Raw genomic sequence first — 72,089 nt, forward strand, 5'->3', positions numbered from 1 at the left:
GAAGCTAAAATGATTATATATTTTGCCCAAATTTAAAAACTCCGCTGCTTTCATCTCAATTCTTGCAGCTTTTTGCCAATTCTTTTTCTTCAATTTCTCACCATCTACTTAAGTTTTTCCATTAGTAGCTCTTCTAGTGCAACAATTTCGTTGCCTCTATTCAATCTTTTTGGGCTATTTCCATATGTAAAAGGTACAAGCTTAATGGTCAATTTGCTCTACTTCATTGTAACAATGTGCAGTTTATATGTCCAACAGACGGTTATTTAAGGGATTCAAACCCCACAAATATCTAGGTTACTGATGGTTTCGGTATCAATTAGCTTATGCAGGAAAGGATAATTATAATTATCGTTTGCTGCCAAAATTAGTCAAATCAAAAGAGAAAAATTTTATCTGTCCATGTGGGTCGCCGAAAAACAAAACGAAGAGTGAAAGTGTTTTCGTTATGGTGTTCTTTGACACTTTCACCTGCTCACATTACTTCTCATTTACTATTTTATATTGATAGCTATTTTAGATTACCATACAATTTGGCCGATTTCCTACATAATTTAAATACAGCGCGTTATGTGACTATTTGCATTTTGCGTGTGTGCTTTGCGTTGCATTACTCTAAGGTTAAATCTGACTCAATTTGCTATGGTTTGTTGGCTTGTATGCAAATTGGACATACGTGATTATTTGGAGAAACTGGAGTGTAGCTGGACGAGAGAAGGCATGAGAGAATCTGTTTGGTTGAATATTTACCACTTGGCTTCAAAAGAACAATTTAATAAATTAAATTTTCTTGATGAGTATCTGTTCATTTAATAATTATCAGAATGAGTAATTTAATTTATGAAATTTAATTTATTAAATTACTCATCTTGATTCAAATATTAGTAATCTAATTAATTGATTCCTGAGCTTTATTCAGTGAAGTTATAGGTAAACGTTTAAAAGTGACCACTAGAAATAAAATGCAGATAAACGACCACCCTGAAACTGAGGTTTGGCTATTGAAACGGACATCCTTATTGCTTATTACCTCTAATTCTCCGTGCCCGTTTGTCCAATAGATCTTATCGACTATGCTGTAGAGCTTTGCCTAGAAAATACGTGTATTGCATTTTCGATATAATAATTCCACGCTCAAAAATATGAAAAATATATCCTATAAACTAAATAGGTCCAAAAATGGTATATTTTTGGCCACCTTCACTTCTTCTAAATATATGATATCGTACATGTCCTTAAGAATAGGACTTACCTCAAAAAACGATTATACTGAACTTAACGAGTTATAAATCGCCCTGCATTTTGGGAAAAAACCCTTTGGAGCCTTATTTATGTAACAACAATTTTTCTTGTAAAAATTTGAATGCATAGGAAAATCTAATATAAAATTCTCTTAGCAACATTGTAAAATACCCTATATATATTTAATTTTAGGGAAAGCGAGCACTCTATATCTCTTAGTGTCTATTGAAAAAAGGATAGGGATTAGGTCTAGAACATATAATTTATTATTAAATAATTATTCTTGATGTAAATCCATAATAATTTCCTTCGCCAAATTGTCTAGAAATTCATAGTAATTTGACGTTCATCATCGATTCAAATTAATCGATAATTACTGAAATCGAATCACTTACCTTCATTTAAAAGACCCATTACAATTAAGTATCTAATAATTGTCTTATATCTTTTTACATATATATAATTGATATTAGGCGTATTGAGGCTAAATGCTTGACATATTAGGATGCAGTGACGATTTCAATAACAACACCATTAGGCATGTGTGTATAATTTACATATTTACTATCTCAAAATAATTACTTACATAGATATATTTATTACCAGTCTATACAATTATTATTAACGTAATCGGAATTAGGTATAAGTACCTACTAGATATTTTGCGCACATTCCAACCAAAGCTAAAATTACTCTCCCCCGTAAGTTAGCAACTTCCTACTATACTACAGCATATATTTTCTTTACATATTAAAGCTGCATTTCTACTCTCACAAACCATCACTGACTGAAATATGCTTGAAATACCACAGAAATTAAATTAGCCCCATTCCTAATTTTCTCTCCCCATCCCCCTTCTCGCTGCGCTCACTTTTCTCACTCAGAGAAGCGCTGGGCCGCTTACATTTTCCGTTCTGCCTCCCACTCGATGGCGTGGCCGTATCTAGAACCATCATCCTTCGTTTACACCAAATTTTCAGTAAACACGACCTAAAATTATCCGACAATACTCCATATAATAGAGGGTTAATCACGGTATTTAATAAAGCCACACTTAAAGCAGATATGAAGTGATGCGAACGTAGAAAGTAATTGTGATCGTCATTTTCTCGTCTCCCATCAACGTGAATGAGAATCATCACTAAAGTAATTGGCAACCACATTACTAGCACTACTATGACGTTTAGGAACAGGATTCTAACTACTTTAATGTGCTTGTTTAGCCTCAATTCTTCTTGGGTGGACAATGAACCATGTCTACTTGTTGAACCATTAGAGTTTCCCATTTGGGTTGAGAATTTCCTGGGCCATGGTACAAAGATATCAGTCATACTCAATTCGCTCTGTCTCCTGGTTTGAGTTCTGCTGCATCCTTTCAGCTCCACAGCACTTATCACCACACAAGAAGTCGACCAAGCATTCTTCGTGCTCAATATTTTCTGGAAGATTTGCTGGTAGTGATACACTAATAGCGCCATGGGCAAAAAACACGCAAAGAACACCACTGTAATGATAAACACTATGGAATAATTGACTGCGTCAGATCTGGGGAAAACTAGGCTGCATATATTTAAGCCTTCTTCGGTGTGGATTTCCCTGAACCAAAGAGCGACCGGTACCACTGCCAGAGAGATGGCCAGCCAGATGAGGAGGGATGTGCAATTGGCTTGAACTGGAGACATTTTGGAGCGGTATGGTGGTACTACTATGCATCGGTGACGGTCTATACTGATGAAAGCTAGGGTCCAGAGGAGCACAATACCTGAAAGGAACTGGAGAGAAGTCTCCTGTTAGAACTAAAATTTGCGTACTGTGAGTTTTTGTGTCACCTGAACATAGGGTATTATCCTGCAAGTTATGTCTCCTAGCTTCCAGGACTGAGTAATTCTTGTGTAGGCCACCACAGGAATTGTAAGGGCAAAGAGAATATCGCTAATGGCTAAATTTAGTACAAAGCAGTTGGTTACTGTCTTCATTTCAGGATATCTGAAAATTAAATTCAATATCAATCTTAGTTATCAAGAACTATCGACGTTTTACAACATGTTACTGTCTGTCCGAGATGATAACGTGATTTTAAATTATTTCTGACAAACGATGAAAAAATGGTACTATTAAAAGTATTTTTATGAGCTGTTATTAGTGTTGCTTGAGAACAGTTCGTTGGCATAGTAGATACAGCACTTACGAAATAAATTTTTGGAGCATTAGCAAAAACTACTTTTTATGCATACGACCGCTATCTAATCGCTATTGAGGGTCCTTCATGAGGTGCGACTGCTGTAACTTGTGAATTTCTACCGAGAAAAAATGGTCCAAAAATTGAGTAAATTTATGTTTGAGTCTGAGAGAGCTACCTTGTAGAGCTACACCCATTACGTCTCTAGCATTACATCAACTGTTAAGTGTCCTGACGTAAGAGGGCATGAACGTAAGTTGCGAATTTCTGCCCGGAATTGCCTTGATTTTATGTTTGAGTTTGAGAGAGTTACCTTTGTTGTATAAGATTGTGGTTGATTTCATTTCTTGATCAATAACAAAAACCATTAAGAATTCCTTTAAAATGCAGTTGGTGTAGCTCATCAATTTATTCCAAAAAAAAGCATCAAAGTCACCTTAACTTCGCAATTATTTCATTTCCCAGTTTAAGCAAATTGTGCTCCCTAAGCTGCGCTATTTGTTTTTCCGCAGTTCTCCACATTTTTCTCTAATTATTAAAGCAGCTGTTCGGAGCCCTCTCATTAGCTCCCTTTGGCGTAGCTTGTTAATTTCAGCAGAGAAAAATTTCCCAAAAATTACATTTGTTTTGAAATTAATTCAGTCATAAAATTGAATGGCTGTACCATGCCTCCGCTTTTTTCATTCTCAGGCTGGCTATTAAGAAACCGTCCGTGTCATGCTACTGGCATAAGTAGCTTCTAATTTTTTGCCAAGAATGATTTGTTAACATTTAACGCCCTAGAAAAGGAAAAACTAGCATGATTTAAGCCGAACAAACTTTTATCGATTAATCCACTTTTCCGCCAAATCATCAGCACTAACCGAGAACAGAGCCGGTCTTTCAAGGTCTTTAACCTGCCTCCGAAAACTACTTTCAAACGCATTTTTTAAGCTGACATGTAAGATATTGTGATTGAAAGCTCAACACTAAAATTTAACATAAAAACTGCAAAAAACAGCTCTAAAAACTTTTCCATCCTCGTTTTAAATATGATTTCAGCTTTGACTTTGTGCGAAAACCAGAACGACGATATGCAGAGAAACTTTTACTATTTGCAGTTATATAATTAGGCTCAGCTTTAACATTTCCAGCTAAAGACTTTTTATTATTCAAACACAGCACGAAAGAGAGGAAGTTTCACACATATCAGGGCCGAGAGTTTTAAAATTCTCTGGATTAATTGGGTCAGCTCGCGATATTTTTAATTAACGAGAGTAGGTTATATTTTTATGATTTCTATTTATGTCCATAATACCAAGTCTGGCAGGCGAAATTACTCAAACAAAATGTGAAAGATATATTGCAATTACAGACAGCCCAAAGTAGGAAAAAGAAAAATAGCTTCGCCCACACGTCTCCTGGGTTGTCACCGTCTGCTCTTCGCGTAATTAAATCCTCTTTGAGGAGATGACACAAATTACTTGTTGTGAGAAGGTCTATCTCAAAGTAAACATCTACTCTCATGAAACTTATTGGATCAACAATAGTAATTTACATAGGCGTACACTAATTTACAGTTTTGGCACTGGGGAAATGCCAGCTTGAGACGACTAATTGCATTTAACAAAATTTCTGAAGAATTTCCAGGCGAAGCATTGCGAAACAAAACCGAGTTTTCACTCGCTCCGAAAGTTTCTAAGCACTTTGGGAACTTTCGTCATTCTCTTCTAAGACAGTTTTATTGCAGATATTTAGGAGGATCCGTGGATCATCGTGTCTAGAGAGCTTTGATAAAGGAGAGTTTAATATTGTAATTTCCGTTGCTTTCATAAAGCATGAAGGTCGTACGTTTTCCTTTACAGGTGTGCTGATGACATTAAAACTGAAGCAGATAGGCCCTGAGGGAACGGTAAACATGGAGGCATGTGGCAAATTAAAGTGGGTGTTGTGTATTCAATTTCGTTAATAGAAAGCTTATGCAAAGTCTAGCTTTCTTATTTTAGGAGACTCGAAGAAGAATGATGGAAGCATTTAAGTCCCTACTAATCTTTCGACAACAACTTTTTATCCGGATATCCCGGAGTTTATCAGGATTAAATCGAGGAATTTTTCTCTCTGAAAAAAGAAGATTATGCAAATAGGACAAATAAACTCTTACAAACTTTTAATTGCACCTTTTCTATCACGTTATTCGCATGGCTTCTCGATCAGTCATTCCCCTTTTCTTTTGCCGTCTTTAATGGGTAAATAAGAGTTTTAACCCACTGAATCTTCAACCTCCAGCACTCGTCTCATCGTGCACGATGAGATATGAGATATCCATCTATTAGAATTAGATTCGCATTTCACAAATATGTTAACCTTTAGTCTTGTTTCAGCTTGTTTGCTGAGAAAGTGGAAAATATTGCGAGCATATGACGCCGTGGAGGACTTGGCGAGAAGCTTTTCTAACACTAACGCATAATCGTGAAGACACTTGAATTTTGGGAAGAGAAAAGATATTAGAAATATTAAGCATCCAGTCAGTTTCACGCCAAGCCGCTTAAATTGAGTCAAATTTGTGAGTGAAATGCACGAAAAGCCGGTGAAGCAGGGAAAACGACTGGAAAGTGCTTCCACTTCCTATTATTCCTATTCGAACAAACCACACCACTAACCCGAATCCAATCCAGGATTTCATTTATAAAAACCAGTAATGAATTTCAAGTAAAGCTTATTTCATAAGCTACTTCTGCAGCTTCCTAATTAGGAAACTTCCAGTTCAGCACAAGCACTGAAAGGCAATTTCTACTATGAAAGCAGTCCCACGAAGCGTCATTGGGACCGAGGTCGACTAAATCTTCGATTTTCTGGGCCGGTGCTGCAGAAGACCCAGGAAGGGCTCCTATGCTTGAAATCCAACTAAAGGAATAGGTAGAGTAAGGTTTTTGCCCCAAAATAAAATCGTTGTATGGTAATACCAGTTTCTAAAGCATGTTTTTTGGTAAAGTTACTTCTATGATACAAATTCACTAAATTCAATCGATGGAGGTCGTGAATTACTCACTTTTAACAAAAACTGGATTTAAAACTACTCTATTCTGCTTTTAGAACCGTGCGCATCAAAGCTTCTTCAAAGGAACATAGAATGCTTTTTTGGCTTAATAGGTGCCCCATTTTGCTCTCCCTGAAAGGCCGCGCGCTAATTTACTTTACTTTTGTAAATCCTCTTTTTCTAGTCACAGCGGTAAATTAAAATAGTCATGATAGAAAATCTATTTCTGTAATTTCAAATGAAATTTTTAATTATTTCCGTCAGACCGGCTGAAACGTGATCTACAGTTCTTTGCACTCATTATAGTAAAAAATTATTTGAGCTTCACTGCCAACGCACTTTAAACACGATATTTTCATTAAGCTTCCTTTCAGACGTTGTCGGCAATGGAGTGTTTTGTATAACTGGCCCGCCTTCGTTTCTTTAGTGTTTCATAGTAGTTCTTTCTTCAGTTTAATCATCTCATTATTTTTTAGTGTTTCATGGGAAACACCGGTGATGAATACTTCAAGAGGAAATTATCTTGGATGTCACATCTGGCTACATGAAATTAGTATTCAATGGAGTCTCTTCGTTTACCCTCCAAATTAAGATCGTTTGCTTGCAACTTCTTTAAATATGAATTTTTCGTCGTGGCTGCCGGATAACTGACCTAGTTAAATTTTCCACTACGTGCTTAGCTTATGCTTTAGTTCGGAGTCAAATGGCTATCCCAGACGTATTTTTCCGCATCTCTTTTTGCCCAAACAACCCCGGATTACCTGGGATTTCATATTTATGGAAAATCATAACAAAATATTTATCAACAGGACTGCCAGGTTCACTTCATGTTCTCTTTATATCACGCAGGGATCGGTCAAAATGAAAGGAGGTGTTATTTATAGGTCTGCCACTTACTTGCTTTTGAGGGTTTCCTTATTTGCCTATCACGTTATCCCTCGACGAACAAATAATCTTTTGAGTGCCGGTCTTAATAAGGAAAATCTCGTCAGGTAAACAGAATTTCGTTGGGACGTAATAAGAGCTCTTTTGAAAACTTTTTCTTCAGCTCTGAATAAAGCCGTTCCACGTGGAAAAACTAAGACCAAGAGTACGGAAGTTTCAGTTCTTATTATAATTCATAATTGTACGATACGCAGATTAATAATGCCTCAGTTACTGTTAAGTCCAAGTGGAAATGTCCAGAATTTCAATCCCTATTATATGGCCTTTTTTATCATTTTACTAAAAAAATCCTATAATATTTTAACAGTTGGTGAGGGGCCCCACCGGGTAATTACCAACGCTTACGACCATTGTAAAACCACATGAAGGTCCGTACCACGAAGTGGCGGGAATGCACATATATTTAATTCAGCATGCACATGTCGGAAAGTGCCCAACTGGCTTCAGTAGAACTGCCAAGTCTGGTTGATTTGTTGAAGAAATCTACCGACCCATAATGCGAAAAAATCTAGGAGCAATGAGGCAAAAACCCGTCCTTCAGAGCTCTGCACGGACTCACTACCTTGAACACAAAGCTACTTCTCATCATGAAGTGCTTTCCTACGTCATGCACGGAGGTAAAAATTGAAACAAAAATGACAAAAGTAGGACCAATCCAAGGGTAATGATATAATGATCGTCCCCATAAATGTCAAACAAAATATTTTTATGGCTCCAATATAATTGAAATTTAGCGTTTATGTTCCATAACTCGCGGAGCTTTTATATCCCCTGAGAGGCCCCCAAAAAAATTTATTCCCGAATGGGATCATTCGAGTCATAAGTTTCATGGCCTCTATTTTATTCTATACGCCGCATCTATGACCTTAACATGCAAGAAAGAAACTTACCTTAAACTCACATTCGACAGTAAATTTGCCTTACCCAGGCTTACCTCGGCAGACAGCAATTGAGCCGCGAATTCCCACAGGCAAAGCCCTTTTGCTCATTTCGGGTCGAGGACTTCGGGTCATTACAAAGTGCCGTTCACAGAATAATGTATAACGTACAGCTGATTTTGGTTCATTAATCGCAACCGCCCTAAGAGCCGAAATTATTGTGTGTTCAAGACAATCTTGTCCCGACTCAATGGGCCGAAACAATTATCCAAAAATAGACCCGAACGGCCGTTACGAGGCGATATCTCTTCTTCCTATCTGGGTTAAAGGGCCACTATCCTATGACTAAATACGTTTTGTTGGGCCTTAATAAGGGTACTTAGCCCCATTTAGCCATGGACCTAGAATTTAAGCCCGTTGTTTACATAGCAAAACAACTTGCACGCGCATTAATGGCATTGTGTTCTGGAAAGTCTGGAAATATGGTGTCAATTTGCATAGGGTTACATACCACCGATGATTTATTTTGACTCCGTGACGTCATAAATTTCTAGTTAAATTTTAGAGTGTTATTTCGCGAATGGGAAGAAAAATTAATACTCCTGAAAGCCTTGAAATTGCACTGAAGGACAACAAGATATAACTTTTCTAATTCCGATTTCAAGAAGCCTTTAATTGAGTGTCAAAAACGTGCTAATGTTTTCTAATGAATCCTGGCACGTTTGAAAGTTATCGATTAATCTCATTTAAATTCTCGTCGAGTTAAACTTTACGAATGGCGCAATCAAGTTTAAGTAGGCCCTATTCGTGAGGACGATATTTCCTTCGTTGAAATGCAACTTCCAACCGAACAAATTGAAAATATTCCCTCATTTCGCAGATATTGCAAAGGAAAGTCATGCATATTACAACCCAGAAAGCGCTCTTTAACCCACTTAAGGAACAATTTGTTTCAGATTTTCCTCGGGATAGTTTCACTTTATGGGGTAAATGCATACAAATTGTGCAGGTCAACTTCAATGTTTCCGAAACGAGGTCGAGGTATTTAGGAAACTTAAGACTCATATTTCACGAAACTTATTGCGAGAATGGGTCCGATTTTGTCTGTGCCATTTTCGGGGTTCTTTTAATAAATTAAAGTTAAAATGATGCCGCAAAGCTGGAAAAATGCCCTGGAAGTTTCACGGCAACACATCAGCGTCTAGAATTAAAAGCTACATTTGGCAGATATTTTGCGCGGCAATTAATCTAGCTGTGCTAATAAACCAGTTTCAAATTCAATAAAAGATCGATTGTAATTAATAAATCAAGTTGAATTTGAGTAGGAAGTTAATGCAACGGCTTCGATTAATTGAATTATTTACCGTATCTTTGCGAAAGCTCTTTGCAGCACTTCCGGTTACTTTTGAGCATCGCTCCCTTGCAGATTGTGCTGATGCGAATTACTAAAAAACAAAATTCCTCTTACATTTCTGCAAATCATCCTATTCGTTCCATTTACAGACGACAAACAACTGTGTTTACAGACAACGTCCAGTCGTTGCAATCACGGCCAACGAGTCACTAAGATAACTTTTCCATAACTTTTCCGAGGATGAACATTTATTTATAAAATTATTGAGATTTTATTTAGCAGCGGCAACACCTGGGGAAATAAAAATTACAGATTTGCGTCTAAAAATGTTTTGAAGAATGAAGCTCTGCCTCCGTAATTGCAATAATTGCGAGGATAGTCCCAGAAGTGCCCGACCTGGCATATAGATGGCGACTTTTCCGGTAAATATTACAAAGACTTAACCTTAGAAAACTTCCGTGTTAAGTTTGAGGGTACTCCGTTAATTTGTGTTCGTCCTGGAACCGTTTTTAGTGAAAGCTTTTAGAGATTTTGTGAACGTGGAGAAAATTGGTCATCAATACGTGATTCAATACTTTCATTTGAAATAAAAATGACACACATCAAAATAGAGTTAAATTCTACTCTGGAGAAATCTGGTTCTTCGTTAACAACTGTAACGTATTGGGTGGCAGAGTTTAAACACGGTCATACGAGCCACCAAGACGAACTCCTTACCGGTCGACCCAATTACACTCCAAATCTCACTACTCTAGAAATAGTGATGAAAATGCTCAAGACTGTACTGGAAATTAGGCATTTGGAAAGGTACTGTCCATTGCATTATGAACGAACAATTAGCCGAGTTTTTGTGTCGATTCATAACCAAATTTATTTATTTAAGGGATGGGTGGAATACTTCTGAGATTACCCTCGTATTTGAATTTTCGGCAAGGACTACTGACGTGCTGGATTTTAAAGGGTTTTTCTGTCTGAAGATCGCTAACATTGTTGCCATATTGACGAACCCAAAACTTCTTTTTAACCCCATTTAACAATCTTCCCAAGAGGCGTATTCATCATAGGTGGATTATCATAAAACACATCCGCGATCGAGCACGCCTTTTTGTATCCTAATCTGGATCAGAAGCTCTTCTAATGTTTGAATTAGTTAGCAATTCATCACGAAGGGGGGTAAACTTGAATGCACTTAAAGAGAAATCCTTCTCTTGTTAGAACTTACCCCAATAAAGATTTTTCGAAACTTTTACATCTAAAACATAAAGCATATTTACTCAGGAGAGCGCTCTTTGAGTTACTGAACTACGTTAAATTCATTAAAGTAACTTGAGGAAGTTATATGATTTGTTGCAGCTTGATGATACAAGGAGACGTGGGCTGATTTTTAAGACTTTAAGATTCCGTCTCATTTAAAATATGAAGCATAGAGCGCCCACCTTGGGTTATTGAACCGTGTGAATTTTATTAAAATAGCGAACTTTGCCGGAACACCAGTAATGATTTCATAGAAGTTTTAATAAGTTCAGTAATCGTGAATTTTGTGAAAGAATAAGTACCATAATGGAAATTATACTTTAGGTAGAAGTTCATGGAAGGTTTGGGCACGAATCCCAAATCTTTTGTGTCAGCAAAGATCTTTCTGTATCACAGATTCTAAAACAAGCGTTTCAATACAAAATTCCTAAGGGGAAGGCAGGAGTGCAGTCTAAACATGATTTTAACATAAAGACTGGCGCAAAGAACTGCATTTGGGCTTATGTTTTTTCTCATTTTATTAGAAGGTCTCCCGATTTTTTGGTAAAATTCATTTCACTCGCCTATTGTGCGTTTGTATGCAACCTATACTAAAATCGAAGGTAATAAAATCATGAGAATGCGACTGGCATAGCGACTGCCAATAAACAGTTTAAAAAATTTTACTATAAAACCGAGAATAATTCAAAGCTATACCGTTTCTGTTCGGTGAAGTATTAGTTTACAGCACTATTTTCTAAAAAGAAACCCTTTCCGTAAAGAGAACTGACGTGCCATTAAGCGCCTGAAGGGCACAGAGTGTAAAATCACAACCCAAATTCTGACATCGTCCGCTTGACAAATCTGCTGATCTTAATTCGTCTTCCAATTAATCAATACTTGAAATTCCGGCAACAAAGCGAAAACACGGGAATCTGTTTAAACTAAACAACAGATTTCTCTTTTTTAGTTTAAATAGTTTAGCAGTTTGGCTCATCCGAAATTATTCACAATTTAAACTTCAGATTTATCTTGGCTCGAAAAAAATTGATTAAACCGATGATAGCCGGGAAGTTAGCTGCAACCCGAAAATGATCTTGTAATGGGTTGAACATGTCTTAAAATTGTATGTGCCTTCATTTCACATTAGTATCTCGTCATTTTGTCAAGAAGCTGGAATATTACTTACATACAACGAAAATTTCAAACATTTTGCGATAATATCCTGTTTTTGAAGATAAACCTCCATTTACATAACTGCAAATATTTACATCATATTTCTAATATCTAATTTTCTTGTTAGAGGCCCGAATGTTTTAAAATGTGAAGCAAAGTTTGTTGTCCTTTCCAGGTTCTGTCATCCTCAATTTACAATATTTACATTTAAAAAATAACGTGGGTTGTAGGCTCACAACTGCCTTGAATTAATTGTTCTCTTTCTCTATGAATCCAAAATCCAAAATTAGTTCAACTACAAAATATACTTCTGTTTATCTAATAGGATAAATCGCGCCGTTTCATTACAGTTATAATATCCAGGTGATTTATGTCTTCAATGGGTCATTTCCGACAATGACAACATGTTTTAATGGCAGAAATATAAGTGCGGTATGAATGCACTGTGAAGCTAAAAATACGTTCCCGGATTTCACAGAGAAGCAGTTACATAAATTAAATTGCTTAATGCTAAATATTGCTGTTTAAGCTTTTAAAGCTTGAGTGAGCACCATATGCTTCTTCTCATAGAAGTTTATTTACCAACCTAGGCCACAGTACCGGGTGATTAAAATTTCATGCCTCGTGTCCTGTATAGGAAAATCAAAAATCCGACTGGAAGGTACGGAAGCATTTTTACTTTCCCACTTTTCAAAATGGCGAATAAATAAATTTTCGCCACGTGGTCACGCACTTTTTTAGCAATATTTGCAAAAAGCTGATTTTTCCGATGACGCCATTTATTACATCGATAAAAACTTGGCAGGCGCCAAGACCGACTCGATGCGATTTTATTTCAGTCAGTTTTTTATGTTGAAAAAAATTTTCCATGAGGTCATGTCGGTTGTTGAAAAGCAGCAAAATAAATTTTCGCCTATGAAAACAGAACTCGACAATCCTAGCAAGAGAAGATTTCATCTTCTAGTTCTTCAAGCAAGACGTCAGACGCGACGATTAAAACATCCTGTACATGTGACGGCATTTTTAGTGGCTGTCATTACGCATCGTGTCAACAACAAACTGCAAGCAAACAGCAGTTAAACTAAAATCGATAGCACAATTAACGAGCGCTTTGATGATGAGCACCATTTAGAGGGGTTTGTTAATCGCTCTGCGTTCTCTTTACGTACTCTTATAATGCGATATTAAAAATAATTCAGTTCACTGCCTGAAATCCAATAAAGCAAATGCATTTTCAATTTTTATGATAAAAAAATAAATGTCATTGCTGCTTACCTTGACACGCATATTATGATGGAAACGTTGGCAAACAGCGACACTATGAAGGTGAAGATGAGAATAGTCAGTTCCAACATGTAGTGACTGTTTTGTGGAGAGTTGAACTCGGAGAAGTAGGTGAAGAAGTATCGGCCTCCCCATCCGCTTTGGTTGTCCACTGCGTAAATATATGAGGTATTCCATGAGTAGTCACCCATTAATGGTTGCTTTTCCATTGCTGGCTACATGAGGGATTTCTGCAATTAAATTTACTTTCTTTGCCCTAATTCTCTTTTAGTAGTTGGAGCTATATAATTGAGTTTGTGTTGTTTTCCTCAAAAGCAATTACCTACAATTAGTTCGGCTTTATTTATTTATAAAGCGAATTTGGCCTCGGATGGAATTTTAGGTTTAGCTTAACTTATAAATTTCCTAAATTTGTTTTCTCTAGGCAGTAAAACTTATGGAGTATTTTTATTAAATGTAGGACAATTTTGAATTGTCGACGTAAAACCCCGATCTATCTAACTTTAAACACTGAAACTACCCCCTATATCAACATTTTCCCAAAATCGGCTAGTCAAAGGTTCCTTTTTGCTTTCAAAAGCATTTTTCCGCCATTTCGAATTACAAATACATCCAAATAAGGAATTTTGTGCGAACTCTTTTCCCAGGGAGCCGGTGTACCTCTTTAGGGTAGAAACGGGAGAGTTAGTGGCAGTGGTCAGATTATTGGTTTCTATGGAAACTAGCTCGATGTTGATGTTAACCGCATCTTAATAATTTGGCCCTAAAATGGGTAACTAATCAAAGCCGGCATCCCTGTGTGAATCACCTTTATAGTAGAATTGAAAAAAATGGCACACACGCCAGGTTTTACCGATGATTTGACTTTTTTTCTGTTAGTATTTACCAATCAAAATACGTATTTCCTAAAAACTGTACGAGTTTCATATTTTGCGCGAAACGCAAATTCGCTCAACAATATATGGATATGAACAAATGCAGTTAAAAAAAAACTTTTCAATGAAAATTTATCGGGTTATTTTGAAGCACGAATGGTATTTAGTGGTATGTTTCCCGAACAAAGACAATTGACGTCATACGTAGTTCATGTAAAATTTTGATCATTTTCGATTTCGCTCTCCCCAGCGATCTTTTCAATTTCGGCCCAGGTACTACACCCCCGCCGCCCCGAAAGAGATATCTTTGAAAACTACTCTCGAAATTCAATTTTCTCTTAGCACTGCTACATTGGATCAGACACCTGCCGGGTACTTAACGATAACTAGCCGTAATTTATTGGTACCTGCCGGGCTATTACCGCTGTAATTTTTCGATAATTGCATTCATCGAATTGAGAATTTAACGTAACAGGGAAATTTTCTTCATTACTCAAGATCAAAATATCCATTGTTCATTACTCATTAAATATAAATGACCATTGGTTTATACGAGTTTGTTTAGAACCATTTATCAAGGAGCTGCCTTCAAACGAGCGATAATGCATATATCGACTTGACAAATCTGTAAATTAATAAGATGACCTTCCCTACGGTCGGCAACTAAAACCCAATAGTCGCAACAATAGAAATATCGCGCTTATGTTGGATTATAAAAATGCATGTTGTTTTCCTTTAAATCACAATGAAATAAGAAAAAAGCAGGCAAATATCCGGAATAATTATCTGAAACGATTAAAGCTGATTTCCTCTTATTTGTAGGTCAAATGCTCGCAAACCCTTGTTTCCTGAAGGTAGCGAGGACGTTAAAGGTATCAGGAACCATTTATTTAGTATTTGCACACACAACAACAGTTAATTAATTTAAGTAGTTTTAATTAACCCTAACTCAGCGGAAGGTTGGTTTTATAAATTATTACGCTTTATAAATAATACCTATGACACACTAATAGTATCAACTCTGAATAATTGTCGGTTCGCTCACCAGTGACTGGCACATTACATTGAAACTAAAGTGTATCGTTTCTGACCTCCGATAACATCGATGCTGACGTACACAAACGTCCGAAACATAAAGGGCATAAATTCGAACCTCAGATTTCGTAGCTTTAAAGTGCAAACTCCTTATTCCTCCTTAATCGCAAAGGCACTAAACTTCGCCATGGGAGAGCAGAAAACGCTCTTGGTCAAAGCACCTTCTAATTAAAACAGTTTTATGAATCGCTACTATAAATCTGAGCTATAAAACTCGTTTAATATTTTTTGAATTATTGTGAACAGAATAGTGCCAAAAAATTGGGAATACATCTGAATCGGTCTTGGTGGTCTTGGTGGTCCGTGGAGCATCGCCGGATTAAGGTGCACTTTATAGATGCTAGTGGAGGTTGCTAAGAATTCACGTTTTTGTTTCCAGACATTGTTCACGATGCAGCAGGAACGCGCCATGAGGAGATGAATTGTCACTAAAAAGTATTTAAAATATGGTTTCATATTTTTAGGCATTTTACACAGTCACGATGTTCCTGCGAGAAAGCGCAGCTACTCCACTGAAAAGACCATAAATCAGTCGACAGAATTCCTAAACATGCAATTCGGTAAATAAATCGGTGATGCAAATCAAATAATCATGGCATCAAAACAATGTCTTTCAACACCTGCCGTAAAAGCACAATTTAATTGTTATGTTTCGAGGATGTAAAACCAAACTGTTTTTATTTAGGTGAAACACTGAAAGGTAGCTTAGGTGTTTGAGGTAACAAAGCAAATAACTATTATTATTATATTTCCCATGTAAAATCAGTTACCCAATTTTCCACACAAATGACGAGATGAAGCACTGGTAGCGATGTGGTAAATTGCTTTACCATCAACCTCACTATTCACGGTCAGAAGACCCCTCCGAATAGAAGAATTTCACAATTAGCCACAAGATTATTTCGGATCACCTTTAGATGGAATCTACCTAAAGTGGTACGCGAATCTTGGTCTGGCGGAGTGATTTGCGTTCAAGATATTCGATCCACATCACACTTTACCGATATCAATCAGAGAAATCCTCCAAATAAATTACCCCTCAGAAGGTCCATATAGAATATTTCGTACAATTCTAGACGATTTGATGTCCTAAAAGTAATGTTGAGGATTAGCATTTCATAAATATTATTAAGCATTTTCTCGATGCACCATTATTCCGCAGAAGGAACTTGTTTGGTCCAGGTTAGTTCAGGTTAAGGTGTTGTAAATTTTCCATAAATCGTTGGGGTCAATTTTTCAATGGCAACACTAATCTAAAGCACAAGCAGGAATATGTTAGATTGATTTTCCGTCAGGTTAACCCGCCCCACATTTATCATGTTTCAGGTAGGTAATTTCGGTGAAAAGGTAAAATGGTAATTTCCTCTAGAAGTGCAACATAGAATCTCTATGTTTATAACGTTCGGTAAAGGAGTTCACCTGGGGCACTAATAGTAATATATTGAAAACTAATGATATAATATTTTAAATAGTTTGCTCCCAGTACATTCTTAGGGCTCTCTTGATGAGGAATAAACTGGAAATTTCCCCTTTAAGCAAACAACCAAGATGCGGATTTTCAAATTCTTTCATATTTTCTTTATTATTATATATCGAGTATATATTTAAAAATTTGCCGTTTCCCAGATTTCTAAAAATGCAAACTAAAGTGGAAAATGCTGAGACACGTCGCTCTTAAACTGAAAAGGGAAGATGAAGAATAGAAAAAGCTCTCACCCCCGATAGACAATATCGCAGGTGTGATAACCGCTTCGTTTTTTTAAAACAGAGAATATGGGTCAAGGGACACATTATTTTTAAGATCTTCAATTTCTCCACATTCCTGTACGATACCTTCAAGTATTACGGCGAATAATTGTAGGTTGTCGTAACATTCCACAAGAGATGTTTCAAGAAGTGCGATGAGAGTTTGAAGATCGTTTGTATTATGGCAAGAAGAATAATGGAGTGCACTTGGAAGATTTCTTAGAACACTGATAAATATGAACACGTTTGCATAAGAAGCAAAAATTTTTAGACCTTCAACTTTAGATTAAAGCCAGTACTCACTGAGTCATCGAAAGTTTAATGCGAATGACACGTAATATTAATCAGCCCATCTCAACTATGACTATAGAAATAAACCCATTATATTTTCATCGCTCTCACGTGTGTTTCGTCGGTTATTTAAACTGAATTCATTTTTGATTTGTTTAGACCATCATCTACATTACCGAATAAAATAATATTATTGCCTTTTGCACAAGCACGTTGCATATGACCTGCATGTATCAGCTAAATTGCAAAATCCCTATTTGAAGAATGCCGTGAGTAATCAAATGCGCATTAGGCTATATAGTGCGGTTGCACCGTTAGCATTCTAAGCATGTACTAATTTTGCTGAAGAGAAAAAACTTTGTTTTGGTATTTAAATTGTCTCAAATAATGGTCTGAAATGATCCGATGAAGCAAACAAACATACAGGGTGTAACATTTCAGCATGGAGATTATTCAGAGAGCGATACTACTCTGCAAAATATTAAAAAAATGCAAACAGACTCATGCTCAAAAATGCAGAAGTGTCGATGTACATGGGTCTCTTAGAATTTTTTCATTATTTCGCAGAGTACTGTCGCTCCCTGAAATATCTCCATGATGAAATGTTACACTCTGTATGTTTATCCCAGAGTTTTTCACGTAAAATACACTTATTTCCCTGCAATCTACTTGTTGCTGTGGGGGTAAACTAACATTACTTGGGCAAAAAGTGTTTACCAACACCTAATTTACTTTTCTAGGTCGGTACTTTTTAATGTTTTCGTAAACCCTTTTGAAAAAGGAAGTTTCTCGTTGGACTCCAGCAACTGCAGTAACAGAGGCCCAGAATTCTCCGGATCGTGCTTTCAGACTTCCATAATATTACTCATGTAGCACACATCTGAATTTTGACGTGGTGGGTGAAGTTATCTAATTGCAAATTTTATGTGCTTTCAAAGTCCAAGGAGATTTATCATGATGTAATTGCCCCTTTCATGATTAGTTGGCAGGAAAATCCACAAATTTGGTCTAGGTGCTTTGATAAAAGTGTATTTTGACGATTATAAAAATATTTCAAATTTGCAAAGTTGCAACCTACATGTGTAATTGCATGTCATCGTGCTTACCGCTCTTCAGGTTCATAAAATGGAAACAAAACGAGCAAATCTGAAATTCCTGCGTTTCCTCCCTAGAGAGATAACGAAGAGGTCTATTTTATTATGAAAGTAAGAATTAAACTTTTTCGCTTGCATGTTTGTTACATCGGCGAACTCACCGGATCTTTGTCTTTAGGATGGAAAATCGCAACCTTATTAATACTATTTATTAAGTATGGAAGATTGTTAGTTTAAACACGAACTTTTACTAGGATTCATCGCTATTTTGGTTGCTTTTCATAATAAACAGAAAACCTTGGAATGTGAATTTTTCTTGTGGAAAATTAAAAAATTTTCTCAAAAATCCAAAAATTTTCCAAAAAATTTTCAAAAGTAAATTTGAGCAACAAGTTTAAATCTCGCAGAAGATTAATTGATACGCCCGTTTATTTAGTTATTTTGATGGAAGACAATTTTCGAGGAGAAGCGTTAAATCTCTATTGAACGTTTTATTTATGTATGGGAAGGTCGAAAAGAAAAAATCGATTTCGGCAATTTGAAAATTTCCTTTTGATGTGGGAGAAAAATTCAGGTAGTTGAACTGAAGAGGCAAACTTTCTCGGTTGGTGACCTTCATGTTACTATGACTAATACGTAGGTGTATATACTATTTAGGACCCTATGCTGCACTTCTTCCGGAGGCTTCCTTAATCTTTTACTTATTGGATTTCCAAAAAATAATACGTTACTGTTATTGGAATATCCATAACTTAATTTTGTCCATTATTAATTACATATTTTATTAACTTTATTCATACAAGTATCTTCTTATTGCGAACTAGTCACACATGTTTGCAAATCCGAGTAATTCGTGCCACTCGCGATTTTATTTGCATAATTATAAAGGCTTATAGCTGTAAGCCTTCATTGCAATTACCAATTATGTACCAACCAAGTTAATTTAAATACGCATTTGTTTGGTGAGCAAATAATATGATCATATTATTGCTTCGATTGTCACTTGCTTTTCTTTTTTAATAATTATTGCTATCATCACTTTCTCGGAAACATATTCAGATTTGTTAGAATGTTAACCATTTTCAACATCTTCAAGATATGTGTATATTACTCGAAGGCTACACCGCATGTACTGAGTGTATTATTTTACCAACGATTTTTTTTTTTTTTAATACAGTTTTCACATTTTTCACAAATTTTTCTGCAAATAATGCGCAGTTTGCCTACTTCGTAAACGTAAATGGTTGAACGGTTTTCACGCTTCCATAATATAAATTGTAGAATTTTCACGCTGCCATTTTCCCTTTTCAGAAATTGACCATCGATCATTCATTGCAAATATTGGAAATTCGTTACCAATGAACTTTTCCACAAACTGTTCTTCAAATTGTCAGGTTTAAGTGCAGCCTGAATCAATATGTTTCTTCCCTAATGTGATTTCCTCACGAGATTTCTTGTGAAATATTGGAATTGAAAAACTCATATTTTCATAATAGAAATTTATCTGGTACGAGCCATCGGTTCAGATCATCGCTGTAGACACTGGCATTTTTGAAAAAACTATTCAGGTTCTTCGGCAGCCCTGCTACTTTTCTTTTGTTGCTGATGTGAATATCAAATTTCAGCTATCGTAATTAGAAGTACATAATGAAAGAGTGAATTACCTAGTGTACTTAGAATTTATTTTTGCGTTTATTAGTTAACGTTGTACGCGCCTATCACCGATGGATTTATCATTATCGATGGCTTATTACATGCCTAATTATCGAAATTTTAACATTTTTTGGTTTTCTTCTCCTTGGCAGAGCTCTGCAATTTCGACTTAAAATAGAACAATTCCAGCTATTTACTATCTCTTACAGTTCGTTAGTTATTGTCAGAATTGTCAAAACAGTGCTGAAGTTCCAATTTTTGCAATTTGCAATCTCACTAAACTCGGAAATAATTACGTAGTCTAAATCTCGGTCAAGCTGATATTTACGGTAACGTGCCAATTGTGCCAGAAGTTCAGGAACGACGATTTTACCGCAGTTTTAACCAACTCTCTCATATCATTTAAGACACATTTAGATAGAAACGCGCCTTATTTTGTTCATTATATGTATTACAAAATATATAATTAAATCTAACCTGGTCAGGAAAAATTGGAGCAAACCTTCATTTTTTAAAGAAGTGTGCATGTTTTTCAGGTACCTAAGCATTAAACAAAAAATACCTGTTATGGATAAATCACAAACAGATCAGCAAAGAAATAAACGAGTTGTCATTACTATAATAAATTAATTAATTGCATTAATTCAATAATTAACCATCGATATTAATATGTTCCGAAAGACATAAAAATTCACAGATAGGTAGGTACTTACATGGTGTGTGGCCAATTTCGGTACTTTCTATTTTCTAATACCGGCAGCACGGTTTGTGAGCCTGAAACATCCACTATAGAAAGTACATAACAACAAACTAACACGACAGTAAATAATTACTTAATTACTAATCCAACAATTCTTTAGAACACTTCGGTAACACGCTAAAAACCTTACAGGTGTTCGCGTTGTGGCGATATCGCTCTCTCTTTCAGCCGTTCTCGCAGGAATCAAAGCAACGACTGATAACATTCTGCGAGTAGTCCTGCTGTGTGGACAGTAGGAAGAAACTCAGGCGCAAAAACTCATGGTGAGAATTGAAAAATCTGCCTTTCTAGAAGGAATTAGGGCGCCTTGCTGATGCTTTTCGGCTGGACTGTCAGTATGTTGGAGCAGGAATCCAAGGAAAATGTTTCGTCACCTAACTCATGGCAGAAAATTTTCAGACATCTTGAACTTTAAGCACTTTTTGAAAATTGTTCATTCGGTTCTCGTTGCGATTAATCTACCTATAAAAATTTCTAGACCCGTTTATCTCAGATTTGAAAAAATATAATGATTATGAGCAGGAGCATCATGAGCTTTATACCTCAAAATCTCGGTTTATTTCGATAATTTCTTGTGACGTTTCCTTATAGCTGTCTTGATTGAATAAAAGAGTTATTTTTTGTCACAAATAGATGAACAGGATTTAAATTTTTTTTGCGTTTAAAAAATAAATAAATGAGGTAAGGGACAACTATGCTCGTTTTATATTCACCATTGAGCAAAGGGGGCAAGTTTAGCGTCCATCTTCACTTGAATTACAATCAATATTTCATTAATAAGAACATTTATTATTAATACACTTAACTTCTTTATGTTATACGTAATATTTTTGAAACATCATACTCAAAGTAATTTTTCATTCGCTATGTTTCCAGAACAGCACCACAAATCCCCTTAAGGGAATAGCGAGATAATAAGTGAAGCCATCCAATTACTCACATTTTTCCACTTGGCTTTTAAAATTGAGGCAGGTTTCTGGATTAGAATATATTAGTTTAAAATTTTAATTCATTTTCTCTAAAAGTTCTCGCCAAAAAGTTGCACAAAGGCTCTTTTATCGCAGTTACGATGGGAACCTTACTTGTCTCCTTTATCGGCTATCATTGCATGTTAAAAGCTTCTTTGCTAAAGGGCAAGAGCATACTAAAAGAACAACAAAAATAAAGATTATTTTTCAAGGTCTTTTAGCAGAGAACCGTGTGTTCATTACAGATCTTTCAGATTAATATTTTTCTAGATGTGAACTCACATTATAGGGAACTCCATTAATTCAGATTAAAACGGTGCAATTAAATACACTTTATTGATATCCTACACCCACAACCACACAGCTAATATTGGTCGAAGACTGAAGATCAAATTGCAAAATGTTTAGGAGATACTCAAGAATTTCTCATCGATGAGGAAAAGCTCTGGAAAAGCTTTTACATTGCTTCCGTGATCATCAAAAATTGCTAAAACCAATCCGGTTTTGTTTAAATTTTAAATGGAACCCAATACATTAATCTGTACCTTTTTTACTCCAAACACATTCTATATTGTTAGGAGACTGCGAAGGTCAGCAGCTCTAAATGGACACGGGCCAACACTGTCATTTTCTAGAACAAAATCAACTCCACATTTTTTTAAATTCTTTGATTCTTTATATTAACGAAAAGTTTTATTTCTAGCAACTAATCACCAATTCCTTAGACAGAACTGGAACTTCCTGAACGTCCTACAAAATATCAAAAAATGTTTACGATGATGTTGAGGAGAAACAAAATGAAGGTGATTTTCCTGTATTGTGAGGTTTTAAATAGTGGCGTGGAATAAAATAACATAGCAGAAACGTCTTAGGCGCTTTTAATAAAAGGCAACACAGGTTAATAATCATTGTAAGCTCTCATCTAAGAAAATCTTACGACAAACAGATTAATAACATATGAAAAACTAACACTACAAAATTAAAAAAAATGCAAAAACATTAGGTATTTTGACGAAAGTTAGGTGAGAAGTTTCTGATTTTAATGGCAATTATTGACCACCGATAGTAGTTTGGAATATTCTTTCTGCACCTCCGAATCACCATTAAACGATACAAGACCAGTCGCGGAGTCCTAGAAGTAAAATCCAGAAATTAGAACTACTTACCAAAAGACTGTTAAAACTCACCTTGAAAAGTAAGTCTTTTTTGCCATTGAACGAACCAAATAACTTGAACAAATCAGGTCTCTCTGTGAACAGAGTGCTCGCTGAGATCAAAGCGTTCCGTATTTCGTCTACCAAAGAGTCGGATTTTTCATTTGATGTCACTACCTATGTTGACCAAATACATGAAGAAAACATGTTAAATATTTAGTCTGAGATATTTTATACCATATGAGGAGGGGCTTGCGCTAAGTGACACTGTGCGTAATCAGATACCGGAGCTCTATTTCCGTCAGGACATAAAAGCTCATAGTCCTCAGACTTCAGGTCTTTGGCCCACGCCTCTTGGTTGTTGCCATCTGAAACGTACCAAAAAGTTCAAACGACTTACTATAATCGTCTGCAAATTAAGGTTGAAGAACGGCCCTATTAACAAGGATTTATAGCAGGCCTTTTAAAAATACTCCAGAAAAATATATGGCGTCGCACCAAGGATCCCATGTCCTCTGACGAACGCTGGATGAAAACATAGACTACACCTCAACAGCAACAGGAAAACAAGCCTTGAGTGATTAATTGATAAGCAAGTTCGAATTAAATTGTCCATCAGTGGCCTTGTAATTTGTAATCATAATCGGAATCTGTGCAGCTGACCTAAATAGGTGCTGATGCAAATCAGCGATCCCACCTCGAGGGGCGCATTTGTAACTGTGGCCCAATTTTCAAGCGGCAAACAAGGCCTATAAATTATCTCCATCTAGACAGTGAGAGATGAAATGTATTTTTAGATCAAAGTTATCTAAAAGTTTAAAATTCCCAGATTGGCTTAAGAAAGTTATTAAGTTTCCTGCTCTATCCAGAAGCTTATAATAAGTTTTATATTCCCGCAAATGTAAAAAACAAAACTATGAATATTCATAGTTGAATCAAAACTGATTTACTAGGAAAATTTCTGCCAGAAATTGCGATTAATAAGGTCCACTGTGCCTCAGTCAGATATAAGAACACGGTGCAAATCCAGTTCCTTGGCCTGGAAAATCGGATAGGGCTTTTTAATGTCAGATCTAGTTACGAAAATCGATTGTTAATTTTCATTATGTTTATGCGTAAATGACCTATTAGAGTCCTTTGATCAGTGAACCATGAGGGTTTTATTGGATGAGCCCTAATTTGCGAAATGCTAGTGTTTAGGGAGTATATATATTGTTTTCCTGGATAAGAATTTTCCTCTCTCATTAGTCAACCGTGAAGGAAGATATTTTTAACTTTCTATCAATCGATAGAAATTCAATGACTGAAAGTGTTAAGAACGAGAATTTTAACAAGAATCTGAATGTTTTCGCAGCACATAAAACTATAATGAAAAACTTGCCAGTATTTCCAGGAACAGTGACATGCTTGACGAAAGCTACATCGCCTCCTCCTTCGGCAATACATCTAAAGGCACCGGTGTAACCGCTGTAAGACTCAGATTGGTCAAAATTGCACTTAGTGGACGTGTTCTTCGTGTCTACTTCACCTCCACAAAGTGAACAAAGTTTGTCGGATGTGGCTGCATCCAGGTTATATCTGAACCAACCAAGAATTTGCTTTTAATACGACTAAATTCTGATTAACTTTAAAATCAAAATCAGTAAATCACATCGCTTAGATTGAGAATTGCTCGACGAAACGGAAAAATGGTTTGCACTTTGGTCAGGGCCGGCCTTAGCAAGTCTGCCACCTCACAGGACCTCGATATAAGTTTTAAAAGTCCTTAATATTAAAATAAAATTGGTGATATTTTTTACAAAAAAAAATCACTTGAAATAAACAGACGAAGCAATTTCTTTCATAAATTATTGAAACAAATTCCCGCTAATGCCGCAGTCAAACCCTATTACCGAACCTCACAAAACAGCACGGAAATAATGTTCTATTTCTTTTAATTTAAACTAGTTTAGAATTAACAAAAAGCTCAATTTTATACACTTTAAAATACAAATCAACCCGACTTATATTTTCAAATAACAACTTCTCTTTCTTATCTGAAACAATTAGGTATTGCTCTAAGATTCTGAAGGCTTCCCTAGTCATCCCGAAAACTAGGAAAAAACTGAAAGTTATTACACATTTTACTTTGCTGTTAAAATATTTTACTTCTAAAGGAAAAATAATTGAGAAAAAAGAAATGTTGAAGAATTTGCAAAAGACGTTTAGCTTCTCATCTAGCACAGAACTTCTCTCAAACTTTCAAAATAAAAACAACGCGGGAAACACATCAAGTAAATAAATACAAAATGTGGCTTCATAAAGCTTTGTTGAACTTCTCATTGCTGGTTTCAGCAATGGTTTATGATGTTATTAAAATGTTACTTGAAGGAAAACTATAAACTGCATTGTCGTATTAGTTTCCTTCTTACTGTCAATGGTTCTTTTCTAATACAATTACATGCATCAGCCAATATTCCGTTACATATGCACTAATAGTGACAATCTACATATGTATTTAAATACCTACTTCAAATCTTTAGCACCAGGTAAGCAACTGCCGCCACTGAAAAACTCAGCTAAAGCCTTAGGATAAGGACAATTTCTGTCTCTGATTAGCCCTTTGGATACCAAGGTGTAGAGTGGGGCATTATAACCTGCAGTCCGGCCTATTCCTGTATGGCAAGATTTCTTGCCCTTTAAATCTTCAAAACTCTCAATATGAGAGTCTCGTTTCACTACGGCCACTGCGTAGTAGGTACCACCCGTCGGTCCATATTGCTCTGCCAGGATGGGTTTGAGGTTGAAATCCTTTATTGCCACATCCACGAAACCTCCTAGAAGCCATTAATATTCGCTTGTTAGTAAGATTTTGGTTTGTGATAATAAGAATAAGTTACCATCTAAAGTGATAACATCAGCCCCGTCTTCGCTGATGGTTTCCATGCAATCATGGACATTCTTTTCTTGGACACAATCGAATCGGGGTCTGATGTTTCTGGAAAATGAGGCTTTAGTTAGTGAGCGACACTTGTTTTTCTCCTCGTCCGACGTCACGCAAAATCTAATACTCTTGAATGGTGGTCCATGATCTCTCTCCACGACATCTGTATAATTGGCCTTATCCAGGTAGTCTCCAGGAGATATAATCTTATTTTCCTTAGGTGCGCTCTTATCGTTCAGCTCCAAAATTTTCTCCATCCAAGCTGCATGATTTTTACTTCCAATACTGTTCAAATTCTCAATCTTCCTCCTCAATTCGTCAACAGATTTGGAAACAGCTGCATTGGTCATATAGCCTTGCCAAGGCCTAGCAGCCCACGTACAAGGAGTTTCTGTTGCAGGAACTCTGCTACCATCCGGGCAAAGGTAAGCAAATTTAGTGGGGTCTTCATTCGTTGGTTTGGCTGGGGTAATCCCTACTGGAAGCTTCATGAAGGGTTAATGCAATATTAACGAGAAAAACATCGTCTAATAGATATACCCCAAAGAACTTCCTAACGTATATGACTTTTGTCCATGCAACTTGACCACCATGGTGAGCCAAACATCTCAATGCTCCATCGTACCCAGAATAGATATCCGGATAATCGCATATGTCGGGGTGTTCACAGAGCGCGCAAAGATTTGAGTATTTCTGCTCTATAAAAGTCTTAGATGTTAGTTGTATATAGTACGTTCATTAGAATAGTAGCTTACTGAGTCTCAAATTGATTTTGGGGTCCGGAGACCATTTGCCTACAATACAGGCGTTGCTGAAGAGATTGGAAAGAGCCTTCAACTCGTTTTCCCTTGGAGATATGTCTGGTTCAGTCAAACTGCCTATAATGCCTTTGTGTTTGAGCTTCGTAAGAGGGATTTTGTACCCCACATTCCTTGCTATCCCAGTATGACAAGAGTTTAGACCTTTAAGGCCTTCTATGCCATTAATATTGAGATCTTTGTGGATTACTGCTACAGCTTCATAGCGAAATTCGGCTAAATAATATTATTATATATAAATTGTATATAAATATTAATCATTTTACTTTATAAAAAATATTAAAAGGACCTATATGAGAACCTCAGAGATGGCAGGAACCACATGCGGATTTGATTAAATGGGGAAAAATTATGAGAAGGAAAGTCGAACAAAACTATATCAAGAGATTTGAATTAATTGCAAAAAAAACGATTTTTTTTAAAATTCGTTGTCATAGCAAGAACTGATGGATTCACAAGTAACCCCGTACATAAGACCACTGTGAAAACGCTTACCATTGAATAAATGGGCAAAAACGGTGAGGACCCCTCGTGGTAATGTTTAAATATTACTTTGGCCTTAAATTGTAGGGAATACATGTCCGTATCAATAAATTTTTCCAATAAAAGACTAAAAACGTTGTGGAATTGTATCTTACAATTGATATAAGATTAGATCCATAATAAAAATAGGTTGCTGTTCCCCGAAAGAAAGTTCGCGATAAAATGTCAGATCCGTACTTCAGAAAATTCCATTAGTAATATTTGCTCAAAGACGAAACGTCGGATAAACGCACGGATAATGTAGTTTAAAAGGTGATTTAAATTTGCTTTGATAACGTTTCATCTTTTGCCATTTCCGAGATCCCTATACTGGCCCTCGTATTAGACACTGCGAAGGCTTTGGTGATACTTGCACGTTACCTTCTGGCTCTTCCTTAGTGCGGATTTCCTCAAACACCGCAAAATCTTCATTAGGAATATTTTTTGCCACATACATATCCTCAGGATCGACAGTCAAGAAATCAGCCTGTCGTTCTTTGATCTTTTCAATACATTCCATCCTATCAAATTCAAGAACAATTATTTAATAAATAGCAGCTGCAGAGGTGTTTATGAAGCAGGAAATTTTTATTCCGATCTATCTAAAAACTATTGTCGAGAAAGTCATCGAAAACTTAGGCAATCATCGAACCTTTAAGACACCTTTTGAGGATCCGATGTCACAGAGTTCTCGTAAACACCGAGTCAACCTGAAGGTCTCTTCGCGAACAAATACCGCATCCATCCTTGAGTTTTACAGAAAAGGTTAGGACGAACCGATTAAGATAAGCTCTAACATGAAACAAGATCCTTTATGGATGTAATAATGCGAGGAAGGGAAAAAGCAATTTGTAAAGTAACGTTCACAATATGTCTTTTCCGGTTATCGTACAACTGGAACTGTAATGAACTCAATGAGATGTGAGAGAACGATTTAAAGTTTATTGAGTTCTCATGAGACACCTTAAAGGTTCTTATAGACCAAGTTTAATTGATTGATAAAGGAGCTGACGCACCTGTCCCTGGCAGGAATACAAATTATTTTGGCCGTACTCTTGGTTTCCTGACTTGCCATTTCGTTGCAGAGGTCAAGGAGATCCTCGGCAACACACATTTTATCTGTAAAATTACTAAATTATTATCAATTCTCGTTAAACCCAAGTTCAATTATTATTTAGGTATTAGTTGTTTAGCTGACGTACGATAAAATTGATTAATTCTTTGAGGTCAGAATTGTAGGCACCAATATTCTTACAGAACCACAAAGTGGTGTACAGACGTTTTATAAAAATAATTATTTATTATGCACTTAAATAAATAAAAATGCGGTGTTTATTGCAAAGTCGAGAAGGAGGTATTACCGGGAACATTAATACTGTTTATAAACAAAGGTATTAACTACTGGTGGAAGTGGTTTGGTAGTGTATGAGAGCGTTCACCGTATTAATTACCTTTGTACTAGTTAGTTATACCGACATTATGGTAACATTTTCATCATATGTGATACAAATAGTATGTTCTAAATTGTATGAAAGGAGTTTAGGATGGAAAAGGCACTCGTGCACATAATCCACGAGTGTGTTATTCTGAGCAATACTGCATGAACGAATTAGGCAAAAATTACGGGGAATTTTCTATGCAGAAGTTATATTCCGAGGAGAATTTCGTGCGTCAAATTCCACGTATTTGCGACACCTCCGTTGAATATCTGATTCGTAGACATAAACAGAAATATTATAGCAATGAAATTTGCTGACTGAAACATTATAGCCATAAAATTCCTGCCAGTGGTATTGCTATGATTGCAATTGCTGTATTGCTTAACAATAAAATACCTGAAGTGTAGAGCAGGTAATGGATAGGATTCTTAGATTTCTCAAAATATCTGTCCAAAACATTCCGAAAAATGCGTACAAAATTTTAACTTTGATACCCTACGTCTCAGTTATTATCAACTTTAAGATATGAGTGTCATTGGACACAGAGAATTTAGGAATCTGTGTTGTAATTGAATATTATTAGATATGGGATACCCCGTACAAAAGTATTTACTCTATATGTTATGTCAACTTATTAAAAAACCCGTTCCTCGATGTAATATATAATGTACAGAAGTTTATTTCAAAGATAGTAGAAAAGAAGCAAATTCACTAAATAGTAAATTTCCTTAAGTCCATGCCCAATTTTTGAGCTCATTCATTTAGAATAACACTCCCAGTGAATCCCAGCACCAGGACGCTAACACAGTCTCCTAGCGCTATCTGCGGTCGCCTAACGTATTACCAAATATCATAACAAAACAAAGACCGTCGAATATCTTGCCGTACAGACGCACATTTGTGCGAGTGGCCGAATTCGCCATCATAAATTTGGCACATATGAGTCTTAATTAATTTCTGACTGAACTAATTTTTCATATCTGACCAAATATACATAATATAACAATTTCTGCTAACCTGAACTAACCTGAACTAGCCTGAATATGTCATTCATGGACAATGAATCGATCACGTTTCATAATGCAAATTGATTAGTCTAATTAAAGTTCAGACTGAATAATTAGTTATTTCCTTATATCCTTGAATTAGCAATTAGCTTTGTAAGACAGAAAAGACGAGTTAATGCCGCATGTTTTTTGAATGAACAAGGAATAAACATCTATTGTTTTTTAATATTTAAATGAATGCAGTATTAAATGAAAGACTTTAATTTAGAATTTCTGCAAATTGTAATTAAGCATTCATAACGACATCAGTTTTTCTTAATCTACATCAAGCTAAACATGCCATACACAGTACCGTCCGCAAGGGTGGGGGGTCGGGGTTGGAAAAATCTCGGCATGTAACACCAGGAAGTTTCTTGGGGACAGGAGAAAGTGATAAAAAAAATCGCCGAAGGTGCGAGAGTTTGCTGAAACTCGCCCTGACCACACAGAATCTCTTAATGCAAACAACTGAAGATACGAAAAAAATAGGCATCAAACTCAGGATTTCCTCCTTCCCCTCATGCATAAATGAACAATATTTTTAATTAAATATTCAATACTTACAGTCTTTTCGAACATTTCTCCTAAATCTGGTCGCTGATATAACAGACGATGCTGAAATAGCGAGAATAAGAACGAAGACACACACCGGCTTCATGGTGAAGAGCGGAGTGACTTCGTTAAGCACGTTTACTATATCCCAAGACAAAACTGGCCACTGGTCACGGTCTTCGAATCACTATACATTTATTTACGGTCAGATAAGGAAAAATCCCATATATCGGGCGTTGGTTGTCTTTGTTTAAGAATTAGCGTCAAACTAGGGGAAGGCTGGACAAGAATGGACGACTATGACCGCTGCTACTATCTTATGCAAGGAAGAAGCGGTTGTTTTACGTGATTGGTCTACTTCACCCTCAAGGCTTTTTTCTTGAGAAGTCAGTATTAAAAAGATTCATATAACTCGCTCTCTTTTCTCCTCTTTAGAAGTTAATTTAGGAGGTTGATTTAATATCCCTACAAGGTTTCATTTGAACAAAATCATGTAATGTATAAGAACTGAACAAGTTAGTTTTAAGATTTAAAAACATGTTTATGTAACAATTTGTATTCTAAAGCAGATTCAAGAGACAATTTGCATACAATAATAAAATCGGTCGCAATAAAAATCCCCACAGGTTTCTTGGAATAAAGGTTAGAGGTTTAGCCTCCACAGTGTTATTCCCCGCTATTTATGGTTCTTCAATAGCCAAAAAAAACTTCGTTAAATGTTGCAACAAAAATTATGCAGAAATGTTTTGACGCTGATAAGTTTGTTGATAAGGAACATATTAATTAATGCACGTGGTTAATTGATAACGATTTTCTGAATTTGACGATTATGTATAGACTTAGTTTAGGATGGTAATTGGCAAAAACATTGCTTCTAAAGCGCATTTTTTTGACTAGAAACATGTTTTTTACGTATTAAATTACTTCCTTCACCTTTGACTCTATTTCGTTAGCTATAAACCTCCGAATTTTTTACTCTAATTTGTCAACTACGTCAAAAAAGCCTAAAATGATAGAACCTTCGTTCTATGATACCCACGGTAATGTGGCAACAGTCATCCACCCTTGTCCGTTACTAGAATTTTGTTTTTAATTGAGTGTCAAGAGCGCCACCCTATTTCACAGACTTACCCAGCACCACTCGTCCCGAAAATGTCTCACTGCTTGCTTTATTTTGTCATTACTTGTGTTTCTCAATATTATATTAAGACGTATATTGTTGTATAATACCAATAAATCCTACCTAAGCTAGGAATTTTGAAACTTGCGTCGTATGAAACCCAAGTCAACGTGACAACATCGCCATCTGCCCTGGACCGTTGCTTGAATAATGTTTTTGTTTAAATGTGAGGTCAAATACCGTGTTTCAGGCACTTACTTAGCACCACTCGTTTCGAAAATGGTTCGTTGCCTGCTTTGTCTCATCATTCCTCGTTTTTCTTTATATTATTTTAACATGTATATTGTTTAACACCAATATATCTTAGCTAAAGTTAGAAAGGTTGTTGGTTTTTTTTTTCATGAAAAAAAGATGTCTGAAACTGCGTATTTGGCATAGTACAATTGTCGTTATTCACTACATAGTCATTTTGACGGCCATTTTGCAGATTGCTGAACCCCGGAATCCCATGATTTTTAATTATACGAGACGAATCATACCTGCTTTTGGTGAGTTTTAACCGGAAACACAATATCAAGTAAAATAAACTGAAAATGCATTAGTTTGGGGGACTTTTAAGCAAACTAAACTCTCGCCAATGGAGGTACTTTCAAACAATATATTTAAATTGCGTAGAATATTTTTAACGTCCGGAACATCAAGTTATGAGTGAATTGTTATTCCCACATAATGAAAAACGTCAATTTTCGACTGGATTTAAATTCTGCGACTACCTGTAGCTTTCCGGACTATAGTTCTATTAATTGAGCTACAAACGGTTTTTCCATAACTTTAGGCGCGGTGATTTCTGGTCGTGCTTTCTTTAACATCTCTCACTCTTCCACTAACACAATAATTGTGGAAAAGCAGTACCCTAATACACCAATTGAAATTATGTTCTTTGGTGGTTTGGTTTAGCGATAACCCGGAAAAATAATGGTCGTTCGTTCAAATCCAGTCGAAGAAGGTGGAATTTTTCTTATAACTTGAATCATTGACCACAATATCATTAGTTATTATAATAATTATTCAGACATCATTAAATGTAAATTAATCTGTTATTCTAATTCGGGATTGTTAAGATTACGTAACCGCAGTACTAGTGGTTCACTTACGAAGTATATTACCATACTGCTATAATGATTTTATTTTATCTCCAGATACGGCTTCTTTTTGCGAACATTAATACGACAAAATAAATCCAGCTTTATATTTATTTAATCCACACTGATGCCCATTAGAATTGAGGGTAAAATTTGAGATATTCCGTACATTTCCAAATCTTAAATTTTGTATCTAGGAAATTCAAGAATATATTTTAGAAAATCTACATTCTCTACAACAAGGCAAAACCGATCTTTCTCAACTTGTGTGTAAGGTAAACAAAGACGAACAAGCCTCCCGGATCTTTAGTCTTCCGCGATAATCTTATTTAGTAATATATCATATATGTATATATCCGTAGAGCCGCATAGACAAAATCAGAGCTCCCACAGTAACTAGTTCTATCCATATATTGAGTCCAAAACACTCTGGACTGGCTTTTTTTAAATCGCCACAATTAAAATCCTGGCGCATTTTGGCACTGCGGAGGCTGAACGTTGGTAACGCGACGAGACGCCATAAAAACCAAGAATTAAAACTTTGAATTTGATTTTATTGTATTGTTTTCTTAATTGTTATTTCCCGTATTTTTTTAAATTGTTACATTTTACTAGTTCTTTAAGCCAAGTAAAATTAATTATTGTCATTGTTTATTTGTTTTGTCTTATAAATCTATATTTTGTTATTCCAGTTTTAACTTCAGTTCTTTCTCTTGTAGATATGTAAATGAAATAGGTGGGTTTGTGATCAAGCAAGAGTGAGGAGTATAGAAAGAACTTTAAAGAAATTATCTTCTCGTCTAATAACTTCGTTAGACTTCAAATTAATGTTACATATTTTTCTCTCTATACTAGCTTTTATGGTTCATAATGCCATATTCAGTAAAGATTGTGGTTTTGGATTACTACATGTCAGCACCAACTCCTGGGTTGGACGTGATCTATTCAGAATTTAGGAGCTCGACAATTAGTCAAGTTCCAGTAATAAGGTGTTTTGGTTCTTTGGAAACTGGTAAGTATTCTTAGGTCAAAATGGTAGTAGAAAAATATTTATGTCACATATTTTTTCAATAGCATTGTCTAACTCAAAGTTCTACTTGCTTTGAACATTGACAAGCAATAGTTTTGGTGTGTTATTTATTAACATTCTGTGTATATATGTGCTTGTTAAAGTGAAATACCTCAGACTATATTTTTTTATGGATTGAGCATTTGATTTTTGTTCACTTTTTGTATTGGATGTTTCACTTTTCTGAGAATTTTTGTAAAAACACAAAACTTCTCTATTTTTAGGCAAAAAAATATGTGTGCATATACATGGAATTTTTCCATACTTGTATATCCCATATGATGGAAAAACTAATCCTGAGGAACTAATGTATAAATTAGCTGCAGCTATTGATAAGACTATTAATATACAGTTTAACCAAGCCAGTTCCAATACACAACATGTTTATAAAATATCTTTGGTATCTGGGATGTAAGTTGATATAATTATTAATTTTTTAATTTAATATGACCCAAATTTTAGACCAATGTATGGATATCATGCCAAGAAGCACCAATTTCTAAAAATTTATCTTTACAACCCAAGTTTGGTCCTGAAAGTTGGAGCCCTACTCTTAAACAAACACATCCTTGCCCAAGTATTTCAACCACATGAAGTACACTTGAACTTTACTCTGCAATTTATGATTGACTACAACCTTCATGGTATGAGCAGTATGGTGATGTCTGATTTAAAGTTTCGGTTCAATCCAGAAAAGCCAGAAACTGGTATTAATAAAGATTTATTTTTACCACACTCAATCAAAAAAAATTCTTTATGTGAATTGGAAGGGGATATTCTTGCAGAAAATATCTTAAATAAGCAAGAAATATTAAGTGGTAATTTAGCAGTCAATCCAGGTATCACAACTTTGTGGGAAGATGAGAAACAGAGACGGCGGAATAAGAATCAAACATCTCAATTAGGATGTTTTCTGGAACTGAAAAATATAAATGTTGCACCTACCAAGACACATTTAGTTTATCAGCAAGCTCTCAAGGAGAGGCTGGCTATTTTATCAACTGATAATGTAATTGAGAATGTGAGAGATATGGCATTGATAGAGGGTGGTTTGTTGCATAGGTTGTTATAGGAATCCAATCCAAATGTTTCAATATATCCTGCGGAAACTCCTAGTGATCTAAATATTCAAAGTGCATCTCTCTTGGATGTTCATGGCTCATCTTCATTAGAGTTGTCCTTGGATGAAACCATCATATCAAATAATCAAAACCTAGATACCACTTTAACACCCAATGATGTTAGTCTGGATCAAGATGCCCAGTCTTTTTTGCGAATATTAGAACAGCTAGCTGGAGAAAAGGTTCACAATTATCAAGGAATTTTGTGATATTTATGGACTAAATTATTTGCTAGATTGTTGAAGTGGAAGAGGAAGGCTGTGTGTTATCCCAGCTGCCTCCTCTCGAACATAATGAGGAAATTGCAGAAGATGATCTGGACTTAAGCATGCCTCTTGAATCATTAACTACTCCAGTGAAGCCATATATGAACCTGGACCAATATTCACATAACAGTGATGAAAATGAAGACTGTTTCAACACAACCTTGATTCCTCAGATTGATGGACAGTACTATAGTAGTGACTCAGATGATGAAAATCTCACTGAGGAAAATCTTGATGAATCAATGATCGCGGTAAGTTTAAAGGGTTGTTCATAATTGTTTCCCTACTGTCTGTGTATTTGTAACTGCAGGAACTAATAGTAATTCCTTATAGAAAAAGAGTAATAGATTATTAAATATTAATTAACATTTTTAGAAGGCTACCGCACCGCAGCAATGTAACACCAAATCTACATCTCTCTTTTACATGGCCAAGGAATTAGTCAGTTGCCCCAAGAAATCACCAGACAAACTGAGTTTATCACCATATGTCTTACTGCCCAGATGCAAACTAATAGTAAAACTCCGTCGACTGGATATTGAAAAATACCACTCTGTAAATACTAATAAGCTTCATCTCTACCACAAACCACCTCCACCATCAAAAATGCAAGAAACTTCTGCAAAAATTATACGACTCTTGAAATTTAGAGTCAATCAACTTACTCTTAAAAGAAAACTACTGAGTATAGGAAAAGTTATAAAAAGGAATTCAGTTGCACAATTGGCACATGGTTTGAAACCAAAATTTAGAGTTATGTCTCGTAACACGCAGTTTCTAAGTAAGTATTATAGTGGTTTCCTGGGTAATGGTGTGATTTTTCGCATGGCTTGGGATTATTTTTCACGGTGTTTTGCTTGAGCCATTTTTGTTATGTTAATTTTTAGTGCCTGAGAACGAGTCCACATTGAAAAGCCTCATACGTCTTACACATAACTATATCGATCCCGACCTTCATTTGTTTATCAATACACCATTAACTGCATATTTTCTGTACTATGGTGGCCAAAGTGTTCCCGTAACAATACAAATTCCTCAAAATTTACCTCATTCCGAAGTTAAATTTTTATGTGATACTTTCAAGGTTTCTGGTGAATGTGATGAAAGAAGCTTGCGTAAATCGCGCAGAAAGTTAACCTTACTGCAAGACATCATTTTAAATCGCAAAAGAGGTGTTAAAAGAACGCATAGCGGTTCTTTAAAAATCTCAGAAAAAAACCGCAATCATACAGAATTAAAACACTTGATAGTACGTCTAGAGAGAAGTGAATGCGCAGAATTAAACTATGCAATTTGCCCCAACACCAAAGGGAATATTACCAAGCAGTCTTTGGATACCAAATTGAGGTTGGAAAATCAAGTAGTTGAGGAGAGTAGAAAAATAGAACATTTGAATTTATTGAAAAATTGTGACGTCAGTGGCGTGAGCGCATCACAAAACATACTACCCATAATACAATCAGGTCAATCATATTTCCAAAGCAAGCAATCTTTAATTTCTAAATATGAAAACTGTTTCAAATTTGAACTTCTTAAAAAAGAAATTTTTAAAATTGAAAAAATAGGCCGTGTCAAACAGAGGAAGGCCTTAATAAGTAACATGTGTTGTGTTAGTGCCCAAGAGAAACGCAAGTTTTCCCTCGATATTGAGAAGAAACGGTTTTCAAGCCCGTTTTTAATTACTCCGAAACTTATTAATAGTGAGCAAGAAAAGGGCAACTATTCCGCAAGTAGTTTTCCTTTTGGAAATGGTGAAGGTATTATATGGGTTAAATGGTCATGGTACTAATGGAAACAATGTGATAGTTCGGTTATTATTAACGTTATACCTAAAACTTGAATATCTTGTCGCGTACTGTTCGATCATTGGGAAAAATATACATTGCTAACTATGTATATTGCTTTCTAGTTCTGCGCTATCTAATTGTTTACGTTTAGTGTGTCGATATAAACGTATTTTCACAAAACGTACAGGATGTCCTGCTTTGATTTACCAATATTTCGGGAATGTTAAGATAAAACATAATTGTAGCCTTAGTAGCTTATATGCATCAGTGTATTGATTTTTTCCATAAAGCATACTTCAGTTTCGTTAGACACTTATATGACGAATTCAGCTAAAATTACAATAGAATTTTTAACAGTATCACGGTTGCATTCAGCAACATTGTCTACCAGTATAAAAATTATTTTATAGTATCAAAAATAGAGTAGCAGCTCCAGACAAAGCTCTTTTTCTTGGATTTGTGTTCGGTTCTTTTTTTGAAAAATCATTTACTGGTTTTTAATGGACAATATTTAGGAAGGTTGAACTATTGAGATCTCCACGCAGGACATCCTAAATAATAATATTTTACACGTTTGAAATGAAATATTTAGTTTGATGTATTTAATAGTTAATTCATTAGACTTTTTATTGTTTTACTGCATGTATTTGCTCTTGGCAAATAACGTAATTCTTATTCAAGCTTGTAAATTATCATTCCAAAAATTGGGAAAAATGCACGCATGTATTACGAAATTATCAATTTTTAGATATTTTTAAAAGTGCCTCAAAGCGTAATATTAATAAGACTCTTCCAATACGTAACATGTATGTTAATTGTGATGGAGCTGTAGATTCCAGTTCTGAAGATGAGCAAGACATTTCTTTGAAAACGAAATCCATGAAGAAGCGACCTCGTTCATCGCTTTATCCTCCATTACCTATTAGTGTTATGAATACACCAAGCACGGCAAAGTGTGATTCAGGTAAGAAAGATATTTATGGATTTCAATGCATATACTCAAAAGATTAAAATGCTTATGTAAATGTTTTACCTGTGAGGTTAATTAAATAATTTCAATCAATTTGTTACTCAATTCATCAAATTCTTATTGTAACAATCAAATTGAATTCTTGCAATTGTATTTTTATATGTAAAAACTCTAAATGGGATTCCCTTGAGTAGTATGCAAAGTGCAATGTTTCGCCACAACTGACGATAATTTACCTACTAGGACCTGCTGATAACAAGCTACCAATATCTGGATACCACAAAGAGTGAGTTAGCTTCAATCTTTTAAACTGGTTGTTGGGTTTTGATTAGCAAGTAGTTACTAAAACTGCCATATTATCAGATTCAGTTTCGGCTGGACTACACAGTCCCATTCATCGACAATTGTTATCAGCTTTATGAATGTTTGTCATTCAAAAAATATATATTCATCAACGACATAATAGTGATAATTTGACTTTATTCTTTGAACATTCTTTTGATACTGATATTATTTGTTATCTTTATTCCAGCTGCCCCTCTGCCAATCAGTCAGTGAAAGTGTCCTACAAACGGAATCTCTTTTCGTCTCAAAAAACTTCTTCGTTAAATCACACCATAGTACAGGAATTCATATCGTGTACCTACTCATCCGAATCAGCTCATACTACTTCACCAATTCCAAAACAAAGTTGTACTCCTGTGCAACAAACCCAGACCTGTAGAGACGTTTCTCAGAGCTGCGACCCTTCACATGGTGAATCGGATTTATTTTCCGAAAACGAAAACGCAAATGAGGACAATCTCACTGTGTCTGAGAAATATGATTTAAATTCGAAGTTTCATGCCAAAGAAGGTTGTTCTACAATTTTTACTCCTGATAGCTCAGCTCCAAATTCAGGCCACAGTTTGTCTTCAGATATTCCCCCATATCAACTACACCTAACTTCAATAAAAAATCAACCTGGTAAACCGCAAGCGCCCACAAGATCCAGAGTCGAAGCAACTTTGAGAGAATATAAAATTCCGAAAATTCAACAACAGGAGCCCTTTTATGGTAATGCAGATGATTACACAGGGTTCGTGGAGATTGGTCAAAGAACTCTTCGTATTCCCAGTAAAACCGCTGTTCATTTACCAGACTTCGAGTCACAATATAATGCAATAGAAGGATTTCGAAAAAAATTTATTGAGAGCGTTGCTAAATTGAAATGGAATGCAAATAATGTAAAAAGCATGAAATTGGCTCATTGTGCCAATAAAAATGTAGTGCTCCGTCCTGTAAAGAGTGCACCTTCAGTTAGAAGTGTCAGAAATTGGGTTAAAAATATGTCGCACTATGAGGAGTCCTCACCTGAACCAACACCACACGAAGGGCGGTCTAAAGTGTTCTATATTCCTAATAGTCCTGATAACATGAATGGCGATTCAGATTGTGAGCTACATTTAACGCCCTTAACACCTTTAAGTCCAATAATAGATCAGAGGAAGAAAAGGAAAAAAACAATTAATCCAGCAAAAAATGGATCCGGCAACAAATCTTGCCAAATAAGTGGCCAAACTCAAAACAACACATTCGGCTTTGAAAAGTCAGTACAAGATTTACATGCAGCTAGAGTAGTTGAGCAGCATCAGTATCTAACTATTATGGTAATGGAGCTACACGTTCGCACTAGAGATGATCTTAAGCCTGACCCGCAATTAGACCAAATTGGCGCAGTTTTTTACTCAATACTGAACGACATACCTGAAATCAATAAAAAAAAACACAAAATTAGGGGTGTGATAGCTATAAATAACCTACCCATGGAACTGGAGAAGATCAGAGCTGACTTTCTTTATGGCCTAGAAATTGACTGTGATATTACTTATGTAAAGACTGAAGAAGCTTTAATAAATAGTGTAGTAGAGTTAGTTAGAATGTGGGACGCAGATATATTAACCGGTTATGAAATTGAAATGCTCTCTTGGGGATATTTAATTGAAAGAGCGCTTGTTTTATCAATAAACTTGATGTCGTTGCTCGGCAGAAGTGAGTTACATAAATTTGGAAGGTCTAAGTTAAGCCACCAAGAATTTGAGACTAATATCATTGGTCGTATAGTACTGAACGTATGGAGAATAATGAGACATGAAATTGCTGTCCAGAGCTACACATTCGAGTCAGTGGTGTACCATATTTTACATAGACGCATCCCTTTATATCCATTTAAAGATTTGACATTCTGGTGGGATCATCACAGCAACCTTTACAGACACCGTACTGTTCGTTACTACTTGCTGCGCGTAGATATAATACTAGAATTGTTTCATAAATTAGACTTCATTAATCGAACAAGTGAATTGGCCAGATTATTTGGAATTATGTTCTACGAAGTTTTATCCAGAGGTTCGCAATTTAGAGTTGAATCAATGATGCTTCGCCTTGCTAAACCTCTCAATTTTGTTCCTGTGTCCCCAGACGTCAAACAACGGGCTCATATGAAAGCTCCAGAATTTATTCCATTGGTGATGGAGCCAGAATCCAAAATGTATACTGATCCAGTTATAGTTCTAGATTTTCAAAGTTTATATCCTTCATTGATAATAGCCTATAACTACTGTTTCACCACCTGTGTGGGAAGGGTTAGCAATCTGGGTCAGAACCATCCTTTCGAGTTCGGAGCTACCCAATTAAACGTTCCAAAAAAACTAATAGAAAAGCTCAGTAAAAGGAATTTATTGAACTTTTCCCCCTGTGGAGTAGCGTTTGTGAAGCAGAAAGTTCGAGAGGGAATTTTGCCGAGAATGTTGAAAGAAGTCCTGGACACGAGACTTATGGTTAAAAACTCCATGAAAGAAAATAAAGGGGAGGACAATTTGCAGAAAGTGTTGCATAATAGGCAGCTTGGATTAAAGCTGATAGCGAACGTCACTTATGGTTACACTGCTGCCAACTTTAGTGGGAGAATGTGTTGTGTGGAAATAGGAGACAGCATCGTAAGCAAAGGCAGGGAAACTTTGCAGAGAGCTATAGCAGTAGTAGAAGGATCTACTGAGTGGGAAGCTAGGGTAGGTAATTTGTACTTCCAACATATTCGCAGGTTAACTTTGGGTTATGCCTGTGTCTTTAAGTAAGGAGGCTCTTTCACTTAAAAATAATCTTTCATTTTTCTTTAATCGGCGTCTCAAATGCCGAAACTATTCTTTAGTAACTATTATGACAACTCTCCAAAAATATCTTTCATATTTTATATAATTTGATAGGTTGTTTACGGAGACACCGATTCGCTCTTCGTCCTAGTACCCGGCAGAACCAAAGAAGAGGCCTTTGAAATCGGCAAACAAATTGCAGATGCAGTCACAGCAGATAATCCCGATCCTGTGAAGTTGAAATTAGAGAAAGTGTACCAGCCATGTATTTTGCAAACTAAAAAGAGATACGTGGGTTATATGTACGAGGGTCCCGATGATACAGTTCCAGTCTATGAGGCTAAAGGTATTGAAACTGTAAGGCGTGATGGGTGTCCGGCTGTTTCAAAGGTAAGGACGAGTAAAAAATGTGAAATATCCTTGAACTCATATGAAGAAAAACCTTATGAAAATCTAATATGACTTTGGTCAATTTAGTTCTATTGCTTTAACGTTATTATTAGTCAGGGATGTGTCTGTGAAAAACATTGTTTTTAGATGTTGCAAAAGTGTCTTAAACTTTTATTCGAGACTAAAGATGTAAGTATTATCAAGAACTACGTGCTAAAACAATTCAGCAAAATTCAGGCTGGAAGAGCAAGCATTCAGGACCTAACCTTCGCGAAGGAATATAGAGGCAGTAGTGGATATAGGCCTGGAGCATGCGTTCCTGCTTTAGAACTTGCACGGTACTTATTTATTATTGATTCAAAATCAAATTTAGTAAGTACTATCTTACCAGTGATTCCACAGTACCTACCAAAGCCGTCAGTAATTGCTATTTATATCTAAATATGTTTTAATTTGCAGAAAATGGACCTTAACTGATAAGCGCAACGAACCACGTAGTGGGGAGAGAGTACCATACATCATAGTGAATGGACCTCCCGGATTACCATTAATACGTCTTGTGCGTACCCCTAAAGATCTTCTCAGTGACAGTGCTCTGCGCCCCAACGCCCTTTATTATATTACCAAAGTCATTATTCCACCTTTAAATCGGTGCCTCAATCTCATCGGTGCCGACGTCAATATTTGGTAAAGAAAAAAATACAAAATCTAAATCTGTCTTTGTAGGGATCAAATTATTAATGTGCTGTTAAGTTTAACTGCGAGCTAAAAAAATCATATTTTTTATATGTATAGGAATCAGCTTGATACGATAGTTAATGCCGTCACATTAATAATGTGGCTCCAATTTCCTTTAATGCCTTTCAGCAATCCGCCTTTCAGGTTTAATCAAATGCCCCGAAAGAGTACTCGATATCTTCCAAATTCTTCGCCGAATATTAAAACCACAATTTCACAATATTTTGTTTCGAAAATGTGCGCATGTTGTTCGGACCCCACAATGGAAGGAATTTGTGTGAAATGTAGGCAAAAGCCGCATCTAGCAGCTCTGGTGCTTATGGAGAAATTAAGGAAATGGGAAGAAAACTACAACAATACGTTATTGGTAAGATCCATAATTTGAAAAAGGACTGAACTTGAACATTTCTACTTAAGTTGGGTCAAGTAGTTTATTCAGAACTAAACTTTTTGTATTTTATCATTTCTCGTAACTTAATTATACTAATTAGGTATTGGTGATGGATACAAATAAAATAACCATATAACATTAAACATTACCTAGCAAATTCCTTCTTTTACTTTAGATGTGCAATTCTTGTACTGGCTATTTGAACCAAGTTAATTGTGAGTCTTTAGACTGTCCTGTGCTCTACAGACGAACCCAAACTTGCAACGATCTTCAACAGTCTGCGTATGTACGAGAACTTCTGGAAACGGGAACTATTTTTTCCAAAAGTAGCTTTTTTGATAGTGGATGAGTGGGAATGGTGAGATATAATGGTATTTTTAAAAGAAAATTGGTGTATTTTAACTATAAATGTTTATTGTAAAATCCTTTTTTTATAAGTTTTAAGTAATAGTAATGAGAATATTAAAACTTAATTTTCATTCTCATATTAGTACATAACTCATAACCTTATATAGTGATATTGTATATAATATCCTTCTGTAACGTAGTTATAATATGTCTTAATTTACACATTTTATAGTAATGAATAATAGCAAGTTACTATAAAGTGTAATATGTAAATTAATGTAGAGTTCTGTGATTTTTGTTGGTAAATCGTTAAAGAGTTTCTAGTGATACATATCTTTGTCAGTTTGCTTTATATTTCGTTTAGTTTTAAAATTTGTCTTAGCATGATTTGTTATCAACCTTGTCGTCAATATTATTTTCAAAAATGTGCATCTTTAGTTTTACCAAGTAAAAGTTAGCATTACAGTGTTGTATGCATATCACTGAAAAGAATATCATTGTCATTTTGTTTTCCTTTTTTTAATAAATATAAATTTATTCGTTAGGTTATACGTCGCTGTCTATTACGTTCAAACCTTTAACCGCTCCCATCCCTTTGGACTTGTCCTTTAAGACGGCACGATACGGTTCAAATTGATGATGCATATGTTGGAATCTTGGAAACTGTATGTAGGGGAGATGCAGAGGTGAAACTGATCTGTAAGTATTACTGAATTTAGATCAAAATGAAGGTTCAGAATTTGATTTAAAATTGTTAGTACAACGTCGTAGAGGGCAAAACGTAGCAATGATAAAGTGTCAATTATTTTTAAATCTGTGTAAAAAAAGTCAAAATTTAACTTTTTTGAATATCTCTCGAAGCAATTGAAATTTTATAAATCCTTAACTGATATTTTGTTAGGCTCTAAACCATAACTTTTTTCTTAATTAATCTACTTCACCAGATAATTGCAGAAACCACGGCATTTAATTTGAATACTAAGAATAACTATTGCGTGAAAGACTATAACTAGGTAAGTATCAGAAGACCTGATACCAACAAACGGTTAGTGCCAAATCAACCAAAACCACGAGAGAACGTTCACAATCTTCTGCATGTTTATTACAAGATCGAAATCAATTCTCGATGCATCTCCTTGTAAAGATGTCGAGTTTACCTTGGTGTCCTGGGGTTCTCAAAAAATCATAATTGAATATGATTTATCATTTTATTATGCATTGAGTTGCACATCATTCAGCTTTAATCGGATCTAACTGTGAGTGCTTGCGATGGTAGAATTTTTCAACTTTTTAAATGTTCTTTTTTTATATCTGTTTAATGCCTGTATTGCAAGGGGAAGGAGAACATTTATGTGGTTGCGATGTTTGAGAAGGAGAACGCATTAAGAATTACACGAATAACTGTTTAAATGTTGTTAATATAATGATAGTATTTTTCTCCACTAATTTTTGACCCGATCAATATAAATCTCAGACTGTCCCTCCAGACTTACGTAAATTCAAAAGAAGCCACTGTGACGACATTATTCTTAATACATTTTACATGGCTTAAAAATACGGTATTTCACAGTCTTCTTCGAATGCGAATTTTGGTTCCTAAAGTTATGGATGCGTTTTCTAGCACAGACGTTTCGAAAACGTTTCCACACCTTTTGGCACCCGATCTGTACTTTTAATTATTAAATTCTGAACTTCATTAGATATTCTGAAATTGTTATGTTTCTGTGCACGGTGCATTTTTCTGCGCCCTTACAAGAAAGATGTATTTTTAGTGCAGTGAACTACTTGGAAAATATTAATTTTCAGTGTCATATTGCATTGTCATATGCAAATAGAATTGTTATTATTTAAAAGAAAACTTCATATATTTCCTATCGGTAGTTCAGGTAATTTCGAAAGTTCTGAGGTGTTATTGAAAGTTTTAAAAATTTCATGGATTTTTTATTTTGCGAAAAACGCCAATTTTCACATGACGTTGGAGGAAAACTACTTCACGGCAGTAACCGATTATTACGAATTAAAAAATTAGATAAATCCGGACTTATATACTCAAGTCGTATTAGTACCATAGGCTGAGTAGCCGCCAATAACTGACTTGCGAATAATCAGCAAACACCGCTACTAAACACATAACAATTCCCACCAAAGGGGGCGCGGGGGATCTGGGATCCACTTTGCACATTGTTAACATTATCAAAACTCCACGTGACATCATCCATTCACAGCGATCGTAACCAGCTGAAATCCTGATACAAATCGGTGGTGGGGGCAAAACGGGGCGGCGCCAAATTCCCGCCGTATGCAACAGTCTGCTCGTCCGTAAGTTTTGTCGGTTAGTTTTTCAGCGACTGTTAGTGGGTGACGTGCGTCGTGCGGTAACGTAGACAGCGCCGTAAGTTCCGACGCCGCAAGTGTTGTGATCGCTCTTGTTATCGGTGATGCTGCTCTAATGAAGTGCTCACCCGAAAAACTGCTCAAAATGAACCGGTTAATTTTAGTTAGTGCAATTCTAGTGAGTGTTAGTGCCAGAAGCTTGACCAGCGCGCCGAGAGGTTGCGACTGGCAAATGCAGCCGTCAGAAGATCCAGAGACGCTCGAAGAACCGGTGCTCTATTGCCAAATTAGGACTATAAACAACGCAGAGCAATTAATGGGAAATTTGAGCCAGTCCCAAATGGACCATGTTTCAGTTTTGATGTTGGAGTGTAATGATGTCCTGTTTTTTGAAAGCACGTTGGACACCTCAAAGCATGGCTCCTTCTTAGCTCCTCTTCATAAATTAAAAGAGTTGAGGATAGAAAATTGCAAGATTCGCAGCATTCCCGTTAGTGCCATGGCGAATTTGAGGCACCTCAAGAAACTTGCCCTGAGATCTCACAATTCTGAGTGGTCGGTCATGACACTCGAACTGCAAACTGAGAGTTTTAGAGGTCTTAGTGAGTTGAAATATTTGGACCTTGGGGACAATAATATTTGGAGCACCCCACAAGACTTGTTTTGCCCTCTCTACAGCCTCACACATTTAAACTTGACTTGCAATAAATTGCAAGATATCCAGGCACTAGGATTCTCAGACTGGGGAAAAGGTCCTTTGGAGCCTGGCAGGGCTTGCGTTAATGGACTGGAGATTTTGGATTTAAGCAATAACCAAATAATAGCTCTTCCAGATAATGGTTTTAGTGCCCTAAGAAGCTTAGAAGAGCTGCACTTACAAGACAACGCCATTGCCACTTTAGGAGACCGATCGTTTGTGGGGCTAAACGCCATGAAAACTGTGAACTTGTCCAGTAACTGCGTAGTGACAATGCCACCAGAGCTGTTCCAATTTTCCAGAGAATTAACAAACTTATACCTACAAAACAATTCTCTAAGTGTTTTAGCACCGGGATTACTAGAAGGGCTAGATCAGTTAAGGGTCCTTGACCTTTCTCATAATGAGCTGACCAGTCGATGGGTAAACAGAGACACGTTTTCCGGTTTGGTCAGGCTGGTTGTATTGAATTTAGGCTACAATCAGTTGAACCGCGTTGACAGTGCGCTTTTCCATGACCTTTACACCCTTCAAATTTTAAACCTGGAGCACAACCTCATCACTGTTATGGCTGAAGGGGCTTTCAGTGAGTTGAAGAATTTGCACGCATTAACTTTAAGCCACAATAAGATTGCCCGCATAGAGTCCTACCATTTTGCTGGTCTGTATGCATTGAATCAACTTCTACTGGACCAGAACGAAATCGAATACATTCATCCGAAATCGTTCGAAAACGTGACAAATTTGCAAGACCTTGGGCTTAACGGAAATATGCTCGGCGGCGTACCTGCAGGTATCGGCCAATTACGCTTTTTAAAAACCCTCGATTTGGGTAAGAACCACATCGAATCCGTTACTAACGCTTCCTTTGAAGGTTTAGACCTTTTATACGGATTGCGACTGGTGGACAACCACATTATAAATGTTTCCAGAGATGCGTTCTCTACATTACCTTCATTGCAAGTCCTCAATCTGGCTTCTAATAAAATTAAATACGTAGAACAAAGTGCCTTTGCCAGCAATCCCACACTGAAAGCGATTAGGTTGGACGCCAATGAACTGACAGATATCAGCGGTGTTTTCACAAATTTGCAAAGCTTAGTGTGGCTAAATGTTTCATCCAATAAATTGCTCTGGTTTGATTTTAGCCATTTACCCGTGGGGCTTGAGTGGCTCGACATGCACGGCAACCAAATACCAGAATTGGGCAACTATTTCGATGTAAGAAATGCATTGAAAATTAAAATGTTGGATGTAAGTTTCAACCTCATAACACAGATCCAGGAAAAATCCGTTCCCGACAGTGTAGAAACTCTTTATCTACAACACAACAAGATTACATCAGTGGCACCGAATTCGTTCACTCATAAAAATAATTTGGAGAAAGTTGTACTTTATGGCAATAAAATTCGCTACTTGGATCTATCGGCGTTGAATTTGAGCCCCGTTAGTGACGAAAAGGATTTGCCGCAATTTTACATAGGCAACAATCCGTTTTATTGTGACTGTAAAATGGAGTGGCTCCTGCGAATAAATCATCTGAGCAATTTACGGCAGTACCCCCAAGTATTAGACTTGGACGACGTGACCTGCGAGTTGGCTCACGCCAGGGGCGCCCCTCCTCAGCCCTTGCTAAGACTCAAACCCTCAAATTTTCTCTGTCCGTATCAAACTCACTGTTTCGCTCTATGTCACTGTTGTGATTTCGATGCTTGTGACTGCGAAATGACTTGTCCTGATAGATGCTCTTGTTTCCATGATCACACATGGACATCTAACGTTGTGGACTGCAGCAATGCCGGTTATAAAGAAGTTCCGGAAAAAATCCCCATGGACGCCACTGAAATTTATCTGGACGGCAACGACTTAGGGGAACTGGGAAGTCACGTTTTCATCGGCAAGAAAAAATTGGAATTTTTGTTCCTGAACAACAGTAACGTCAAGGCGCTGCACAACCGAACTTTTAACGGGGCGAAATCCTTGAGGATACTCCACATGGAGGACAACAAACTAGAGGAGTTGCGTGGCTTCGAGTTCGATCAGTTAGAGAACATAAACGAGTTGTATTTGGACCATAACAAAATTGGTTTCGTGGGAAATCAAACTTTCCGGAACATGCATAACTTGGAAGTGTTAAAACTGGACGACAATAAAATAGTGGATTTTTCGCCGTGGCAACTGCAGGCAGAAGCACGGGCTTCAGTGCCCCGAGTGTCGTTAGACGGCAACAAGTGGTCATGTGATTGCGAATCTCTGAGCCGGCTAAATGCGTGGATTTGGTCATCCGGGGGTGACCCTTCAAAGATGCTCTGCTCGGACGTCAGCGAGACCGTGTCGGAAGCCTTGAACAAGTGCGATGATTTGGACAATGCGATTGCGACGTCGGTAATGCAACGAGAGCTAGTGAACAAGCATCAGCTACTGGGAGACAGCTACGTGCCGCTTTTAGCTGCCACCCTTGTGTCAGTTATAGTAGTGTGTTTACTCGTTGCCATTCTCTTTGTTTTTCGTCAAGAGGTACGATTGTGGGCCCACTCCAAATACGGAGTCCGCATTTTCCAAGACACTCATGAAAATTCTGACGATAGAGATCATTTATATGACTGCTACATGGTATACAGCCATAAAGATGAAGAACTGGCAGCTAGAATTATTGCGCCTGAGCTAGAGACATTAGGCCACACACTCTGTCTCCATTACAGAGATTTACATCTAGTGAATGGCGCCTCATACTTGGCTGACGCCATGGTGGGGGCAGCTGATGCCTCTAGACGGGTGGTTTTCGTGGTCTCTCCAGCTTTAATTTGCACTGAGTGGACTAAACCAGAGTTTAGAGCAGCTCTCCAGGCAGCTCTTCGCACGTCTTTTTGTCACAAACTAGTCTGCATCCTCAGTGGTGACCCTTTGGAACCTATGGATCCAGAACTGCGTTCTCTTTTAAGGGCTTGTACAGTCACAAGATGGGGCGAGCGGCGGTTCTGGGAAAAGCTCCGTTACGCCATGCCTGACGTGATCAACAGCTCAACAAGCAGACGCAAGAAGCAACATCCTCATCCAGAAATCCGTTGCAAAACCAACAATAGCAGATATACTAGTCCGCCACACACAGATACTTGGTATAAATACCAAGCCATGCCAGGGGTGCATAATACAACCTTGACTCCTACCCCCACACAGAGCACCTATGTGTCAGGGGGAGATTCGAATAGGAGTACTGAGGACGAAGGGTCCAGTGCCAGTTCCCAACATTACGGGTCCGAACAGCTGAACCACAGCTACGTTTCGATTGACGGGAGGCCTCCTCAATACTCGCAGTTTCCCAATTGCAGAAGCGAGATGCCTCATCACGTGTACTCCACTATTCCAGACGCCCCTCCTCAATCTAGGACCTATTTCGTGTGAGAAGCTTGTTTGTGATAATAATTTGTGGTTATTGTTTCCGTAGCAATGAGAATTAATTATGGAGGTATTCACAGTACTCTATGTGAAGTTACTAATTTTTAAAAGGCTGTTTACTTATATTGTAATAATGATATTCGCTGAATTTTATATTTATTCCGATAAATATGAAATGTGAATTTACTAATTAACGTATATTCCATTACCATGTGTATTACTATGTAATATTTATTACTGTATATATTTTGTAAATATTTAAATTGACTTATTCAAGAGACGTGCTTACGAGCATGTTCGCTATTTGTGTTTGGAGACTAATTACAACTCCAGGAAACATTATAGTTTTTGTAACAAGTAAATTATTTATGAAACTTAAATTTCTAAACGCTTATTAGTCACTAATTTTAGGTAAAAATACATTTTGTACATAGATAATTTAATCGATTAAAGACTGTTGGATATTGTACATTCATACTTTTAATTTATGAATAAAAACATTTTTTAAATTGACTTCTTCAGATTTTTATTCGTAAGCTATCAAAAGCACTTGAAAAATGCCCCTAAACTGAAATCACACAAGCATACTTAATTTAATTTGCTTTTTATTGAGTGGACGATCCGAAAATCTCGTTTCAGATTGTTCAGGTTAGGCCAGGTAGAAAATCTCTTGATAGGAATCTCTTTCTGGTGTGAGAGTATCACAACAAGAACGGGACTTCCGACGAAGAGAAAGGTCTAGGTAAATTTCGATCCTATTATATGAGAAAAGGGCCGAGGGATAATAAAAAATTTAAAGTCACTCGTAGCCTTCTTTCAGGACCGAGTTTCGGAACTTTTAATTTAATAGGTGGGTCGCCTTTCATAAATTTTGGTTTTTAAGAATTTATTTAGGGAAAAAATTGGATTAAATATTTCGGTAACTGGGCATTTTTGGGCCAGCAGATCAATATTGTCAGAACAATAAACCGATATTGGCTCTAAATCTTTGTGTTGAACGACAAAGCAAAAAAGCCCTCCATTATTTGATATAGCGCTGAAAATAAAGCGGTTTTATCGACAACTGCGAAAAAATTGTTTTTTTCAGTTCTAATTGAATTAACTTTGGAATCCTAATAAATTATCTTAGTAACAAAATATGACAGATAACTGAATTAAAAAAATCAATTTAAAAAATGTTATTTATATTGCAGGCGGGTGAAAGCAATGGCCTATTTCCCCTTTTTTTTTCAGCATCTAATTTCCCACTTCCGTTATCAGATATACCCATTCAGGAAGTTTCTAGGGGAGCGAATAATGATTCTAAGTCACCCTATGAAGGGGCTCTGGGCCATATCGATAAATCCGTCCTAAATTATGAAGGGATTGAAGGAAATGTCAGAAATTTGTATGTTTCTGTTTTGATTTGTTGTGCGTAAAAAATAAAGGGGGGTGCGAATTTTATAAATTTGTCCAATCCATGATTATCGATACCACAATAATTCACCATTTAAGCTAAATCAGCGGTATGCGGCGAAAATGCCGATTAGTTTTAAGGAGATATTTATAATTCCCCAGTATTCAGAAATGGACGAGAAAGAGGGATCGATTCGAGTCAAATGAATTGAATAAAGTGATGCAGTCTGTTATTTTCTCAAATAGCCCGAAAACGGTTTCAGATACGAAAGAAATGTAAGAGCGAAACAAGTTTCTAAATTGTACTGAACTAGAATTGAAGGATATCACATTTCAAATGATGGTCAAACGAGACCTGAGTTCGGAAGAATAATCATCCCGTGGATTATCGGGCACGATTAGGCGAGCTTAATCGTGTCCGTCTTAAAGTTACGTATGCGCATAAAATTCAAATTAAATACAACAAACACTGCAGAAGGCGTGAGCAAAAAGCAGAATTAATGTTGAAAGTTTAGCACCCCATGTGGGGAAAACGAATATTTAAATCATGCAAGTTCAAATTAACTTTTTTTAACGTTATGAATTCTATTTCTCGTTAAATTTTCCTGATTAAAATCTGAACCCATCTGTGTTTTGTTGTAGGCTGTGTTCACAGCCTACAACCCGACCTTCTGACCTTTCAATGGACCCATTTTCTTTCATTCTGGCCCTTCCATTTGTCATCCACGCATCAGCGTTTTTCGACAATTGGAGAGGTGTTGAAAGTTGAGATTCGCCTATTTATTATTAGTCTGATGTAATGATACACATCTGAGTTGGGATATTTTCAGAAACGGAATGCAAATATTTAAATCAAAAGCTGTAAGAATTTTCCTACAGGCGAGGTTCAAATGGTAGAAGTTGGGTTTTTCCTTAACATTAAATCAATAATAAAACAATTATAAAAGAAAAGAGAACGATATAAAAGCACTGATTTAGGTTAATCGAAACCCATTATTTGAATAAATAGATAGATAAATAAACAAATAATTATTATACTTTCTGTTGATGAAACGAATCACCTTGTCCATTAGATATACATAATAAGTACTTAAAAAAAAGAAAAAACGGGGTTTTCATTACTTATGGGACATGCTGACGTAATTCGTTCTATGCTGGGATCCATCATGGGGCACGCAGATGCAGACCCAACTGTTTATTCAAGGGCCCTTAACGTGGTAACGCGACTCTCTTGATTGTAAGAGAACATTTCACGAAATTGCTACTTTCAAAGAGAAGATAAAATCAACAATTTCTTTCCAATAAAATTATGTCCCTGCGTACCTTTGTGTCCGATCATTCCAATCGCAGAAACTAATCTTTTTTTAATCTATCAGACTCCATCTTTCAGCGGCTTTGTTGTTATTTCAGACCGATTGAAGAGAAAGAACTGTACCGTTTTGGTTGTTTTCTTAAGTAAAAAAAAAAAAAAAAAAACGATTTCCTTTTAGATTGGGATCTTTATATGTATCACTTTACCAGAAGACAATCGGGAGGTTGGTAAAAGACGACACAATTGGACCTCTTCTTTTGTTACAGTTTTATTATTGCATCTGGAACGTATATGTGGCTGACAGAGAGAACGGGAAATGTTAAAGCGTTATCATCTAATCTGGAACTCCATTGTTTCGTCCATGCTTACGAGGCACGCCTCCTTTCTTCCATGTTGATAACAGGTTTTCGAAAGCCTTCCTGTTCTTAACATACATCACAACCTCATTAAAAATAATTTCCTCTCTAAACGGCAATTCCGGGCCGATCAATCAAAATACCTGCCTTATCTTTAATCTGTTTCAACGGCGGAATAATTCATCGAGAATTGTCGGTTTCCATGAAGTGATATATTTTAATTACTGCCCGAAACCACCTCCTAAATTATAAAACAACCATTTTCCTTTCTGGGCGGTTGAAATATTCATTAACTCAGCCCCGAATGGTTTAATTACTGAATAGATACATCATAGTAAAGTAACTCTTATTAATTCTGAAAGAATTATTATTGTTTTCCCCTCTGAAGTTACGAAATAAATATACATTTTTGGATGGAATTTTAGGCGATAACGATCAGGAATATGAAACGGCTGAAAAGAGTAAAAATTAGCGACTTTAGGTAGGGGTATACTTCACTCTTCATTCTTGAGCGCTATTTTGTCCCTAAACGTTCCCCTCCCGTTTGGCTCGAGTGTGGCTGGGACGAGACGCACCCTTATGTTTGCCCTTATTTGGGGTCAAACAATTCTCGTGTCACCATTTCAACGAGCTTTATTTTTAAAAGAGCGTTCAGACCACGGTGCGCTTCACAGTTAGAAAACTCCCGTTTTTTATCCCTAGAAGCTCTGGACTTCGATTGACCGTGATATGCCTAAGACGTCGTTTCATTTCTGTATAGAATCCTACTCTAATATTAACTAGAGCGGAAACTACCTCCTGTATTAGTTTATGACCGATCGAGGTGAAGAGTGTTTTATAACCGTCCGAAGATATGATAGTTTATTGATACAGGCAGGGTCGCGATTAGCTCAAATCTAAATACCTCAAGAAAATTTTTATCGCGGTTTACGTCCTATTTAAACTACAATCATAATGAGGATTTATGTGCGATTTTAGTATAAAAGACTTTTTATGGCACAGTTTTGAGGCCATCATTATGGTTCTAGTACAATAAACCTAGTGAATTTATGATGCTACTACGGCAAAGCAAATAACATGCATTTATTGCGGACCTGACGATGCCTGGACCTTGGCTGACGGACGTAAATTTCTTTTAACAGACGATCAAAGTGGTTTAATTTTGACTAAAAAGTTAAATTATTAACAAATTAGCATAAAATCGGACATAAGACGTTGTAAGTAACGCGTACGTAATGAGGTTTTATGCGACTCATACATATGTATGTGGACTCGTTCGCAAGCTCGCTCCGCCATAAATTAATTCGTTTACCTAAATAACTATTATAATCTTGATTAATTTTGTAATGACGTTTTTTGGTTCGATGTCTGAGAAGTTATGGCATGTTATCGCGTTCAGAAAACGGTGAAGTGTTCGTTTTCCACTCGGGCGTAAAGTAGCATTAAGAAATCGGAGAGCTTCCACCTGAGGAACAGTTAATAAATTTGTGTAATATTCCCCGTTTATTGTTTTTCCTTCAGGGATACGGGCAATAAAAATGATCCCACGTGCATCCTGAAAAACTGCCGCCATCATCTTTCTTGCAGATGGAACGGTTTTCGTCTTGTTTGGAGCCGATTCTCCCTTTTGACTCCGTTGTTTCGACTTGTCTTTGTCTCAGAGGTGAAACGATGGACTCATGTTTCATCCACGATTATGAATCGACGCAAAAACTCAGCTTTGTTACTGCGAATCTTTGTCAAACACTCCCTTGAAACAACCTCACGGCGATGATTTTCGTCATTCCGCGTACAGCTTTCTCGCATCCAATTTTTCGGTCGAAATGCGATGTCCGGTACTTTTCGGAATACCTGTCTTCCAGTAGAGTTTTTAGACAATTTCTGGAACGGTCAGATCCGGAGTGTCCACTGCGGAGATCGTCTTGGCAGCCCGTACGCTCGATCGCGTTTAAACTCCGCCACCCAAACATTTTCCAGGTGTTAACGAAGGACCACCGCTTTGATGCTGGATTGACCGAGACCTTTCGAATGAAAGTAATCACGTATCGACGATCCATTTTTCCATATTCGCAAAATTCCTCAAAGCGTTCACCAGAAACGGCCTCGAAACAGACACAAATCACTCGCAAAGCTTTTAAGGTTAGGTCTTTGTAATATAGGTAAATTTTTATCAAAAAATCGCCATCTATACGTCAAATCAGACACTAATGGGATTATCCTCGTATGTACACCGTCGCACATAAAAAGTATTGTATGATATTCGTCTAATGGTATGGTAATTCATGTAGGTAATGGTATAATAACGGGGAAATTGCCCTAGCAATAAATTCTTGCATTATCTAAGTACACATTCGACTTCACTCAAAGAGCCCATACGGGCTACGACCCTGGTTGCTAAATATGCCAAGCACGTCCCGTTCACCTGGATTCTCGTGTCGATACCGTCCCGTCTGGTGCTTCAACCTATGGGTTTACACAAAGAATACAGTCGTTTAATAAAACTCAGCTTACTTTTACTGACACCCTCACTTCAACCCTAAGCCCTATCAGTCCGTGGGATTTCAAGGTATTTTCACAATGAAAAGAACGCTTTTCTCTCCAAAAAATCCTGGTAATTAAAATGTATGTTCTACGGAACGCGCATAATGTAAAATACATGCATACACATATACGAGCCTAGAAAATTCGTAAAACAATCAGCCTTCGCCATGAATAGCCATTTTCGTTAGCACATTTACAAAAGCTCCAAAGGGTACCGCTTGCAAGTGGATAAATGGCGTTCGGCTTTATACTTTTTAGTGCAAATACACCTTTTGTATGGCGGGGCTTTTTATTTATTTTTTACCCTGTGAAATTCTACATGTGCAGCCTGACCATTGAAGCTGCTACAATGACGCAGTAGTATTATTGACCAGCAGTTTAAATTGGTAAAAAAATAGGGCTAAACGGGAATTATATACTCGTATATTGGATCATAAACGGGCGAATGCCCCCCACGTACTTGCTCAACAGATCATGAAGTTCAATAGAAATTAGCTCACGCTATAGTGCGGTCGGTACTCTCCTGTAGCCCATGTCTTAAGATTTTAAAGCCCACTGGTTCATGAATATTAGATTAGTTACAGTAGTTTGAGCGAATATTATGTTTCCTGGCAGGCATATTGCTTGCCAAAGTGTAGCGAATTTGCTCATGTTTACTATTAGAAAACAAACTCACGGCGCATTTAGTATGCATGTCAAAATTTTATTTACCAACAGCCGAAAAATATTTGTTCAGAATTCATCACTCTTCTCGCCATAGCGAAAGATGAGGGATTTAATTAGCTTTCCCGTGCTATGTTGAATTATTTTAATTGATTAGCTCCGCTCTGGAAAAAAAGCAAATTACAACCTTTCATCAGAGGAAAGATAAGGCAATTAATCAGTCTTTAATTACTAGTCTAAGAGAGAGAGAGCCATGCTATTTGACTTGTTTTTATTAGCGATTTTATTAGTTTTCGTTAATTTTTCCTTATTAAAAACAAAGTTTTCAGATATATTATTTAGTCGTGAAATTTTCAAACTACAACAATTGTTAGCTCCATTCGCATTTAAATGAGTTTAACACAACTTGTCCGTCCAATTTAGATTAAATTGTTTTATTTTGGTACGCGGAATATATATGTTCGACCTTTTTTTAGAATTACAAGTAGACCTCGCCGTGTTTTTTAGGACTTTCCGTCTCGCTAAACACCTTTTAATATGTTTTTTGCATAACTCTGTTCTTCGTCGCCTTCAAATCGACCAAAATTCGAGGAACATCATTTGATTTTCATATGAAAGAAACCTAACGGCCCTTTTACATGAAGCCCGCATCGCCGACTTTTTACGTATGTATAAGACGAGGGAAATGCGAAAATTTGTCAAAGTTCGTCCCTATGTAAACGAGACTGAACACTTCACAAATCGAAAAAATTTCGACTTATTAATTTGATGACACTAAGCCGATTTTTCCCTGTTTTAACGGTGTTTTGAGGTCTACTGGTTCGTTGATATCTCTCAAACAGTAATGATTTAGATGTGATAGAAGACGATGGCAAAAGTAACATCCAGAAATAGAATTTTAGTCTTGGACGAACCTGTCGTACCGGAACGTACCCATGACAGAATTCGCTTTTTTCGCAACATTTTTACTAACTTTTTTCTACCGAGCAACTCTCGTCTTCTTCTTGTTTGAAACAGCGGCAATCTGATTTAGTGCATGGTTTGTTTTGGTCTCAGCAATGTCCCAATTTTTTCCCTTGATTATCACCCGCCAGGTTATTTACATATGCAATCCAGATTAACATCTGGTGGAAAGCTCAATTTTACCGCCTGATTTTACTAGGCAGTCCAGAGCCAAACCCGATACTGATGAAGCCTTTTGATAGGGCAAAGTCAAATAAAAAAGGGGAGTAGAAACCAATGAACATCATCTTCGACTTAACTTCACACAAAGATAAAGCAATTTAATTAGTCTTTAATTACCAGTTCTAAGGGAGTTATGCCCTTTGAGCAGTTCTTATCAGCGATTTTATTAGTCTTCGTCTGTTTTCCCTACTTCAAGCAAGTCCTCTAAATTTATTATTAAATTGCTAAATTCTCCAGACCAAAAACAATAGCCAACTCGTATTCGCATTCAAATCAGCTTAATAAAAATCCCGACGAGGACAAGTAAAGTTATTTCGTTGCCACTCTAAAAGACATTACCCACTCATCGGCTCGCAGCTTCGTCGGTCGGCAGCTGAAACTGAGGGATTCCAGCGTTAAACTCGCAGCTGGGATCGCTTAATATCGTCACAAGAAACTTATGAAACTTATTTGAGTCAAAGCTGGCCCATCAGCCATTTCGGGGCTTCGTCGGCTGCAACTCCAGAGGCGGTTGTAGATGATGGAGTCGGGTTCAGAGAAAGAGAATTTTTCTTAGTATTGTTATAAAGGGTTTGAGTAATTTCGGAGGAGTTTGAGTGGATAATTACATTTGAATGTTGCTGTGGTGGGTTTCAAGTTGGTACAGACTTTGCTTTGCGGGTCTGATTTCTAACTGAGCGCATTCAAAAACAGGTAACTTTTTTGAGACGTGTATTTCAGCTTAGTTCGGGGTAGATTCGGGTTTTGAAATCTTGATTTTTCTTTTAACCATTTGTGGATGTTGGGAAGATACGTTAGCGAACCAAAAGGATGAGGTTCCAAGGATCATGAGACAATAAAAAACAGAATTTTTTTTGAAAACTGAGAACGAAAACGACGGTGCATTCGTGCTACCTACTCCTCACCGCATACAAAGCTACCAGGAACATAAAAACTCCTTTACAAACGTGGTGGCAACTGAGAACCATTACTAAATACATTCATTTTTCACAAAACTTAAACTGACTTGACACCCTGAAATCATCCTTGGTTTGCCTCCAAATTGCTTTACAACCCCCATAAGCCCTTAAATTATCTCATGGCCATTGCGAGACTACATAACATGATACATAAAAGCTTTAAAAAGTGTATTTATTTACAAGTGGAACAAATTCTGCTCAACGGTAAACCGCTCGGTTGGAAGGAAATATGACTACAATAAAGACATTGAAATGATCGTTTCGGGTTGTAAAACTGTTATTTTATATTTTTGCCAGTTTCCGAAAGATTAGAAAATTAATATTTACACCGAGTGTGGCTTGAAAGTTTAGTGTTTTGCTTCTTTTTGGTGACCCGAAATAAGTAGTACGAGAAAGTTGGAATACCTGTAAGTCTTTTGAAATGTCGCTTAGAGTATCAGCTGCCCATGGTTCTCCAAAAGTCGCCCCCTACATAGTTTAAAGAAAACTTTCCCTTAATTTTGTTCTCTTAACCTGTTTCGTGCATAAGAGCACAATAGTAGGTACACCCCATAAGAATAAATCCCGAAGTCGTAACTCGATGTTGTCTTCAGGGCGAGTGGTTATGGTCAGTTTTTAGAGCCACAAGCCACCGGCAAGTTTTCAAAGTTTACGACGTTAAGACTAAAACCAGAAAGAAAAAAAAATTACTATTGAAATAAAACAATGCGAAGAGTGATCACCGAATTGAAAAGTCGGAGCTAAATGCTGAAAGAAGGCCCATCTTCTCAGATTTTACAAAGATTCAACATTTGGTCTGATACAGTTTAGCGGCGATAACAGCTTGGTCAAGGTTTTCTTTGGTGAACACAAGCAATAAATCACGACTTCATTGCTCTATTGAAACTGGATTCTTAAAGGTGTCATCCTCAACCGTAACAATCACTTTAACTGATATTTATGACCCTCATATTCCGGTACTACCATTTGGTTTCGAAACGATTCTCTCCCAAAAAAACCATTTTCATTGGTGCTTGCATTTGCCTTGAACCGCAGTTCGTTACGCCCGAAGAACCCCTTGCGCACCGGGGTTACATAAGTACTAATTTAGCTTTCAGCAACTCCGGCTTAGGTCTAAATAATTTTTTCGGAATACCAATTAACTAAGGTATATTAATTCGGCCATTTTATACTCAAATACCGGAAACAGGGGCCATGATGCGTTTTCTGATCTTGATAGATTAGGAGTACCACGCCGGTACCCGGTGTCTGTTGCTTTGGCCAATGGTAAAGGGTTTAGACCGGAAGTTGGCTGTTGCATTGTCGACCTCGCGATATTTCCGACGACTTTTTTTTAGTTTTTAACCCCATTGTTTCAGTTTCGATGCTCTGGTAGGTTGGATATCTATAAACAATAGAATTGGTGTCTTTTTGATTTTGTTTTTCTCGTATTGCATCAATTACAGGGAACAAGTGTGCAAAGTCTTGATAAATGGTTGAATATTAATTTATGATATGGGCGATGACGGTAAATCCTGCATTGAATCACACAACGAGTGAAAAACAATTTCTAAAATGTTAATGAGAAAGATCTTTCTCACGACTCTGACAACAAACTAGCATGGCAGAAACGCATTTTTGAGTAATTTTAATTTACCAATTAAGCAGTTATGGTATACAGGGCGTCAAAAAAATATTGGTATAAATGAGTCTAGTGTGCCGATATCGAGAACTTCAATATCTTCATGAAGTCTGGTACTCTGAACTCTTCTCTCTTGGATATAAATTTTCCACTCCGATGGGTCGGGGTAGTGAACATTTGTGGCCGCCACGCAAACCTGACTTAAACCCATTAGATTTATTTCTTTTTCATTTTTTTTTTAATAAGCCTTGTTAGGGACCAGTTTTACAGCCAAGGGAGAAACACTGCAATTAATTGAATGTTTCTAATTCGGAATGGTTACAACCACTTTGCCGTGTTACCGACAGTTTGCTTATGAGCTACATTAGTTCAAATTGGCGTACTCCTTTATTGCCCATTCGTCTCTTCGCTTCCCGTTTTGTAAAAATTCGGTTCTCTCTCGTGAAACTTGTCTGTTAATACACTATAGATTGGGATACCGTTCGGTGCTCCTCCGGTATTGTAACTCAAATTAACTTTTTACCGAAGGAGTATGCGAATATTGCATATTAAAGAAGATAATGTTCAATATCTGGGGCATACCACGTTTTGACTATACACATACTCATTAAATCAAATATCTACCGTTGTTCATTTCCCACAAACTAAAAACAACAAAGAGCCTTCAAACATATTTTGAAAGCAAAACAAAGGCTTAAACTGCATATTTATAAAACTGTCTCGTCCATATGGAAATCAGCCCATCCATAACCACGCTTTATCCCTGTTCAGACTCGAAAGGCTTTGGGGAATACGTGCTCAAAAAATGCACGAATTAACGTCAAAACACCCCATAAATCTATATTAGATGTTTAGGCGGTTATACACAAAGTATCGAACAAATCCTATAAAAACGAGACACACGTAACGGTAATACAGATTACAAAGAAACCTGAATGATCCCTACCGCATATCAAAAATGTGTATCCTGTGTGTGGTCCTTTCGAGATATGGTTTAGGGTCGTTTCAAGATTTTAAAAAATATAAAAAATTGTGAAGATTTCACTTACAGATTGGCTTACAGTTCTTCGGAGCTTACAAGTTACTTATTTAAATTAGTAAGTTTCCGTTACTGACTTACGGTTCAAAGCTCGAGTTTGTTTAGGTTTCGTATAACTTCTAGTGCTCGGGTAAGATCAATTTACTTACAGTTTAATAAAGCTCAATTTTGTTCAGGGTTAAAGTTATTTACGGGAGTTAGAAGGAGGGAAGGTGGAAAGGAAAATCCGGTTCTTCGTGTGAGAAGGCAAACGAAAATAATAATTTTAGAAGAGTAATAGATGATGGGTATGAAGGAAAGAGAAAGGAAGAAAAAGAGAGCGGAAATAAATGAGAAATAAGAGTGACACCTAAAAACGAATATGGTAGAGAATAATATAACGGAAATGGCACAATGACACTTTCTAGAATAAGCCTGCAGATGGTAATTTAGGACTGTTAATACGGGAAAAGAGAACGAATTTCTTCAAAATTCGTTAGGAAATGACAGAAGGTGGAGAAGAAGATTTTCAAATCGGTTGAGAAAACAATTAATGAAGCTACCGGCGGAAAGGGAGAGGCAAAGAGAATAAAGTGGGGTAGAAGAAAACACTTTGAAATACAGAGGGCTGGAATGTACGGGAAACCGACGCGGAAAAGTAAACGACAGAAAAAGTACCTATTAAAATCATTCGGGAGGAGATCGAAGTACTTTTGGTGGTTAAAACGTAGAAATTTCTCCCTATGCGAAAAACACCCCAAAAATAACTGTCCTTTTTTGACGAAAATTTGGAGGCAATTGCCAATGAGTTCTTAGTTTTCTCTGTTAGCTTTGCATTTAAACTACTTTGCGCAGACCTTTCCTTTCCATTGTTATTTTAATTTTTAATTCATCTTTAATTGCAAGTTACGTTTATAGATTAAGTTTCTTCTAGACTGGAAAAAGGAAACGGTGCCTCTCATCCTAACAGCAAATTAATTACGTGAGGTTTGGTCGAATAAACCTAAAAGGCTTTACAGTGGCTTAGTTGCATCATACATACTTCATGTTGGGCATTTGAACTTTAAAGTGGGCTTACACAAAAAGGTTTAACAAGAAGAGCTGGCTCCGGAATAAAAATGCGGGATTAGTCCACCCCTACGACTCCGAGAGCAAAGAGTTGCGGTGGCATAAAAATTATAATTCGCCACGCACGGCCTGTGTGCTTATACAGGGTTCGTATAACGATTTCACATTCCCTGTAACTGTTTTAAGCTCTGTAGAATGCAGCTCAAAATTCGATTTCGGAAACATGTAAATTTTAGAGCTCGAGTTTAATTGGCGGCATCTTTCTCGGAGCTAACTTTGTAGCCGGACAGAACCTTATGGTTATTACCGGGTTCTTTAATAGAATTTTAATATCTGTCGGCGCAAGAATTGGTTACTATATTTCGGGGGATTTCATTTAAATGGACAGGTTTATTGCTGGCTAACATAGTTGATGTCCTGGACTATGGTGCAGTCGCACCAAGCAGGTGTTTTGAGGAAGCAACGCGCAAATTGTGTCCCTCGGTCGCGTTCGCAGTGAACGAGGCGAAATTTAAATGTTGATTTTCTAGTTCCCTGTATTTTGTTGATAAAGCGTGTAATGCCGAATTTAATTTCACTCATGAATTTTCTAAACGTAACTTATCTGCGAAATCGTGATTTCCTTGCGGATTAACGTGCTGTTTCCAATGGTGGAAGAACTGAAGGTGCGGTTTAAAAATAGAGACTGTGACCTGATATTAGCGACAATAAAGACCTCATAAAATAAATGTGTTTCCGGAATTTACGCATTTAAAAATTAAGTGAGATTAATGCGATATTTTTGGATATCTCTCAAAAAGCTAGCGCGACTTTTAGTTTAAAAATGACTTTTAAAATATGGTTAACGTGTCCAAATGTCGCGGGTCCCAAAGAGGCCTGCAAACAATTTTTTTCCGCACCTCATCTCTCATTTGAAGCCGCCTCAATTTGGCATCTACTTCTTCTTCACACTCATTTATGTTTTTTTTTGCGTTCGCCACATTGACATTAAATTCCGGCTTTCATCTTCACGTTTATGGCTAAAATAAAATCAAAAGCTTAATTGAATGAGCACGAACGCTTATTTTTACTGGAGTTCAAATATTCCACGGTAATTGGCAGCAAAACTAAATGTTCCCGAGGACTTAAAAGCTGAAACGAGAACGAACTGATACGGGCCGTATTATCTAAACAAAAGTAGCAATCTTCGATTTATATTAATGTAAACCTTAATGGATCTTTCTGCTGGAAAAGCAACTTTGCTTATATTAGACTATCAGAAGCGAAATGGATTGTTTACTTAGCCATTTTTAAAAGCTTGTGTTTTCCTAACTTTCCTCCTCTCCACTCTTGTTTAAGTAAAAGTTGTGTTTACCCTGCCCTCGTCCTTGGCGTGGTTGTACTTACAAACCTGAAACAATATTTTAATTCACTTTTAATGATGATGTTTTATGTTTTTACTTTGGGTGGTGACAAAAGGTAAAATACTGCGGAGAAAATGTTAACACAAATAGATTCCCGTTAGTTATTTAATTTTCTATTGCCTCTTCGGGCATGATGTCCCAAAATATTACCATAAAAACGCCGTTCGTTTTCAATTCTTCTTAGACAATTGGAAATTAATAGCGTTTAAAATCTCGTTCCTGAGTGTGTTTCTACACAAATAGTTGAATAATTGATTCAACGTCGTAAAAGAACATCACCATTGTAACGAGATACCCCCGAGCGGTACTATATGTAAATGATAAAATAAAAAATGTAAAAAGTGACCACCTAAGATAAATTAATTCGAATTTCGGACACGAGTATCTCGTGAGGAACGAACTCTGTGATTTTTAATAAGGCTTATTGTAGGGTATAGCCAAGTACACTTACAATACAGTACAATACGCAATTTGCATTGCAGTGCCTGCGTTTTTTGCTGTGTTTTTATAGTTAGATAGTTTGTGGGTGGGTTGTTGTGTAAACACACCCAATACTTTTTTTTTATAGGTAATTGCCCATTTACCAAATTTTTCGAGTCACTTCGGGAACTGAATAAACGAAATTCCCAAAGGTGCTATATTTTAGTCCAACACCAAAAAAATATTTTTTACGGTTTTTTATAGGGATTATTATTATCATATTGGTATACGTCATAAACATCAACGGTCGTATGTACAACATATTTTGGATTGAAGCACTTCCGCACGGACAATTTAAAATTTTAAGAAGTTGCTTTAATTACGGACACTACTGTATGTAAATATGTATATTCTCGTCTGGCTCTTAGTTCTTTCATACCCCAGATCCCTTTCAAACCCCAAATTTATTTTTCCGGAATTTTATATTGCTGCCTATGGCAGTACGTAGCTCTGTCCTGTGAACACCGGCACCATCATCAACGAGACATCGTTGCAGGTTATGGAAGACTTCGATATAATTGATTGCTGAAATTACTGTTACGTGACTAATGAGCGTCTATGCAATTTACTGAGAGAACCAAGTTCTCGTCGGTCGGTGTTTACCAGTCATAGATTTATTATGGGGAAAACACCACTAGCCATTAGGGGTTATAACTTAAGAAATAAATTTTATTTGGCAAACCAAAACAAAACAATTTGCTCAACTCTCCAAATCTGTGAAAATGTTATTTGCCTTCACATGAAGGCTCAATTAGATGATGGAAATTTACATTCGTACTTAAGCTGTGCTACCGGAATAGCCATTGCAAGTGGCTATTCCTCGATTTCCTCTTTCCTCTTCTCTGCCTTGATAGATACACAACATTTCTATCGAGGGTTGGGGCAAAACATACTGAGACGTTTTTTCAATTTAATATTACTCAATTTTGATAAAGAGATATTCCCATCGTTTCAAGCAATGGCGTAAACAGTATCTGGATATTTTTAATTAAATTACCAACTAGAATCTGGATATTCTAAAGCACATCAAAGAACCATTTTTGCCTTTTGAAATGAGACCCCGACAAAGCTCTGTCTTTGGCATTATAACTCACACCTCAAACCTACTTTGTGGGCATAAATCACGTCACAAGAACCTCCGGGTCAACGTCCTAAACGTAAGAATCAAGCCAAACTAGTACACTTCAAGTCCCAGCTTGTGCTTCAACCTCGCCATGAATGCCACCCCAATTTAATTTTACAAAACCACACCCCTCGTTGATATCTATCATACCTAACCCACCTCTGAGCATATGATATTCTATCAAAAATTACTACCCATTCATTGTGACAAAGGATTATACCTTCATATTATGCGAAGTAAAAAAAATCCGATCAAACGTTGCCGCTGAACAAACACTGCAACAGCCCACGTTTCAAGTGGCAACGAGACCATTCAACCCTCTTTAGTGTTTGCATTTAGGGAGATTTGCAGCCCCAAAAGGGTTGAAATATTATACAGGGAGATGTCTCGTTCGACAGTCGCGCAGCTATTGCATGTTATCCGACTACTATCCTGTGAGCTTAAAATCTGAGTTCCACTTGTGCAACAGTAGATAATAAATCATTCAATAGACATAACAATGGGCTGCCTAATTCTTATAAACAAAAATAAATAGATGGTAAATGGTAACCCACAATAAACATTCAAGTCTCTTAACAATTACGCACCTACCTTCAATGGCAAACGATTTTTATGCCTACGTCGTTTCTTATGGTAGAGATGGGCTCGGTTAGGCAAGAAAATAGGTTTGATGAGCATGGTTCTGTTAAGCATTATGCGATATGTTTGTCTTTTTTTTTTAGATCTTTACAATTATTTATGACCTGGCAACATATTTTCTCCTTCGTTCGACGTTTTGATCTTATCAGAAACACACCATTTCGCTCATTCCTATCCGAATTTTGTATTACAAAAGTTCACGTGACCCAGATTTTAAAACAGGCAACGTATATGAGGACATTGTGCGGCGGTAAACGAACACATGTCAAGTTCGTTAAGTATTAAAAATGTGGTATAAAGTTTGTACAGTGTATAATTAAGTTGTATACTTTCTCTAGAATTTCTCTATTTGGAAATGTGTATTAAATTTTGTCGGTAAACGCTTTATTGTCTGGGTTTTCACATGCCTATAATTTCGAATGTTGGAACCTCAATGATTTATGCCCTTTTTTATGCAGCAATAGAAACGACGTTTCATCAATTACCACACTTCGTCTCTTCGTAAATTTTACCGAATAAATTTCAAACTGTCGCGCCTTTTATGCGCAAAGTTAACTGAACGCACCTCCTTTTGCGCACCTTTTGCACGCGCCCCTGCGGACTAAAATTTCTCAAAGTTTCCGATACTAAAATTTCTCGAAAATTTCGTGAAAAAATTCTCAAAATTTTCTCGAAAATTTCTCAAAGATTGTTCAAGATTCTAGTCCGCAGGCGCAGTTTTCAAAACTCCCAGCTTCCTTATCGCCCGAAAGGTAAGTTTATTAAATTTGAATCGTGGAGTGGAGAGGTGAACGTTTTCGAAAAACACGAGAGTTGCAACTCACTTACAATCAAGTCTTGTAAATTTTGCAGTTTCGCAAGTTTTGTCTTGAAGGGGCGTATGAGAAGCTCTATGCGCTTTCCATTTCTATCAACGCTGAGCCATGCTGATCATCTCGGATGTTTGTTTTGAAGACCGCGGCTGAGTCCACAATGGGTTCTGGTTAGCTCCTTCGTTGCTTTGAGCTATAGCTCCTGTCCCCGTCTTATGAATATTTGCAACCAATATTCAGGCTCATATATCGCATAGTTTGACAAATTACGTTTGGAATTACTTGTTAATGCTCTGCTATATCCCGGAACAGATATATAACAAATTAATAATTACTGCTGCCACGTAACAAAAAATTCGCATTAATCTCTATAGCGACGTATAATAATAATGTTTGTAATTTCCTACTGATGTGAGGGGAGCGAAAATAATTGCCAATAAATGATTTAACTGATTTTGATATTTATTACTCATCTGCTTCGATCTGTTTGATGTTAATTATTGTTATTGTATTACAATTAAAATTAAACGTAAATTTAATCATCGTAATCGGTTAAAAACCGATAACTAATTTGCAATTATTTGTTATGTTATTATTCAGCAGTAGTTAAATTGGCTGCTTGTTTGAGAACGGAAAAAAGACTGTTTGCTTTGTTCCCCGGAATAATAGGACAGACCTATCAGGCCTGGCCTTAGCAAGTCTGGCGCCCTGGGCGCAAATTTTAATCGCCGCCCCCTGCCCCCAAGAATAACCGCCGACCAGGAGAGTCCGTCGCCCTTCCTGGTCTGCCGCCCTGGGCCGTCGCCCAACCGCGCCCCTCCCACAAGGCCGGTTTTACTCCTTATAGAAATATTTCTGGTATTTTCGTTCCCGGTAAATGTGATGTTGTGGTGCGTCCCGGTGATGTTCTTTAACTCTCCTCGGGGTGATTTTCTAAACGAACGAGACTTCACATCACTCATACGGGCACCTTATAATCACCATTAAATATGCAAGTTAATGAGACTCATAATAATCGAACAGTACTCAATTGATTTATTTGTAAGAGCTTCCCAAGTAACGATTGCAAATCAATTAAAACTGAGAACGACGGAGGCGTATTCCTCAGAGTCTAAAATTACCATTCATTACAATACATTACGAAGACTTTTTCGTCTCGTATAACCCGGACTCAGCAACTAGTTGTCACATTACTGTCACTTTGAACATGTTTTTATTATCGTAATGAATATTTTGTCCGGTTAAAAGTACTCTCTGTGACGATCTGCCTTGCAAATTAGACGCTATGTTAATGCGGATGTAAGACATACGAATATACATAGAATCATTCACAATTTTCATACGGTGATTAACGTGCCTTTTTTGTGTTCCTGCCATGCACTCTCAATTTGAATTCTCTGCACACGTTGTTTGATGTGCAAGATTTTGACTGGCAGCAGGTAGTGGCCCCTCTTATTCACTCGGCCGATGCATGCAGAATGCAAAGTTAACCAGAACGGCATTACCTGATCCGCAATCAAAGCAAAACACCCATTAGCATGCAAATGAAATTAATTACCTACAAAACGATACGGAGCTAATTCGTTCTGATTCGAAAGTGTGAAGCATTTCTAAACGCGAGGCGGTCGCAGCAGGACACCCTGTAACAATCTTATTTATCTCTCGCTCTCGACTACTACAACTTGCTTATTAACATTTAAATATTCGACCCATCCATTTATCAGCCCAACTTATTTCGACGCAAACTGCGTGCCATAAAGAAAATGCATTTGTATGTCTGGATTTTTAAAATGGGGTTTATGGGCGGGGGCGGATTTGTTGTTTTCATGAATAAGAGCCGGATCCCCGGCAATTTCAGTTTGACTTTAATTGATTGAGATTCAAGTTTGTTGTCGTATAATCAAGAGAAAATTTTAAGGAAAAGCGTGGTTCCTGCCGTGAGTCGCAGCATCCAGCGAAAGATCATTTGCTGGAGTTGAAATCTGGATATGCAGAAAGGGGACAGATGCCGTTGGAATGTGACACGCAGAATCCTCAACATGCGGCATCAATCGCGGCCCTCCTCCTATAATCTAATTCCAATTAATAACTATATCGTTGATGTCAATGGAGAAAGTTCGTCCTTGAGTCATTGAATGTGGATAATCGATAAGATCCAGGATTCACTTTTAATCCATTGACGATAGAGTGAAGGTTACTTTGTTGGTTCAGATAAGAAGTGCCTGGTTTCGAGGGCTTTCTTGAGAAAATTGACGAAAACGACTTGAAAATTAGCGAGTAGCGAAGAGAGCATGTGAGGAGTAACGAAGTTTTGGGTTATAAGTTGTTGAAAAATCAGCAAGAATGGTCAGATGGAAAAAAATGTTGTTTGGAAAAACCTCTCCATTAATAGAGCCAGACATGAAAATCGTTGCAGAGAAAACGTCACGCTTATCAAAAACAACGAGATAATTAAAAGTTAACCTGGTTCAAGCTTTTCAGTACCAACCTCAAAAGGGAAACTTATAAATGGATGCAAGAGGCAACCAGCTAATCCAATCCACACATGCCTCTTTGCCTGCAATGCTTACTCCGAGTCGTCACAGGTTTCAACAAGAATCCCAAGGCTTTTAATGAGTATCTGCTTCGGCGCGTTCCACACTATTCGGTCACCAGGACACCTGCCCGGGTGTTTTTTTTTGTTAATTTTAATTTTCATTTTAACAAAAAAACTTTCAAGCTGAAGATTGCATAACTATTCTGCCTTCAGATGTAGCCAAGACAAGACAGAAACTCACAATGATTGACACCTCACCTTAAAAAGGATCACCATTTTGGCGAGCGACAATTTTTCACCACATTTATATGTTCGATTCAATGCTCACTCTAATAAATTGACAAACCTGATAGACTTGCCTGTCGTGCCAGATAAGTCTACGAATGTGACGTCAATGACAAGAGTGACAGATTCGTAAATGCGTTTATGAAATGAAGAAGTGGGTCATCACGGCAGGCCCCAGAAAAAAGACAGTAAAAAATTTCTCGGTGTACTATCCAATAGTCCAAAATGTTGATAAATGTTAAAATATCCTATTAACCCTATTTTAATGTGCTTCGTCATAAATGCTTTTTTTTTTATTAGTATTTTGATTGAAATCAAATTTTGATGGTAACATATATAGGGTGTTGCACATTAAAAGGCCAATCCGCTAAACCACAGATTCCTCGAGCGAAAATAATTAGGTTTTTCTTATGTGACTTTTTGCTTTGGCGCTTTATGCCCACAATACAGAATGTCGAAGTTGTTTAACAAAAATTAATTTTGTTAATAACCTCACTGTTTTTTGACACATTTAATGAAATTTTGCAGTGCTATACAATGCAATGGGGTGCACTTTCCCCATAATTTGGCCGAAAAAATTTTGAAATCAAAACAGGGAAAACGGGAGATCACGGACACCCCCCTCCCAAAAAAAGGTCGTCGCCCCCGTCAATGGTGGAAAATTTCATTTATCGCTAACTTTAGAGGATATTCCAGCATGTTACCTCTCAACACATGGTTCTTATTTTTCGTATCACCATTCAGCAACATTTCGTACCACTGTTATCGCCCGCATATTTACCTGTGACCCAATTTTTGTGAGACCTGTCGTGATGACTATTCTCTTCGTGTAACAGGTGCAGTATAGCTGTCATGGCTACCTCGGCATGACAGGAAACTATAAATGTAACGTCAATGACAAGATTGACAGATTCAGCTGGCACATTCGGTTCGTCATGACAGGTAAGCCTGTCAGTTGTCAGCGTCGTTGGCGTTACATTTCTATCCAGCTACCCTTACCGAGGTGTAATGAGTAAATTCAACGATCGTAGATGTTTAATTCCCAAGCCACTTAACAATCCTCCGAGGAATGCATCACTCATGCATCGGCTTAGCAAACCAAAACGAAGCAAAAGGAGAAGACGAAGAACGAAGAAGCCGCACGGATCAAAACAAATTAAATGTCACTTTACGTGGCGGTTGATCGCCCCAGGGGGTCAGCACCTAATCTTCCCCAAGGCCAAGCACGGTATGATGGATGAGGGTTCGGAGTAGTTATTGTTTAATGTCGCGACAGGGGGCCACGTGGCATCACAACGAATCCTGAAAGCGAATTAGACACTCGATTTGGGCTATACGAGGCGGATTTACATTGAGCAGGTTAGGGAAGAGGTTTTCCGATAGGGCAGAATTAGGCAATCGTCCTTTTTGTAGCAAATAAATAGTTATTAATTATGGCGGTATAACAACTCAAAGATGCTGTTTTTAGGCAACTTTCTCCAGTCTTTCAGCGAGCAGTCTTGCTCGACGGTTGCGCCCATTTTTATAATGTACCGAAACAATAACTTAATACACGTACTTTCACACATAACTAGAGTTTTAAACGTTGCCATATGGTTTATAATTCTAATTCCAAAGGAGGTAATTAAGAGAAGGAACTACCTTGCTCCTCCACCTACACCAGCAAATAAAAATCCCGCTCACAATGGCCATTGCGCTTCTTGGCCTAAAAGAAAATCTTTACACAAAATCCTAAAGCCTATCTCCCATAAATCTCTTCGGCCCACACGTTGCATGTCTGCATGACCCCCATGTAAATTTATTTCAGTCCCCATTGTTCTAGTAATTTTTATAGACTTCAAAGATGGTTTCAGCAAAGTTTGGCGCATCCATTCTGAAGCTATAAAAATAATCTTCTTTTGTGACATCACTGAGTTCGCCTTTTATACTAATCTAAGTATAATAAATCTTGTGAGATTCCACTTTAAGTGGAATGAAGAAGAGTGTGAGACTAATTTTGTTTCTTTATTGTGCGGCAAGTGTTTATACACTGGTCGATGTGTGAAGTGGCCCGGGAGGGAGCGCGCTTCTTCGATCTTATGCCTCCGGGCAAATGAAAATTCAATGATTTGGTACACCCGATTTGTGCTCTCGGTTTGTGCGGCGCTGTTTTGAAAAAGGTTACAGATGGTATCTGGTGGTCTGGTAAACTGGCGCGATTATGGCGTCAATCAAAATTATTAGGTAACTTCAGAAAAACATTCGTCCTTTAAACCTCGGGTCATATACCTTGTTAACCTCTAGTGAATTCCAGATGCCTAGTTAAGATAGCAATTGATTTCGGTCAATTGTTCTATAAATGGTATTGTTATGCCTGACATTTCGAAGGAAATATCAGTTTACTTTTACTTTCGCACGAGTTTGATTTGCAGTCGAATTCTGGAGGTTTTTGATGTGTTTTGCCTTCAAAGGATTTAGAATTTAAAGAAAATTTTATGACGTTTTTCCGACAAAATTTCAGTATAGCGCTTTTAGAATGTTTTTTGATCGCTCCCGATATGTTGTATAAGTGCCGTATTTTTTGTGCTCATTAGAAAGTTGTCGAATGAAAGCTAATCTAAGAAATACGGGAATAACCTACGTGTGATTGATATTTTCGATGTTATAGGAGCTTTGGCCGTTTTCATCATAGGGATTTCCTCAAGATAAATGGACCTATATTACATCCGCGGTTTGGAATTGTTTCCATAGTGATCGTTTTCCTTTTTGGCATTTAAACGTCCTGATCTAAAAATGCTTCCCCAAACTAAAATTCCTACTGTTGTCTTTAAGCGTCAGTGAAGTTCTTAAGTAATGGAAGACATAATAAAAATTTGAGCTTCGTTGGGCCTTTTGCGCCCCCTCTTTTCCTACCCAACATTCATGTTGTTTTAGTTTCAGACTGCTTGGGTGTCCCCGTACTAGAAAGCTCATTGCCACCTAGTCATACACATCCCAATTAAGCCCCCCAGTTCTAACATCTGCTCTTTCCTTGAACTTTTATTGCAAGTTTGTCATGATCAGTCTGGCTAGACGTCAAAAATGCCGAAACACCATCGGAACGTGAGAAGAAATATTTCGTGAGAGCTTTCATATTTGGGATGATATTTTAGAACTTTAGACGAAGCGGGATGATTTGATAGTAACTGACAATATTAGTTCTAAAGCTCCTACTACGTCCACATCACAATTGGGTCTCAAACAATTGTTCCTTAATCCCTTCTTCGCAGAAAAGAGCCAATCTAGGTAATTTAAGCTCAAAATTGACGCATTGTAGAAGACCGCCCGCATGATCGATGATAGCATATCACGTCTAACACCAAACAAAGAGGTGATTTTACTTCGACCCCTATCATAACAATTTAAAATTCGAAGGCCGTTTTTCTGAAGTTAATAGAAACTTACTTCACGCTCCGAATGCAACTGAGTGTAGATATTAAAATGTACGTTATCGATGGTTTAGAAGAAAATTAGATGCCTTCAGTTGTTCCGCTATTAATTTGTATATCTGCCAAAGAATGCAAATTGAGAC

General features: G+C 36.9%; 4 protein-coding genes across 9 annotated transcripts; 2 read left to right on the forward strand and 2 right to left on the reverse strand.

The window, feature by feature from the left end:
* Positions 1-1,785: 1,785 nt before the first annotated feature.
* Positions 1,786-21,082, reverse strand: LOC136339317 (free fatty acid receptor 4-like). 4 transcript variants are annotated; one of them, XM_066282447.1, is made up of 5 exons: positions 20,895-21,077; positions 20,775-20,835; positions 13,299-13,537; positions 3,072-3,228; positions 1,786-3,014 (listed from the first exon to the last, which is right to left on the reverse strand). In XM_066282447.1, the coding sequence occupies exons 3-5, from the start codon at positions 13,514-13,516 to the stop codon at positions 2,058-2,060; spliced, it is 1,332 nt and encodes a 443-aa protein (XP_066138544.1). In that variant the 5' UTR covers positions 13,517-13,537; positions 20,775-20,835; positions 20,895-21,077; the 3' UTR covers positions 1,786-2,057. The 4 variants fall into 4 exon arrangements, with proteins under 4 accessions (XP_066138544.1, XP_066138545.1, XP_066138546.1 ...); XM_066282448.1 differs by having other exon boundaries at positions 20,775-20,847; XM_066282449.1 differs by lacking the exon at positions 13,299-13,537 and having other exon boundaries at positions 20,775-20,847; positions 20,895-21,082.
* Positions 21,083-22,651: 1,569 nt separating this feature from the next.
* Positions 22,652-30,436, reverse strand: Tsf1 (Transferrin 1). Its single transcript, XM_066282441.1, has 11 exons — positions 30,256-30,436; positions 28,223-28,325; positions 27,588-27,727; positions 26,622-26,900; positions 26,407-26,564; positions 25,823-26,351; positions 25,453-25,759; positions 24,325-24,521; positions 23,181-23,311; positions 22,977-23,120; positions 22,652-22,921 (listed from the first exon to the last, which is right to left on the reverse strand). The coding sequence occupies exons 1-11, from the start codon at positions 30,347-30,349 to the stop codon at positions 22,829-22,831; spliced, it is 2,175 nt and encodes a 724-aa protein (XP_066138538.1). The 5' UTR covers positions 30,350-30,436; the 3' UTR covers positions 22,652-22,828.
* Positions 30,437-32,923: 2,487 nt separating this feature from the next.
* On the forward strand, positions 32,924-43,265 carry DNApol-zeta (DNA polymerase zeta catalytic subunit). 3 transcript variants are annotated; one of them, XM_066282439.1, is made up of 16 exons: positions 32,924-33,517; positions 33,799-33,985; positions 34,037-34,595; positions 34,647-34,877; positions 34,931-35,212; positions 35,337-35,742; positions 35,849-36,718; positions 37,497-37,712; positions 37,962-38,004; positions 38,251-40,768; positions 40,964-41,239; positions 41,387-41,428; positions 41,477-41,577; positions 41,699-41,926; positions 42,122-42,344; positions 42,544-43,265. In XM_066282439.1, exons 1-16 carry the CDS (start codon positions 33,376-33,378, stop codon positions 42,715-42,717), a joined length of 6,498 nt encoding a protein of 2,165 aa, XP_066138536.1. In that variant the 5' UTR covers positions 32,924-33,375; the 3' UTR covers positions 42,718-43,265. The 3 variants fall into 3 exon arrangements, with proteins under 3 accessions (XP_066138536.1, XP_066138535.1, XP_066138537.1); XM_066282438.1 differs by having other exon boundaries at positions 32,927-33,241; positions 33,361-33,517; positions 41,387-41,577; XM_066282440.1 differs by lacking the exon at positions 35,849-36,718 and having other exon boundaries at positions 32,939-33,517; positions 41,387-41,577.
* Positions 43,266-45,066: 1,801 nt separating this feature from the next.
* LOC136339110 (toll-like receptor Tollo) lies at positions 45,067-49,656 on the forward strand. The gene has a single exon (XM_066282095.1). The coding sequence runs from the start codon at positions 45,166-45,168 to the stop codon at positions 49,147-49,149; it is 3,984 nt and encodes a 1,327-aa protein (XP_066138192.1). The 5' UTR covers positions 45,067-45,165; the 3' UTR covers positions 49,150-49,656.
* Positions 49,657-72,089: the final 22,433 nt, after the last annotated feature.

The sequence above is a fragment of the Euwallacea fornicatus genome, chromosome 5 (genome assembly GCF_040115645.1).
Source record: "Euwallacea fornicatus isolate EFF26 chromosome 5, ASM4011564v1, whole genome shotgun sequence".
NCBI lineage: Eukaryota > Metazoa > Arthropoda > Insecta > Coleoptera > Curculionidae > Euwallacea > Euwallacea fornicatus.

Coding starts and splice junctions, on each gene's coding strand:
- LOC136339317 (XM_066282447.1), bottom strand. CDS start 13,516: ATGGAAAAGCAACCATTAATGGGTGACTACTCATGGAATACCTCATAT. Junction 3,229..13,298: donor ATCATAATATGCGTGTCAAG/GTAAGCAGCAAT, acceptor TTTAATTTTCAG/ATATCCTGAAATGAAGACAG. Junction 3,015..3,071: donor GGATAATACCCTATGTTCAG/GTGACACAAAAA, acceptor ACTTCTCTCCAG/TTCCTTTCAGGTATTGTGCT.
- DNApol-zeta (XM_066282438.1), top strand. CDS start 33,376: ATGCCATATTCAGTAAAGATTGTGGTTTTGGATTACTACATGTCAGCA. Junction 35,743..35,848: donor TCGTAACACGCAGTTTCTAA/GTAAGTATTATA, acceptor GTTAATTTTTAG/TGCCTGAGAACGAGTCCACA. Junction 41,578..41,698: donor CCTGCTTTAGAACTTGCACG/GTACTTATTTAT, acceptor TTTAATTTGCAG/AAAATGGACCTTAACTGATA.
- LOC136339110 (XM_066282095.1), top strand. CDS start 45,166: ATGAAGTGCTCACCCGAAAAACTGCTCAAAATGAACCGGTTAATTTTA.
- Tsf1 (XM_066282441.1), bottom strand. CDS start 30,349: ATGAAGCCGGTGTGTGTCTTCGTTCTTATTCTCGCTATTTCAGCATCG. Junction 26,901..27,587: donor CACTAAGGAAGAGCCAGAAG/GTAACGTGCAAG, acceptor AATATTATTTAG/CCGAATTTCGCTATGAAGCT. Junction 22,922..22,976: donor AAAAAGACTTACTTTTCAAG/GTGAGTTTTAAC, acceptor TTTTACTTCTAG/GACTCCGCGACTGGTCTTGT.